At 41.9% G+C, this 72089-nt stretch overlaps 1 long non-coding RNA gene across 1 annotated transcript; it reads left to right on the top strand.

Annotated features, from left to right (window-relative positions):
• The first annotated feature begins 14997 nt into the window (after positions 1 to 14997).
• On the top strand, positions 14998 to 37635 carry LOC117211073. The gene is made up of 4 exons (XR_004488198.1): positions 14998 to 15009; positions 18585 to 18590; positions 26787 to 26788; positions 37530 to 37635. It is a non-coding gene; the product is annotated as an uncharacterized LOC117211073 (long non-coding RNA).
• The last annotated feature ends 34454 nt before the right edge of the window (positions 37636 to 72089 follow it).

Below are 72089 nucleotides of genomic sequence, written 5' to 3'. Positions count from 1 at the left end.
GCTCCGCTCCCGAAACTTTTTCCATTTAATTAGCAGAATTATTCCAATTTAAATTTCACCACTGGCGTGAACATTCCGAATGTTTTTTCTTTCCCCCCTTATTCATACGTTTCTTTATCTCACGCTTTGTCATTGTTGTTGTTGCTCGTTCGTTCATTTCAATTTATCAATCACCTACAATTATTATACACACGATGTGAACGATATTCGATGTTAAAAGAAAAAAAAAAACATGCGTGGACGAAACGGGATGGCAGATCACGTACAACGAGAAGGACAGAAATTAATGGTAATAACTCTTTTCCGAGTCATGTGTCGTACCATGGCAGAAACAACTGTTAAAGCCAAATGTCGTTCTCATCAAGGATTGACGATGGTGGCCGTGTCAGGCTCGTAATAGGCCTTTCTAAAACAGTGGCTGCTATGAGGAATGGATCGTACGTGGGTCAGTTGGGGATACGTTCGGTTGGTAACGGTATAATGCAGAATTAAGAACGGCCATCTTTTCTCTTCATTTGACTCGTCCGTGTTTATGGAGGTTAACGAGACCTACGGGGGCGGCCGATCGAACGATTTTATTTGTTAAATTACGCGCAATTAATGATTAATCCGTTCGTTAACGGCAAACACGAGCGTAATTGCTAATTACAAATTAATTTAGTCGACGGGCTTACGGTGCGCGTACACGGCAGACGTAATTCGAAATTAATTACTATATGATCCGTGATTTAAATTTATAATCCTATTCGGCCGCCATTGTAATTTCCGAGTTATTACCGTTTACTGTCCCAATTTCTGATCGAACCCACCACCATTAATATATTCATCCTTTATCCGCGTGATCGCACGAACAGCAAAATTAGGGATTTCCTTGCGACGAAAGCTGTTGCAGCCGCATCGCTGCCTGTCAGCTTTGAAACGCTAACGATCCACGTTTTAACCTATGTACATATAACGTTTTCTCTACGATATATATATGAATATAATATAACTAAATGTAAAGTAAAAAATAAAATATGTATAATACATATAATATATGGTATAATGTAACTATATATATATATAGAATAAGATATAATAAGAGATTTTATATATATAAACATATGCAGTAACATCAACATTCTTTGTCACCAGAAATACAGATTTTTCTAACCATGTAAAACACGTTGGCACGGCAGCAAAAAAAATTAGAAAGATCTGAAAAAAATACAAAAAAGAAATCAGTGAGCGGAGGGAGTACAACGGAAAGCTGGATACGGACAAACGCGACGACGGTGCGAAATCCGCCGTTATAAAACAACAACGGTGAAAATTTGTTTCCAGTGTAGCAAAACTCGCGAGAGCGAGGCTGGCGACGTCAAAGTATCGTCCCGCACTGTTCTATCCTGATCTCCATGGCGTCGCTAACCGAACCGACCAAGCTAAACCAAAAAAGGTAGAAATAGAGAAAAAAAGAAGAGAAACAGGAAGAAATTTTTTTTCGAATAACCGATCCTCGACTCGGCAGCCACGAGTCGAACAAAAAAATCGATAGAAAACAAGCACGCGTGGCGCGTTACGAATCGTGGCGGAGTCATGCGACCGCCGTCATTTTTACCCTCGACCAACCCCATAGGCCGGGTTGGTTCTATGCATGTCTGAGTGGTGTCCTACAAGTAATGATTACCGGATTACCAGAATTTCCCATGTGCCGGTCGGCGCATACGTGTATCTCATCAGTCCGCGGCGGAACTTCTCGTTCGGGGATCGATAACGAAGGGCGGACGAGAAACGAACGAGATCGAGTCCGATCCGGTGTTACCTGAAGCCATTCCGGGAATCGTTTGTTCGTTGAATTAACATATAAATTAGGCCTCGACTGGCGTCCATTGCCTCGCGGACTCGTACGTTTCTCTTACCTCTCTTCTATAGCTGTACGCGTTCAGGTTGGACGTATTTTCAATTATTTCCTCTGTCTTCCACGGAAACCACCGATATGGTTTTGTGTAGTCGCCGGAATATCCCGAGTTTTTGTTGGTAAATAAAAAATGTGGATGTTACGATTTTGGGGCGATGGTTTTGGAATTGTTGTTTGACGTGAGAGGGTATGCGGAATTTTTATTCCAGGAAGGATAGGAATTTATTTCACAAAGGAAGTATTTATATATATGAAGTATTTTATTGGCGAAGAATATGATATTGTTTATTGGAAAGATGATTTTAAAGATTTTGCTGGTTGATTTTTATATAGTGAATAAAAAATACGGATGTTACGATTTTCGACAGGATGTTTAAGTGTTCCGTTACGGAATAGTGGAATTTAGTATCTTTTAGCGCGCAAACCTGATGTTTTTCTCCTATGTATTTTTATATTTTAGGTGTTAAGTAAATATTAGCCGAGCGATATTAAAAATACGAATTCCCATTTTTACTGCCTCAATTGTAACAAAATATTTGTCTCGCTTTTAAAATAACGTGCGGTGTGTGTATTTGTTTCCGTCTGTATATTTAGTCACGAAGATAAAGGTTATAAAGGTGCGACTTTCTCCTATTTGTAAAATATACAGGAAAAACGTGCAATTTGAAATTACTTTATTTAGTTACGTATTAATCATATTCTAAAAAAAAAATTGGTTACTAAAATATGGGCTACAGCTTTTAAGTATCATTGGCCGATTTGGAACACTAGCATGAATGTTAGTAAAATGTATGAATTAATGAGAATCTAGCAACTAGGAGCAGTACATATGTTATAATGAAATCAACAAATAATCGATATCTTTGTCAAAAGTATTGGTTATCATATCTTAAATGATAGATACTTAATTTTCAGGTAGAATAATAACAAAATTATTACTTATCATATTTTGCCTTGTGATATTCTATTAGAATTGTTCCTAGTGATTTGCCGGAAATTTAAAATCAAATAAGAACAAATGGAAACCGCAATAAATTACAAGTACAGAGTTAATTTCGTTTGATAAAAGAAGCATTTTCAATATTTACACGAATTTTAAGTAGCGAGAGAAAGAAAGAAAATCTACGAAAAATTGAATTAAATCCACATAATTGCGGCAAACAGTCGGAAGGTTGATGGAAAAAAGGAGCAGACTAACGTTAATTCTAGAGAACGCGGTTAATTAGAATTTTATTGGGGTCCGAGCGGGAAATGAATACGAATGAAAAGCCTCATTTTTACAAGCGATGGAAAAAAGGAAACGCGTTTGATAGATGGTTCCAGAAACAGCCGGTATTATTTGCAGTTTTATATAGAATATCAAGAACGAGAGTGAAGTCTCTGCAGTAACAGAAGATCAGTTTTATAGCATGTTCTGGTATTTCCATATTAAATCACGGTCGCCGGGAACGCGAATGCGGTTATGGGGCCACAAAGGCAACTCGTAAAATACATATATATATATATATATATAATCTACATATATATATATATAAAATAAAGAGAAGAAAGAACATGGGAGAAACAAAGACAGTGTATAAGTATGTAATTCATGCACGTGTTTCTGAATCAAGCGATCGTCCGAATCAAAGGTTACGAAACACCGACAAATAATTTGATTAGACACAATAGAAGGATTTACATGCCGCGGCCTCTTTGAAGCGGCCAGCAAAAATATTAACTAGTGTTGCGACGTGACGCACACTCTCAACTCCGAAACACAGTTCCAACTTCTTCGTCCCCTTTAACGAAATTTACGTCGGATACCTTTTGTCGGACAAAAATTTTGTTGAACAAAACCAAAGTTGCGGCTCAAAAGTATCCAGACACTTACCTACTTTTGACAAGATATAATTTAATTACAAAATCGTGAATAAAAATTGTAATATGTGTCAATAAGTAATCGTTGTATTATTATTATCATAGCATTAGAAAGCTAATAGGCACGAATAGATAGAAACGTATTGTACCATAATTTTTCAACAAAATTTATTACAGAACATTCTTTGTATATTCCTTACGTATTAGGATAAGATAAAGATTCTTTTAAACCCATAAAAAGGCTAATGTCATTAATTCAAGTATTAATATTTCACTTAGTGGAATTGACTCTAATTACATAGTTTTCAATTAAGATCAATTCCAAAGGACTTTGCTATTTAATAGCGATCGATTAATCGAAAGAGATTCACGGTCACTTTCGTTGACGAATTTTCGTGGATCACCGCAGCACGAATAAATCCCTAATATTCCCTCTATTACGTTGGAAGCTGGGCCGTCGCCGCCGTTCACCGATGAACCGTCAGTTCATTTAGCTTGCCCGGCCATCAATAGATAGTGTGTAACGAACGTGTAACGTAAAGTTTCCATCATGTTGCACAAAGCAGACGCGTGTATGCGGAACCACCGTTGCGGTAAAGCAGTGCGGTTCGTATCCCTATATGTCATATTAGCCTAAAAGGTTAACCTCGACTGTTTTACTCGGTTAATTGTAAATACTCTCCATGTACTCTCGATACTCAATAAAAACTCTCCATGACGATATATTATATATATTTTACAATGGCGCGTTCCATGTGGCTGACTGGCGTGTAATTAAAAGGCAAATATCACGAATTCTCGTGAGCCGGTGGTTACTTTGACCGTACACTGAAATTGACATCAAAGTAATTATCGCGAAGGCGAAGAAGTGATGCGGAATATGTTACGGACAGATGTGAAAAACTGATCGTTAACACTCTCGTATCTTCATTGCCAAGAACTTTGATATATCTGTTATTATTCGTTATAAAGATCAATAAACTGCGAGTTAAGTGTTTCAAAGATGGAAAATTGAAGGCTGAAGAAGATTTAGAAATTTAAAAATTCATTCTAAAAACTTAGAAATTCAGTAATTTGGATTACTCTGTCACAGTCACTTCAAATTTCTTCGGATATCTGGTTTCAACGATACAAAGTTCTCTCCGCATTTATCTAACAAATAAGCTACGTTGATACCTATTCATTTGCGTCAATCAAAATTCGTTGCACCCTGCGCCGCGTGTCAAGAGTGCTAAAGCGAAATGTGAGTCTGTATCACGGCAGCTGGTTTCAATTGCAGCAATAATCGAACGTAAATATCTAGAAATAGGTAGCTGGGCACCGTGACTCGACCGGTCCGTATTCTCTCATGGATCCTGCTCGATGATACTTGTGGTCGGGTCGCGCGGCGAATCCGCGTAATAAGCTTACACCATGGGACGGTGGACTTGTAAAACGCGAAACGATAACATATAGGAATACTTTTTAGTGGTTCAATTTATCCGCCGTTTTTACGGCGGGTCGGAAAAATGAAATTTTGAATAGATCCAATTTACGTTTTTAGAGCTATCGTTCCGCGATAAGATCAATCGTACTCGCTGGCCGGAATCGACGTATGAAAATTTTTACGTTCTATCAGCTTTGTTACCATTTACCTCCAGAACTATTCTACGTCAACGGGATTAATCTTATTTTTTCTTTTTTTTGTTTTCTTCCTGCTTGGTCGAATCGATCGTAGAGAAGTCGACTTTTATTCACTTGCATTTTATATCCTGTCTTTACGATCGGAACATTCAACGTCTGACCAATGCCAGAGTTCTTCGAGTTCGATAATATGTATACATCTTATACCACGTCCATGCTTTCTGTTGTTCGTTGCACGTTTCGAAGCTTGGTGTTCTGAAGAGTACGCGTAGCACGTGTTTGTTCCTTTTCCCGTGTATTCATCGCCAGATATCGACTCATTAACGACATATTGGTTTACCAACGTTTAACAAACAAGTACCTAATGAAGGCTCAAGTTACGGTAGATATATTCCATCGTGTATCTAATTTAGAACATATTCACGTTTACCATGGTCCGCGCGGCGAGATCGCGATGATTAGGCAACACGCGTACTATCGTGTTTATTCTACGAATAGTAGTCTACATTTTCACTATAAACTCGACCCTTACGTCACGATATTCATACCGTATCCAGGGTATTCCTATCGAATATATAAAAATAGAGAAAGAAAAAGAATAAATGTATGTATTGTATACCAAAAAATTAGGAATAAATCATGTACGCTTATCCCCTGTAGCGATAGGGTAATAACTCGAACAGTGTAAACCAGTGCATCGATAGAGATGTCGACGTCCATCTGAAAGCTACGAAGAGATGGGACGCTGTGAAGGGTGAGTTGGCGATCGGTAGATGCGCGTCGTGGTAACGCCATTAATCGCGATATATTCTCAGGGAAAACGCGCGTGATTTGGACAGGGGTGTGGTGTCAGTGGGTGCGGGCGCGTGGAATCGATGGAGCGCGGAATCGGTCGCGGAGTACCGACCAATTAGTCGGCCGATGATTGGCGCGTGTAAACCGAAACGATGACGTCGCTGGCGAACCAACGACCGACGCCCTCGCCGTTCGTAAACCGGCCGGGACCGTACGGTTACCTATCGGTCTCTCTACCTGCTGCCAACACACCACGCACACATACGCTTTCACATGGTGCTACACATACGCGTAATACATAGAGGCACACATAGACATCGTGCAAGAGAAGAGAAGCGAGCACGCGCACCCAAACAGCCCAGCACACTCGGGCTACCATCACGAGCACCGTCAAATATCCGTGTGGACGGTTACAGGCCGGACTAATGGAATTGATTAAAATGTGTTCGATCAACCGAACCGCGGGCCCACCCCTGACCATCCACCTAGCGTGTTCACCTAGCTTCCACCTCCATCCAGCATCGCTTCTATCTCTCTACGCCGTTCTGATCCACCCTGCTGCCTCCTCCCTGTCCTCTGGCTACCGAGGCTGACCCTAGAACCAGCGGGGCGCAATCGAATATTTGCGTTTAGGTAGCCACGTCGACGCGGAAAATGCTATCTTTGTCAATTAATTCAACCTGTTGTCGCTCGGCAGCTCGACGTGCTCTCGCTAGCTCGCTCGCTCGCCCGCTCTTCCGTATACTCCTGTCTGCTCGCCAGGCTGGCCTACACCCGCCTCTCTGTACGAGAACGACGATCGGGAAAATTGGCGGTTTTGTGGTCGCCATCCACCGGGAAAGGACCAACGCCTGGGAAATTTGTCTCCCGCGAGCCTATTCGCGATACTTTCTACGTTTAACTTGCATTTCCTACATTTCATTTAACTTGGATTTGCATCGATATTCGAGCGTCTCTTAACAGGTGTCATTTGTTCCCTTTATCTTGTATCAGATAACGCTACGATCGATTTAATCCATTCAAGACTGATCTCGAAGTAAACGATTCCCCATTAGGAGTAGACATTTTAATGTCCTGATATTTCTGATCGTAAACTCGCCTGAACTCAAAATACTCACTTTGTTCTTCGTTTTGAAAATAATATTCTTTCTTAACCGAGTTGACATTGGTTACTATGAGACAGAGCTAAATTTCAGGGTATTCATTTTCGAGAATAATGAAATAATGACAAACTATTTCTCATTAAATGTAAATGAAATTAATGAATGTTCCAATATCTCAAGTTTAGATTATAAGGTGTAGATTTCGCTGTATGACACACATAATCTGATTTCGAACGAATCAAACAAGGATTTGAAAATTTCAGAAATAAGAAAGTTCCTTCATTTCTATCACTTAGCAAGGATTATCAAATACCTCAACATCTGACAGACTTTCTACCTGGCTTCTATAATTGTCCTAAGCTAGATATCGTCATTGGTTGATCAAAATCGTTAAACATACAAGAGCATGGTTCGTGTAGCCACCTATGCTCGTAGATACAGAAAGAGAGGAGAGGGGGCGAGCAGAGACGGATAAGGTGAAAAATAAGGGAATAAATAAAACAGATGTCTCCGAGGCAGGCCTTAGCCAGTGTCGCTAATGAACTGGTCTTTCTCGTCTCTCTCAGGCCGACACGGCAACCCACTGTTCGCCTTCGTTCGCAGCTGTTCCTGGACAGTACTCGACCGGTCTTCATTATACTCGCCTCTCTGTCGTTAATTGCGCACGCACCTACGTAAGCATGGCGCCGTGTCGTACCGCCCGGGAATTAACCCGATATCGCGTGGACTCTCGCGTTCCTGATAAATTTATGGCTGTTCCGCGTGCGTTGCCAACAGCGCGCCGCGTTGGAAAGCTCGCGTGCGCACGGGCGCGCGTTTTACCGACACGTTGGCCCTACTTTCGCCACGACGAAAAATTATCTGTCGAAGCAATCGCCAACACTGTGCCGTGTGATCACCTGGCTGTGGCTTCTTCTTGTCTCTCTGTAATGTTCGTATTGTGGTTAGGCTTCGGAGAAATTGTACTATCAAATTTAGTGGTAAACAAATATCTTCTAGTCGTATATGGATAAAGCTCGTTAGGGTAGTAATGTAGCTACACAAAACCATATACGTGTACGTCATTCTTTTCAGAAGTTCCAAGGTATTTTTCACAATATTATCCGTCTCAATCAATATTTGCTATTTCTTTACCATCCCAAATTTATTTCAAACTTCTATGATCGATAGGTTGCACGTTGCACGCGATAACCCGCCGCTATTTTTTCACCACAAGCATTTAACAAGCTATAAATAAACCTCAAACTGGAGTCACTAAAAAAATCTTAATACGCATGCAAATTTGTCGTGCTCTTATTAAAATATTCAGGGACTTACTCGCGACGCATCGAACCACTCAGGCATCCGTCTCCTAATGGAAAATTCACAAAAAGAAGCTCGTCCCCTGTATCATCAACAGCTCCTCGAGTCTCTAATAGAACTACCTACATACTCCAGCAGCAAAAAGCTGCATATAGTACAGTCGCGTCCGGTAATCACCGCGTTGTCGATGAAAAACGCGCGAAACCTCGCAATGGCGTTTCACACGTTGTAGATCGCGATTGACAACGAGGCAGCGATACCACACGCAAAGGGAAGAAAATCGTCGGTGAGTCGAAGTCGGCCGCGATTTATCGTATACACGAGAAAAGAAATAACGCGAGAACGAAGAATCCGTGCATGGACGTTGGAGCGATTGGTCGCTAAGCTGACGAGGATACAGGGTTGAGACGCGTGGATTACAAATCGTCGCCAAGTATCCAGTTTCAACCTGTTACGGACATTGAAAAATCTGGCAGGTACTCGCGCTCCAAGGAATTTCCTATCAATTAAGGACAGGTTTCCACGGTACGCCGGCGTTGGAGGACGCCTTTTTTACATCCCCTCCTCTTCTACGCTCGCCACGCTGGTCGCCTTATCCGCGTTTTCATTCCTGTTTCTCTCATTTGTACAGTTAGCCGCTTAAACAGTTCCCGGCCATGAATAAAAGCGTCCATCCTCGCGCGGTCATTCTTCTTATTTACATTCCCACGATTGCGCCGCCGCGTAACTTTTACCAGGGTGAATTAATTTACCGTTGTAAAGCTGCTGCTAGACGCGAATCCATCCCGAAACCGTATCCACGGACGTCTCGATTTATGGAAATTGATTTTCCGCAAACGATGCATGATCGCGATGTCTGATGCTGATGTGGAAAAAGAATATTTTCTTGGCGTTTTAATGATGGTTGACGTGATATTATATGTTTCTTCGTGGATAAAGCATGGGCAGGATTTTCTCTTGCTTGATTGAATATTATCGGTGAAACTATACTAACTAAAAACTATACTATATATGTATACTACAAAGTGAATCCAGATTTACTACTTACGATTTACAATATCAGATTCTTCAAGTATTTTGCAATTACATATAAAAAATTATGAATGTTTTATCATTATATATTATATTCAATGTTTCAAATATTATAAAAAAAAGAATTTCTTGTGTTTATTTGAACTAATAATACACGATATAAAGTATTAAAATCAAACTTTGAAATTTCGTACCTTAGTCGCAGAAATTTGCGGATTTAGACTATCAGTGATTTGAAGGGAAGAAAAGTTTCTTACACGTACATTTGGCAGAAAGTTTTCAAATTTTATGACTTAATTGTAGATTTATCTAAATTGCCGATTTATGTGTGCCGTAGAAATCGGAAGACTGTTTAAATATTAACATCTCCAATACGATATCTCTGATACACGAATTTCCGTGCCTAAGTTTCACTTTCGTACAGAGCACCAAAGATTTCGACAAAGTTGTCCCGTAACGAGAACTTATCGATTTAGCATGTTACTTAAATGCAAGCACTGGTTCATTTATAGCGTTGCAGCAGCGAACGAGCAACAGTTCCCTAACAGCGACTCGCATCTCGATCCATCGAACCCGCGTTACAGGCTGAAAACGCGATAACGCGAGTCGGCGATATGGCGCGGTCGCGAGTAGCGGATTTGCAATTCGGATACGTCGTTATTTTTCGCGGCACAGTTTTACAGCGCAGTCCAGCAGCTGCATTGCTACAATTTAATTATTCGGCCCTTCTCCCCTTCTCCCGATACCCTGCGCGCTCTTTTTTCATCTGGTCCCCCTCTGGTCTGTGAAATCCGCGCGATGGCACGTATAAATTTATTCGAGAGAGCAAAACGTTGCCGAAGGAACGACCGGACAACGATAACGTTTGGTAACGTTTGAAATGTACAAAAAAAAAAAGAAAAAATAAGGGAGACGGGGTTGAACAGGAGAGAAAAAGAGCAAGAGGTAAAAAAGGGGAGGGGGTATTTACATAGTAACAAGGCGACCGGTGGATAATTTTTTCGAGAAAGGTCGACATCAAAGCGTGGCACCGGTTGATGCGGAGCCACGACGCGACGGTGTTCCAAAAGGGCGTACACACACGCCATTTTATGGCATCCCCCTTCCGCGAGTGAAACGCTTCGTATCTAATTGGCCTTTAATTGGCCGAATGTAAATTATACATTAATGCCCCCTTTAACATTAAGCGGACGGAATAACCGTACGTTTGGCCTGTTGCAGACGACGCAGCGGGAGCTGTGCGGGCTGAATTTTTTGAAAAGCCCTCGTAAATGCCGCGCGCGCAGTTCACTACCTTTTGATAGTTCCCCCGGACGTTCGTTCGCCTCTCTTTTTGATCGTAATTGCAAACCGTCCATCCTCTTAAGATTTACGCTTCCAATTAGCTATACTTTATGGTTATAATGAATTTACATTCGTCTCCGGGTATAAATTAATCATGACCGAGGCTGATTCGAGAGGCGATTGCAGCGGACTTATGTCCACCGTGTATGGCCATCCGTCGCTTACATTCATACGTCTTTCGCATTTTTCTCCTTAATTTCTTCTTCTCCGTTTCTTTCATTTTTATTCCGATTTTTCAGTTGATAGCTGCCTTACGGATTATCCCGTCGACGTGATAAAACGAATGACACGTCGCTTACTAGAAAGTAATCGATGATGTAAGATGTAAAAATATTTATTGGATTCTCGGATTATGATAATTAGGTTGCGGGTGTCTCTGCATTTATGGAAAAGTCATAAGGACAACGATGAACAGAATATGCGAAAATATTATAAAATATCCCTTATGGTAGTAATGAGTGAAACTGATCTGCGCAGTAGTTCTATAATTACGATCATCATTCTAACGATGATTAACTTTATCCCAGAGGACAGACGATAAAATAGTATGAAACGATATTTATCAAATGCGCAATCACTCAAAAACAAGGATAAGTATCAGCTAAAATCGATAGAGATGACGAACGTGGATCGCGTGGAACGAATCGCGAGGGACGACGCTAAATGCCAAGGTCACAAATTTCCACTGTACCACGTTATATCCGTTGGGACGTAAGCCGCGCGCAGAAGAGATGATTCTCGTATTTGGATCCGGTCCAATTCGAAAGAGGATGCGACGTGGTCGTCTAATGTGCTTTTTCGAATAAAGCTACTTACACGAAAGACGGAAATATAAATGGCTGTTATGTATGGACGAGGAGAGAGGAAGGGTCGCGATGCAGAGACGACGCGCCGTTTCCAAGACACTTTGTGTCGCGATTTATACGATGAAAAAATGGATGTTGCGTCACGAGTTTACACGCATCGATTTCATTTAAGACAATAGCACAGGATATCTAAAGTCACTTCGCCTGACTCACGAAATGAATATTTAAATAGTTGTTGTAGAATACTTTTATATACATGTACATATATTGTACGTGTTTTATATAAAACGTTTAAAAATTTCACTAACGCTGTTATGAGACGTCAGGATTGTCTTGATCTTGGAAACTGATCTGGATTTGAAGCTGATCTGGAAATTTATATGGACGAGATATCTATGTGAAGATTTTTCTTCTAATATTTTACAAATCATTTCAATTTATAAAAAAGCATTTTTATAAAAAAAAAAGTAGCTAGTTGTTACGAAAATGAAGAAAAGCGACGGAAGGCGGGGTATCTGGCGAGTCCTATGAGCCGTTGAATCGCTCGATTTCCACGCGATCTTCGTAGAAGACAGAAGGTTGAATCGGTCTCGGCGAGGAATCGAAACAAAAAGACACCTTTCAATGGATTATTTGTATCTATAGAAATGAAAGCGACCGGTGAATACGCGAAAGCGGACGATTCAGGCCGTGTTGCGTTAATTATCATGCTAGCGAGTCACGTTTCAATTTTTCCTGCGCTTCCTCAATAGGCTAGGGTTCAAAAGGAAAACGAACGAAGAAAGCGGATTCGACGGGTTGAATTCAGTTTATAATTATCCCGACGATAGGATAATAGCCTTATTGATAACGCTGTATTACAATCGACGGATCGGCCAATCGTAAATCCAACTGCACGTAATTGCAAACTCCATTTGCGAATTTACATAGCCACACAAATTGCTTTTAAAAAGCCGTATAAAATAATGAAGATAGTTCGACGACTCTTAGCTATCCCGATCGTTAACGTAGATTCGTCTTTACGGCTTCGATGTGGCGCAGGAGTCTGCGGATATTCGCAGCGCATCGAGTGCCAATAAATATCTCTCTCTCTCTCTCTCTCTCTCTCCCTTTCTTTCAATGGAAGCGAAATCAGCGTGTGGAAAAAAAGCCCGGCACAAAGTGACCGCGTCGATTTTTATTCGCGACGCGTGCACGGGAATTTATTATTGAAATCTCGATGCCGCGGCTCGATGCTGCCACACACTCCGTTTCATCGAGTATCGACCGCGTGGCAAACGCAACAAATCCGGCCAGAAACTATGTAATTCTCCCGCGTTTTGTTTCGTTTCGTTCACGCTTGAAGCTCGTGTCATACATCTTAAATCGATCTGACGTCGATAATAGGAGAAGACGTTGTTCGAGCTTTAGCTCGTATTAGTCTATACAAAGCTTAATGGCCAGGACTTATGGCCGATTAGCATTTGTTTGGGTTACAGTCGGATGCGGGATAATGATGCAATTAATAATGTCGCGAAACGCAGAGACAAACGTTCTGCCTTGTCTATAGAGTAGTATAGAGTACAGAGGATCTCCTTTGGCCTAACATGCCAGTATTGTACCGATATACACGTGTAGATACGCGTGCTTCTACGTATATATAGAAACACATGGATGAAAGGGATGAAAAGGAACGACGGAGAGAGACATAGAGGAAGAGACGAACACAGCTATATGTATAGGTTTGGGTAGAACGCTTGTGCCGTTGTCGCCCGTTTGCGAGAGCACAAAGTGCATCTCCAGATTTATCGATGGTTATCGATGCACGGTTCGTTTAGCGGTAAGTAGGAAGCTGGCTCTCGCGACACGAACCACTTAAGCGAGATCCGAGAGTTGCATAATGATTGTTTCTTTATGGCCAATTAAATTTCGAACTCGTCGCCTCGTTGCGCTCGTCGTGCCTCTACTGCGCGTTTCGCGCACGGCACCGCTCTCCCGTTCGATGGAACGAAATAATTAATGCCATTTCATAGTCGTTTCTCTGCCTCTAACCCTCTAGCGATCGTTCCAACTCCTTTCGAGACCTCTTCGAAAGATTCGCTTCGATGACGTTTCTTTCTATGTATTATTCTATAACCTCTCGTTTCGCTTCAAATTGAAATGATCGATGTAGGCTTTCGAATATTTTATTAAGGTTGGCGTGTATTTTTAATTTCTGAAAAATTTATTTTCCATTTAAAATGTATTTATAAAAGTTCTTTTTGTTTGTGTTTCAGAGCCGGAAACAGTATCGACGAGCAATCGTTTCGGTAAGTGAAAAAAATGTTTCATATCATTTTAGAATATATTATTTTTATAATCAAAGCAATGATATTTAGAGACTTTTCCCTCGAATATTTCCATATCTCTTGCATTTTGTATGTACATATTTGGTAACGTAGAAAAATTGTGAAAAACGTCCTTCAGGAATAAAACCGAAATCGATAATTCTTTCTAACCCAAATTCATTTAGCCTTCATAAATTAGCATGTTGGAACAACCTTAAGCAACAATATTTCTGTTTCAACGCTAGGAGAACGTCTAGTTGATAAAGAAAATTTATGCGGAAGATAAGGCGGTTCTGTTCTATTTCGCTGCACTCTGGAAACAAGTCAAATCGACCGTTTGATATCGAGTACGTGTTTCGTTCGATACGATCATTGTGAATTATTGTCGGGTGGTGGCACCTTGTCACCAGGACCCTGACTTTCGCTCTTTCACTCTGCGTAGTTATCCTCGGCCTTGAAACGCGCTACGCGACGACCATGAGCGGAACCTCCTCAAGTACAAAATCATGTCATCTTGTTCTTCATCGTTCGCTCTAATTTAACTCGATCGCATCCTTACGATGTATAGTAATTTTTAGCTGAAAGAATCTGAAACACATTTTCGAATTTCACACTTACGAATTTCATATGTAAAGATCGTTACATTTATTAATAGATAATCCTCGATTAATCATTTCCTTCATGACCTAGGTAAATTATTACGCCATGTGCAAGATCAGCAGATATCTTAATATTTATGAACAGTAATATATAACTGATAGCTTGCTTATTTAATAATGACTTGCACAGCCAAGAATAATTTATCATTTATGAAATATTATTGTAATTACAAGAAAGATATTTTTCCTCGCGATTTTCATTCGATTACCAAGCACACCAGATTCTAGAATTCAGTAAACTTCGTCTCAAATTTCTTCTCTCAATTAGCCACATTTCGTTAAGTGAAGCAAAGCTTTGTCCATTTTCCGTGGGTCGCAATGAATCGTCCGAAAATTTATGCAACAGCCAGCCAGCCACTGCGTGTTTCGTATTATGTTTGCGACACTTCGGAAGCAATAAATTCCACTGATAAGAGTAGAACGAGCAACCTCCTCTTTATTATGAATCGCTAACTTGCACCAGTTATTTTCCACGAAAACGTTATCAGAAACCACCTTAGTGTAGAATTTCTATTTTCCTTGGACGATTTCAATATAACAGTTACATAAAAAGGAAAAAGAAAAGAAGAAAAGATTCGTTATATGCAAACTGCCATGGAGATATATTCCATTATCGCAATTTAGTTCTATATTCGTTTCCGTTGCTCGAATTCGAGCAAAACACAGGGAACGGCGTAAAACGAGTCGCACGATCGAGACGAAAGTGGTCGAAATCTGCAATGCAGATTCGCGAATCGTACCGGTGTCCGATTCCATCCACCAGTTCGTTCCCTTTCGTTCCAGACACCCGGTGCTAATTGCGAAACGCGCGAGATTCGTGGCTCGATTCGCGAGCGAAACAGACTAATGGACGTAAGCGTGCGTTTAAATACCGGAACCGTATAATCTTATGTGTGTATATAGTATATCTTGATATAATACTAGGAACAATCGCTGATCTGAAAGTACAAGTTTTCTTTGTTCTGTTATTCATTACTCGGCTGCTATCGAACACTAAGTAGCAGGAAAAATTACGCGTTTCCGGCGAAGTCGCGTGATAACCTGACGTCATGATTGTTCCTTTGAATATTCCAAAGAAAAGTTCTCTTAAGCAGTGATTATCTCGAGTTAGCGGTACGTGAAATTATCGGCATATGTATGTTTATTAACCCTTTGTTTCATGGTATTGCCATAGCCGCGATAGACTTTGATCGACATGTTCTACAAAACAAAAACTGTGTTCAAGATAAATTTCTCATTATAACTTCGAGTTTTGTTCCAGTTTGTAGGATAGAAATCTATTAGATACGCAAAATTTCTCCTTTATACGTTCTATACATTCGGTGTCTTCTTAAAACGTCATTTTAAATTTTACTAATCCTTTCTGTTTGCTGAAATAAAAAGAAGATCAAACTGTAAAGATCGCAGGATTGCAGAGAGATTAAATCCCAAAGTACAAAATACGATCTTCGCAATTTTGCCCTTTTCTTTCCTTTTTTTCTTTTGCTTCGGAGATATTCGATATTATGCAGAATGCAGATCCACGAACTGCTTAACTTTTATTCCTTCAATTATAATTTCCATTTATTTAGAAATCGTGCGTTAATTAGTTGGACCGTTAAAGTAATTTAACCAATTCAATCGAGAGAAGGGAAAAAGATGGAGGCAAAATAGACGATCGAAGGAAGAAAAATCCTGGAACGATCCGAGAAAGTTAGATGCGGAATTCCTGTATACACGACCGAGCCCCTCGAATCGAGGCTTTCGAATGCCAGCGAGAATCAAGGGGCTATCGACGGCGGGGCTCATTTTCATAAATTATATTAATTCGCCACGCCGGGGGCAACCGGTTGATTGGGTGACACGTACTACGATCATCGGATGCTTCTTGTCTCCTCTTTCTCCCTTTGCCACGACTTTCTTTTATCTTTCTCTTCTGCCTTCTTTGAAAATTCCTCGGTGCCAACGAGGGAACAAGTTTTTATGGGATCATTAAAAACGTGAAATACGGAGTGTCAGCGGTATCGTGATTATTAGAAGTAGTCTAATCGGCATAGAGGCGTTAATTAAGAGCGACGCCCAACCGGAGTAAAATAATCTTAAGAATTTCTCCTGGAAATATGTAAAGTTTTACGTATACGCATGAAACATGCGGAAAATGATATTTCCATGGGAAATTGGAATCGAAGATTATGTAAAATTGTACGTACAGCGATTCAATGTGTGTATTTACATACATCTCGTGGAAAACTTTTACAGATATGTTATGCGAGTGGAGTAAAATTTGTTGAACTTTCGATGCTATTCGATATGAGATATCGTGATTGTATTAACACATTTACGCCAGGGAACGTGAATCAACGTCTTGTATTTTTCAAGCGTTGCCAACGACACACGTGAAACTACGTTTTTTTGTTTCTTCAAGCGCCGTCGCATTTTCCACTTACACACTTACCTTGCAAAATTGTGCGGCAGATGAAAGTACATGCATGCGGCAGCATACCGATGTCACTGTGTTAATAAAGTTTGAAACAAATCTGAAAATGTAAATGGACGATACGAGGACTCTTTGATTTGAATCAAAAGAACGTTCTCCTTGCTATAACAATATCTTTCACTAACTTGCAGTAGTGGTAAACTTGGAATAAGGAGAATAAACGACAAAACTGTAAGATTTCAAGAAAACGTCGCTGTTTTTGTCAACGTTCTAGTACCTTTCGATAGAAAACTAAATTGCAAGAAAATGTTGAGAAATTCTTCGTTTATATTAGGAAATTATTCGGTCAAATAATTTTCAAGTTTGATCCAAAGAAACGTCCTTGTATTTTAATGATATTTTTCCACTAATTTCCAAGTGACGAAACACTATGAAGAGAACGAATGATGGAAGTGGAAGATTTAAATAAAATATATTTCCCTCTAGAGCAGGTTCGGGTAAGGTTCGTTACGGCGAGACCGCGAGTCACAAAATCAAGGAAATAATTACGTTCGAAGTGTGTCCCACCGCGAATCAATTAATCCTTCGTGAAGCCCGGGAACGAACTTGCGAATGAACAAACTACCGCTGATTTTTCGCGTTATTTATCCCGGCCGGAGGGACGATAAAACCGCGCAAATTGAGTTAGCGTTCGCTTTACACGTCGGACAGGCGTCACAACGCCGCCGCGTTACAACGCTCTTACGCCGTCATCTATACATTAAATGGGCAGATCGCGAGACCAAAAACGATTCTACGCGAAAATAACCGCTTTTATCTGAATGCCGTATCGCTTCTGTGATTACCTTGGTGCTGCCGCTCTTTTCCAAATCTGCACGAAAACCATTATGGACTTATTTAAAACCGACCGTGTTTCATCGATCAAAGAGAAGTTATTACGTAACAATTACAGCGAAGCTTATCGTTTTACACGCCTTCTCCTTTGTACAGTTAATCACCAAAGTGAACATTTATCGTAAAAGTGTTTCATAGATATTTTATGTGTTTCATACATTAAACGCTATAATGTGACACAGCTATAGCGATACAGTTTGAAAGAGATACAGTGGAAAAATGTGCGTATAATTTATAGAACCATTGCTACAAATATATACTTGATTTTCTGGAACTCGATTTTCTAGAAAATCAACTGGCCAACGCGATTTTGTTATCCTTGATTTTCCTCTTATTTTCAGCCATAGAATTCCTCTGACTTCGTTTGTACCACGAATTTAGACCCACGGTGTATATAACGTCTAGGGTCGAAGCGTTACATCAACGTACTTACGATTCGTAGGGACACGCTTATATACGTCGTACAATGCGGCGCGAGTCGTTCGTCTTTCGAGAGTTCGTCCTCGAGCTCCCTTTCCCCGGTTTTTTCGGCGCGCTTCTGTCGGAGCCGAAGGTGGCTCCGGCGGGGTGCTGGGTGGGAGGCACCGATTTTTATTTCACATCGCGAGAAACCAGTTTGTAAATAATGTAAATCCATAGAAAACGACCATCTGGAATCTCCACGAGCCCCCGCGCGAGTCTTTAAAAGTGGAATGGCTAGTGGGGGATCCACGAATGGATTGGGAGGTGGGGTAACAGGCAGAAACGAAGAAGAAGAAGAAGAAGAAGACGAAGAACTGGCGATCGCCGGCTCTCGCAACTGTGGGAATTCTGCGCGTATGAAACGTTGAATCATTTTTGAAAAGGGATTCGCGGAATCTCCACGTATGATTCGCTTGAATCGTGAGCGCACAGAAAAAGCGTCCGGTTTCTACGTCGTTTTTGGAACACGAAATTGCTTCAGTTTCGTCACCGGTTTAACTCTTTTCCTGGATACCTTTTGAAATGTTTTCTTTTTTCAACAACACGCCGCGAAAATTTCAAGCATACATCGTTTTGTCAAACTGGCCAGCTATACAACGCTGACTGTTAAATACGCGATTCGTCGGATAAACGACTTGTGGTTAAGCGCGGTTTCACCTGTTCAACTCTGCGTGGCAAAAATGATAAATTATAAGGTACATACGTGTGTATACGACGAAGGTAGCGCGTAAATCTGCTAGTGTAGCCGGTGCTTGTAAAGGAAAGGAAAAAAATGAGTTCGAGGCAGGAGTAAATCGTGGTAAGAGAAAAAAATGGAAGAGGTATCGATATCGAAATACATAAATGAGTTTGACCCTCTTTTGTCGAGTACATATTTGCATATGCTAATGAGGCGAATGTTCAAGGAACAAAATAACGGCTCGAAAACGGACCAACTGCTCCCTCTCTCCCTCTCTCTTCGTCAGTTACGCATCTGTTTGCTATCGCAATCCAGCAATGGCGAGTACTTGCCGCTGTTAATTGCTCCCTGTTGCATGAATAATATCGATAATTGTATTTCCACAGTTTCAGAAGATGCTTTCGCGTTTGACCAATTGCAAAGGAGCTTTCGGACTAATTGAACATGCAAATTTCTATCTTTAATCCATCGTTAAATAACGCAACTTTCGATACGATTTCACGAAATTAACTTGATAAATATTTGTAAAAAATCTGTCATAACACATTAAGACCAATCAAACATCCTTTCATCATCTTCATCTCCATAAATCACCAATCACCAAGCACACAGTTATCCCATCGCCTAGAACCACCACTATCCCAATACCTGATTCGATCGGTCAGCCATCAAGTTGGCAAGTTGACCTGAGTCCGCACCACAGTGTCTCCAATCGCAGAAACGGAATAATCCCGAAGTTGTCCGTGGCCGGAAACCGGTGGTGGATTTTCATCCGCTGGCGAAAAGACCGGTTTCTCTCGTCGTGTCGGCGCACGACACCGCGCCATTGTAACCGTTCCTCGTTCTCTTCATCTGGTTCGACGATATCTTGCCTGTTCCTCCCGCCTCCTGAACCTCTCTTCTTCTTCTTCTCTCTCTCTCTCTCTTTCTATTTGCTCTGCTTTCCGTTAACGGAGGTTTCGAGAGCAAGAGCAAGAAAGAGAGAGAGAGAGCGAAAACAGGGTCGAAAGTATAGAACAGAGGAGAGAAAGGTAGGATAGAGAAGAAGAGGGTGGTTGAAGGAGAAAGGAGGCACGAGCAAAGGAGGAAAGAGAAGAGGAGAGAAGAGTGGCTCTCGACACGATCGCGAGATTATAGCTACACCCACGCCAGGAGATAATAGATAGTAATTGCAGGGTTGTCCGGTCGGGCTCGGAATCGGCTCGACAGATCGATCGCCTCGAACAGTAAAGAGGGAGATAATGATGCGGCCAAGGAAGAAATCGTTCTCACATTATTTTCTCGCGGCGGCGCAACCATCGCCGCCATTATTATTATTATCATTACTATTATTATTATTATTATTATACATATGCATGTGTACGCGCGCAGTTGAAGCCGATGGTTGAAACTCTCGTGATGGCGATCGATCGAAAATCGAAACGGAATTCCACTCTTGTTTGATGTGCTACAGGATAGATTTTCGCAATGATCTACGGTGTTGTTTCTCTGCTTCTAAACTGTTATTCTGAGATTCGGAGTATACAGTTAGTTTTAAGGATTTCGTATTGTTGCTTTGAGAGACACTGTGCATAACGAGTTATGCACTCTGTTTCGTATTTACTTGGTAACAGAGGCTTCCGGCTTTTTTCTTTCGACAGTTTGATCTGAAAACGTGTAGCAGAGCTTGAGAGTTTTAACTGGTGGTGCTTTTTGCGGTACGAAAGTTGCAGCTAAAATTAGAGAGTTAAGTGGTGTTTTTGTAAGGGTGAACTGGCTCGTCGTACCACGCTTTGATTAATGAGTGAACAAATTGGGATCGTTAAATATCGGCTAGAGGAGAGGAAACGTTGCGAGGTAATGAAGACGATACGGGCCGTTTTCCTTTATTGGCAGTTACTTTCCGCATATTGGAAACAATAACACTAACACCCGGAAACGCTAAGATAACGAGTAATTGCCATTCTGAAACAAACGGCCATTTTCAATGGAGAAATGAGTCGATTATCGCGTATTTCGTCTCGCTACACCTGTTAACGATAACAAGCGACGATAAGTCAACTTATGCTTGGGTCGATTACGTCGCCGATCGACGATTCTACGTAGGAAGATCATAGGGAAGAATTTTCTTGAAAAAGGTCATACTCGTCGCTAACCTTTGCCTGTATCGTCTGAATATATCAAAGAAGGATTATATTAAATGCTATAAGATTAAATTACATATTGACATATGTTCTAAAATATGGAATACTTGGAATCCATTGTCTACAAGATGTTCCAGAATATCCAACGAAATTTTACCTCTTTGCACTTGTAGACCATTTTAATATTTTTCCCCAGCGACTCGCGGTGATCAAGTCCAAATTCATGGGAGAAATACACGAGTGCAAGGGTGTCTGCTTCGGAAAACGACGGATAATCGCGAAAGAAATTAGATCGTTCGAGGAATTCGTTGTTGCGCTGGCGGCAAGCGAATTATTTCGTACCGCGGCTCGTAAACACGCGACTGCACGTCAACGCGATGGCAAATTATTATTTATCGTCCGATCTAAAGGCGCGAAGCCCAAATCGACTAACGGAACGAACGCGACGCGGTCAATAAATTTCGGTTTAGCTGGCCCGATCTCGTTCGCCGCCGATTGTAAATCGCCCACGCTGCCCACTCCATCGATACCCCGCGCGATTAAAGATACTGCGAACAGATACGGCTAAGACGTTTTTACCGTGACCGAACCATTGTGTTACTTTCTAGGTTTTCTCTTGATATCTCCGCACGTGCAACCTTCGCGAATAATGGACCTGAATTCGTCGTGTTGATAGCGTAATGGCGAATTAACGACGATGTTTGACAAAATACCTATAGAACGTCGAGAGGATACTTGTGAATAAGCTGGAAATCTGGCATTTCGGTTCTATTTCTAGAATTTCAAGGCTGTGAAATGTATTTACAACGCTCGAACGAGGAAGTACCTTTATGTATAAACTTTCTTTAGTATCACGTGTCAGGTTTGATATCTGTTGAAGATCGTCAAATCTATTCTTCAAGGAAGGATATTTAACACTAAACCTTCCTATTGACGAACAAACTTGCGCCGTTCTCTTTTTCGTTTCATTTCGTCATTCTTCGTTCTCACGCCATCGATTTGACGTTCTCGCGCTCGTCGATCCCTTGCCCGCGTCACCCTCTCCCTTTCGCCACAGCGTCTCTTTATCACTGCACCCTTGCGACACGAACGACGTTACGAGGGCGATACCAAGCGACGCGACGCCGCGATACCTGCACGGCCATCTCTTTGTTCCAGCGTGTCCGCCATTGTACCGTTTCCCGTTTGCCAGACTATCGCGATAAACAGCCGGAAAAGCCACGATGAATGACGCGCCACGCTGTAACCGTCGCGGCTCGCGACTTTCGCGCATCGATACCTCGAGATCCGTGTTTTCCAACGCTCTACCGATGGTGTCCAGTCTCGTTGGTTACGAACGGTGAACATCGTGTTACGCTTGGATATTGGAATACAGTTCATTGATAAACGAATTTTTGAATTATGTTGTTCGACTCCAGGAGAATTCAATGTATCTGTTAAAAGTATCAGGAAATTAATTGAAACAAAGAGATGTAAACTGTGTATTACGAGGTTTATAGTTTCGGAGTAGCTGATTTTTATTTTCAAGCTTCTGGACACTTTTGTTCAAATGTTGGGCCACTTCGTGGTCCTATTAATCTAATGATTAATGATCTTTATCAGAATTATATGATCGTGTAGTACAACGATACAGAATACACAACGAAAATTTTGATAGGTCACTTGCGAAATTTATAGAAAAATAGAGAATTTGAGATTATGATACCCATAATTTTTTCGATTTCAATATTATTAAAAAAATTGTAAATGAGTCAATGAATTTTTTCTTTATACAATCTTGCTTTAAGTATAATGATAAAACGTTGTCACCTATAAACGACTTGTAATCGAATTGCATACTAAAGAGTTATATACTCGTGAGTATTGTAATAATAATAATGATAATAATAATAACAACAATAATAATAAAAATGTAAATGTACTAATATTATTAGGAAAATTGTAAATGAGTCAATGACCTTTTTCTCTATACAACTTTGATTTAAGTATAATGATAAAACGTTGTCACCCATAAACGACTTGTAACTGAATTGCATACTAAAGAGTTATATACTCGTGAGTATTGTAATAATAATAATTATAATAATAATAACAACAATAATAATAAAAATGTAAATGTAATAATATTATTAGGAAAATTGTAAATGAGTCAATGACCTTTTTCTCTATACAATCTTGCTTTAAGTATAATGATAAAACGTTGTCACCCATAAACGACTTGTAATCGAATTGCATACTAAAGAGTTATATACTCGTGAGTATTGTAATAATAATAATTATAATAATAATAACAACAATAATAATAAAAATGTAAATGTAATAATATTATTAGGAAAATTGTAAATGAGTCAATGACCTTTTTCTCTATACAATCTTGCTTTAAGTATAATGATAAAACGTTGTCACCCATAAACGACTTGTAATCGAATTGCATACTAAAGAGTTATATACTCGTGAGTATTGTAATAATAATAATTATAATAATAATAACAACAATAATAATAAAAATGTAAATGTAATAATATTATTAGGAAAATTGTAAATGAGTCAATGACCTTTTTCTCTATACAATCTTGCTTTAAGTATAATGATAAAACGTTGTCACCCATAAACGACTTGTAATCGAATTGCATACTAAAGAGTTATATACTCGTGAGTATTGTAATAATAATAATTATAATAATAATAACAACAATAATAATAAAAATGTAAATGTAATAATATTATTAGGAAAATTGTAAATGAGTCAATGATCTTTTTCTCTATACAACCTTGCTTTAAGTATAATGATAAAACGTTGTCACCCATAAACGACTTGTAATCGAATTGCATACTAAAGAGTTATATACTCGTGAGATTTGTAATAATAATAATAATGATAATAATGATAACAACAATAATAATAAAAATGTATAGTACCAACGAATAACGTATACAACTGGCAAAAATAAGAAGAGTATTTACAATAGACTAGTAGTTTCTCAAAGAATTCTTGCTCATCCCTATTGTTAGCAATCGATGGAAGTTAATTTCCATTCATATACGTATCAGTAATAAAACGACAATATGCGTATAAGTATTAGAAATTTAAATTGAATTCCTTAAATAAATACCTAGATACGTTTCTGCGAGGAATTTTCGATGCTCTCCCGTAAATGGAATAATTCGTAGATCCGGAATTTAGATCCGGGATCGCAAAGTCATGCGCGCATACATACGCCGGTCCTTTGGGCTTCGTATCTCGCGTTGCACAAATATGTATCCTGGGTCTAATAAGCCCAATTAGGCTAATATAGCCAGTAATTAATATAAATACCAGCGTACGGATATAAAATTTAAACCCGTATGCTAAACTGGAGCTACGCGTCGTGCACTAATCACCACGCTGTGATATCAACCGTGAAATTATTCAGCAATATTAATATTGTATAACAATTATTCGTTCTATCTGTTTCACGTTTTCAATTAAAATCAACTCTTTAAAAATCAACCGACCAATCAAAATATACTGTATTATAATCGTTTAATAAAAATATAACAATTGTTTTTAATATTTTCTCATCATTATGATAAAACTTCCAGATGCCTTCATTATCGTACACTTGACAAACGTTTTTGTAAACTTGAACGCATTCGCAAGCTCGTACAACGATGTATATGAATTTTAATCACGAATACCTTCGCGCTTCGAGTGTTTGCGAAAAGGAAACAAAGATCCACTTGTGTATTTTTGAGATACGTCGGCTGTAGCTATTATATCAAATAATCTTCTATCTAATATCATCGCAATTCATTTAAAAGAACGATCTTGTTAGGAAATGAAGTAAGTATCTGTCATCTAATAGAAAAAAAAATAGAACAAATCATCATAGGTAACGAATAAAATAATGTCGAATTAAAAGACGCGTTAACTGATTGAGCTTGCAGCAGTTTTAGCAGAGTAAACGTTGGTATAGTAACGTGTATTTATGCGACACTAATTGGATAGGTGGCGTGAAAAAGAAAGAAAGAAAATTTGTACGAAATGAAATCCGCGACATAGCATAAGTTGAGCGAATATCGCTGTGGAGATAATTCGAGCTACGTAACAGAGAGGTTGCTGGTACACTTGTCGCGGGTTTTGCGTGCCCTCCCTCGCCGATGATACAATAAGGTACAGTCAAGGCTGTCAGCCGCACTCTCGTCGACTAAACAGAAGCGTATTAAGGCTGTCAAACGCATTTTCATCGACCGGCTGAAAGAATACTCGAAATATTTGAAGTATTTTCCAATCAGACTGGCCCGTCGCTCTTACGAACGTATCGTTCCTCGTTTCTCGTTAACGGATCGCGATCGATACTTCCGATTCCCGACGAAAAATCTAACGGAAATTTTTTTCCCAGGGACCTGCCTTTTCCAACGGGATTGCGCGTTAGAATATGATACCCGGAAATTACAATTCGAATTTCAACTTTTTCCTTTTTCTTTTTCCCTAGTAGATTGGAAAAATGTGTAACGAGAATGGGTTTTTTACTACGTAAGTGTACAGATTTCGAAAGAGAGTTTGTTTTTCCATGGAAATTGACATTGGATGAAAAATACGAACGGCAGGAAGAGAATTCTACTAAATAGCAGACGGACACCGATTTATTTGATAACAATGAGACGTTCGTCTCGATAAGACGAGGATAAGACGACGATATTTTAATGCGCTGTGACGTTACAGCGGAAGTTTCAAATCGATGGAAATGTAGTTTTTAGAGATCCAACAGAAAATGAGTTTACTAACGAACATCGTTAAAGAGACGATCTCTAAATCTTCAAAATACCCATTTAATAGAATGTTCTCAAATTCCTCGCTACGTAAGAATTTAAACGAGCCCAATTCCAAGAACATCTACTTAGGGGCCATTTCGAAGGACCTAACACAGAACAGATTCCGAAACATTCGACTTCTGTTCTTCGCGAACCCGCTTCATAAGAAAAGCATACTTCACTCGTTGACGAAGTGAAAGAATTCTAGAATAGCGAAGTTGAATCAATTCAGTTTCTAAAAGCACTCATCTGGTGCCACAAATACTCGCTAAAATCGCGTAAACTGCGGAACGAAAGGGTATTTCAGTGTTTCAAGTTCCCTATCGCGAAGAAACGAGGTTCGAGCCTTTAATTACTCGGCGGGTGAACCGTGACAGAGGAACGACTTCTCGTCCCCTTGTAACCGGTCGACCGGTTGTTTTAGCAACAATTTAAACTCATAACGTTGCAATGTAGCCTCTCTCGTTGCTTTGGACGTGTCCGTACGCGGAGGCTTTGCCATAATTACTCGACCGGTAATACAGAACGGCCCTTGAGTGGCAGCTCATATTACTCGCCTAACCCGCGTGAAAACTAACCCCTTGGGGAATGAGCTGGAATGGGAATTACCATGGCTCGTGGACGCGCCGAAGCGGAGGGGAACTCGCGCAGCCGGGGGTCCAAGGGTGTAACGAACAACGGAGGAAAAAAGAAGTCGATGCTCGGCCTTTTCGACGGTCTTCTCGTCCGCTAACGTTCCGACGGTTTCTCCGTTTGCTCCACCGAAATGGCAAAATAAACTGCGAATTATAATTCGAGAGTGTTGCTTTTTTGATCGAGAATGTTGTGCTTGAAACGTTGAGATGAATTTAATACGAAGATACGATGTTAATTAATACTTTTGTCTATGCGTACGTATTGGATATTAGATATTAGAGTAATTGCCGATCTCATACAGAACATAATAATCGATCCATATTGTCAAGGAAACAATTAACTCACCAAAATTATATTAATACTAAATTAAGTTATGGAATAATTTGTAACGGTAATTTGCAAGAGTTATATGGAAATAACAAATTAGCAATTACATATTTGTGTCAGTCAATCAATCCTCTGATTTAAACAACACGAAGAAATTTCTAGATGAATTAATTAGGAAATTCATGAAATCATTTATGAAATATACGAGATCTAACGATAAATACAGAGAAAGAAAAATGTAAATAACAAAGAGACTCGATTTTGTTATTTATTATTGATTTCGATCATAACGTAGAATATGTAAATTCTTTATTAAGAGTGCTGATTCTTGTGAACAGAATAGTATAAAGTTAAAGATCTACATAGTTCACGTTCACACTTAAACGCGAGAATCGATTAGGTTCGCGGATTCTAATAAATTAATGCGAACCCTATCAAGGAAATGGAAGTAGAATCGAGTCGGGCGACTTTCGCAAGGCGTTCTGCAGTGACGCGTGCGATCTTCCGATTTTGCGAGGGCTGCAACCGCACGGTGCAATAAATCGCGGGTTGGCCGGAGATTACGCGGCAAACGTAATTCTTGTTTGTAGTAGATAAGATAGGAAACTCGATGAGGTGAGGAGACCTAGAAAGAGAGGAGAGAGAGGGAGAGAGAGAGAGAGAGAGAGACAGTATGAGAGCGCGCTCGAAACGGCAGAAGGTGGCGGAAGGGGAGCTTACGCCTCTATCGGCGCGGCTTATCTCAGGAAGTTGTCAGCCAGGACGTCGGGGCAGCCCGTTTAAGGCCGAGGGCCTGTTTAACGTGCAAACTTCTTCTCGGAAACCTGAAAAGTCGCGTCCTTACGTCGCGCCCAAAAGTCTCTTGGGCTTCAAGAACCGAGGAACCGAAGCGATAACACGGAACGATCGTTTTGGGAACGGCGACGAACAGTTCTGACACGTTTTGCTCTACGTGACTCAACAGGTCTCTAGTCTTTATTGTAGAGAACGATGTCTTGTTGTCTTCTCTTCGTCTTTCTCCATGCTTTTCCATCGATCGAATGTCACTTTATGCCGTTTTCACCGTCACGAGATTGAGAACGGACAATCGTAGATTTTATAATAAAAATTACCCTTGTCTTTGTCTTTTGCCAGATGTGCGAAAGAATACGCTAGCATCTAATTCCTGTCGAATGAATTTCAATTTTTGTAACAAATTTGTTATTATATTAAGCAATTATTGTAAGTTTAATTTTCATTCGATGATAAGTCAGAGGATAAATCAATGGAAGAATTATTGATTCATAGTTTGGAGACATTGGAGATCTCGTAGAGTTTTACTTCTTGAGGGATTTTGAGGTGCGGTATGTTTGACAGTCGAATGGCTTTCTGAAGAACTCGACTTTCGTTAAAGACCCCGTTTGATCGAGTGTCCAGCTCATCGACAAGAAGTGACTGCAAAGGAGACGTTAAAAGACGCGTGTTCTCGAGTATCGACGTCGTGACACGATACTGTCGCATTTAAACGACGAAGAAAAAGCGAATTTGCTGGCTTACAGCGTGAAAAACAGTGGACAAGTATATCGATAGCTCTCTCAATTGACGTCAAACTTCGTCGTGGCAGCGTGGAAAAACGCTGCTGGCTAGATCCAATCGCGGATGTAATTAACGAAATCCGCTTATAAGATCAGCTCGAGAATCCAGTGTAATTACACGACTCATATTCAAAAAAGAACGACTTTCGACTATCTGGTAGGCCTTGTGGGGGATTTAGGGAAGCGAGGAAACAAGCAGCTTGGCAGAGACAAAGCGACCATAGAAAGGTGGACAGAGGTCGAACAGAGAACGCGAGAGAAGTTAAAGGGTCTGATCGAGGGAAGAAAAAGCAGAAGAAGAACGGAACGAGCTGAACAAGAAAGGGAGAAGAATAAGCAGAAAGAGGCTGAGCAGAAGACTTGGCTTGACTCGGTGGAGAAGGGGCAGGAGTAGAATGTGAAGGAAGAGAAAAAAGGACGAAGAAGAAGGAAGAAGAAGGCAGAAGAAAGAGAGTGAGGTCGCGGAAGGTTCTCCGTCGAGGTGGGGGAGTAAGTTGTTGGAAGAAGGGTTTGAGGCGAGTCACCGAGCCTAACCGTGCACCACTCGAACTCGAACTCAAACAACTTTAAGCCGTGTGTACTCGCGCAAACAAAACAGCGCACTAATTGCTTACGTCACTCGGCAAGTCAATGGACTTCTTGACTGAGAGAAGCTCTCTCTCTCTCTCTCTCTCTCTCTCTCTCTGTCTCTCTTTCTGTTTCTGCACTCTGACTCATAGAACGAGTCCCAGGCCGCGGTGCTGCACCGCCGGTGTCGAGCTGCACCTCAGCTTTCAATTAAATCACGTCCACGCACTGTTTACTTCGCATAAACGCACCACGAGGACTGCCTTATACATATATACACCGGCGCGGCGACCGGGATCGCGTTAATGACGATGACAACCACACGAACACGCTCGTAGAAAAAGTTACGCGAGATGTCTTCTCAAGACCGATCGTCGTTAATACGACGCGACGCAAGGAATGGGTTTTTCGTCCTTGATCAGGTGGCTGATCGATCCCATCACGCGGTTTAAATATAATTAGAGGCCATTAAGCCGGATAACACGTCCCCTTTTTCCTATCGCGAATCTTTTCCCCTTCTTTTTGCGCCGACACGATCCAGCGCAATCGTCAGACGAAAATTAGACCGTTAATGACTTCATTTTCACGAACCATGGTTCAGTTCTCTTTCGCCTGGTTGATGAACAACGCGTCGCGATCAGATTGAAATTACAGAGAGACCGAATGGGCTTATTCCTTTCTGAGCGATAATGACGCCAACCGGGTCCGTGTACGGACTCTATTAATGTTCCCTGTCATCGATCTTATTTTCTTGCCTTACCGGTAATCGTGGCTATTCTATCTCGACTACTGATATTAATACACACAAGGAAGATGACTCGAGGTTCGTCGACACGGTGTGTAGGCAAAGGCCACCGTGTATCGCGATGGACGATCCGAGGTTTCGCAAAAACGCGCCGCTTCGATAGCCGCGTGACTTCGCGGAGAACTTCTACGCCCGCAAAAACTTGGAGCTCCGCTTTCAGACATTAACGATCTGCTGATCGAGGAACAATCTTGATACGAAAGATCCATTGCAGTGATCATATCGTTTGCCCTGTTTGATTAGTACTATTTCTTCGTAGTAATACAAATGTATGTGTGCCTCTGTCTTCTTTACTATTCTCTCGTGGAAATTATGCATTCGTGTGTTTGTAGGTAGCTTCTTAATTTCATTATCGTGTTTGTCACTGATTGTTTCACCCTCTTTACTTTCTGTCAACAATTGCGCTTATATTATTATTCAACACATTGTGCTTCAATAGATTGAATAAATAATTATAATCAATAATAACTAACTGAAAGATAACTAAACTTTTCTCGTGAAACTGCTCCTACTATTAACGTACTATGCCTTCTTTACAAAAACACCAGGAACAATGTGTTTTTGTTACCAGCAGTTGACAAAAATCCTGACAAATGGTCAGAAAATCTCCGACTAGGTTTCGTGATTTAAGCAACTTTACTTTCGTTAAAGTTTGAATTTCCTCAGTCGCATTCATAAAGATATGAAACAGCAGAAACATACCGCTTTATCTTCCTCAAAGATGATAATCCGTTAAACCATTGGAACTTTTGCTTTCTCCGCGACGAATATCCCCGGACAGGTCGTTCTCAGAATTCGTGCAGCTCAGCAGGTGGTTAGAACACCAGAGCAGGGATCCTGGCGGACGAAAAGCATCCAATTGATTCGAGTATCGCTGGAAGACGCGATCCCAGTCCCAAATGACCGAACGTTAACGGGAACAGACGGAAATACGGGTCATCTGAAGGATCGTGGCCGCTAAGAAGCTCGAGGCTGGCCGAGTTGCATAGGGCCAAGAGTCGAGGAGCGTATTCAACCGTGCAGCACATATCCCCCGCGGTATGCAAGCCTAGCAAGGGGCTATACAAGCTATCTTAGATCGAACGGAGTCCAATTACCGACGTTATTAATTAATCCTCTACCCTTGCCGGTCGGTCCATCGTCTCTCGCTTCCATTCTCAACCCCATCGTCGTCCGTCTGTCCGCCAGAGATACCTGCCAGAGATATCCCCTCCAGCGCCGCGTGCTTCGGGTTACTCCATTACACACCGTGGCTCGGCCTTCGAAAGCTCGAAGGTCCTTTAAACACGTGCTTCGCAACCTGGCCGCCATTATTATCTGGCCGATGAATTTTCTTCGATTGAATGTTATGAAGACGTGGGTAGGCGTGGTCTGCCAGGATATCAGCCGAGTGAGATTTAATTGTGACGGATGGTGGCAATTTTCTAGTTGTTGCGGAATGTGCCAGGAAGTTGTTAAGAAAATGTGCAAGTCGTTTTGGGTTTCGATAGATGATGGATGAGCGAAGATAAGGGAGCTGTGTGGTCCAGTAAGTGTAGCTTTGTGAGCTAATTGGATGCGTCTGTGATATCATGTAGAAAGCTAATGAAGTATCAAACATGATTTTATTAACCCATTTTATTGTCGCTTATTGGGAGTCTTTTGTTCGCAGGCTAGTTTCGATATAACTATTGTTAATCACTATATATAGCATGATCTTAATTTACAGTCAAATAGTCAACTATCAAGTTTTTGATAGTTTACGCAAAGAGGATTGAAAAGATCGTCGAGCAAAGAAGTTTCTACGTAATAAGCAATCGAAGGCGCGAATATTGCTTCGAGTTCGGCTCCGCTGTTTCTCTCAACAAAATGCTACGTTATTATACCCCTTGTACGCCAATGGTTATTGAAAAATCTCGAATGATCCGAAGTCAAGGTCAGCCGAGGTTATAAGCGAACGCGAAGTGATGATTGGCTGAGATACAAGCCGCGTTATAATATCGAGCGTGGTTATTTCTTCAGGATCAAAAATGTCCAATTACAATAACAAATTTTTTAAGATCGTGCTAAAATCGTGTTAAACGCTCTAAGCGCACGAAACATTACGCGAAAGCGTAAGGAATCTTGCAGCTACCTTCCTGAAACAACTCCATCGTCAAAAATTCGACCAGGTATCGTCACAGTTGACTTCACCGCGGCCACGAGGGAATTGTTTACCTCGTCGGTCCGAGATCTTTATTAACTTTTTGCCTGGCACCCGATGGATCTCGATCCGTCCGGTTACATACGCCGGGCCAACGATCGCCCAGCGAAAGCTTCCGCTCGAACACGACACTTTCTTGCCTACGGTCTTCTGCTTATCGTCGTTTGATATCTGCCGCGTTTTGCGCGCCGAAACCTGTCCACCCTGTTGGTCTAACGGTAACGGGCCTCTTTTTTTCTCCGTGTTGCTCGCGATCGCGATAACCAGCCGTGTTTTTCGACGTAGCCCGACGAAAACGACGAGTCGCGATCGCCTCACGGTTGACAAATCGAGTCCAGCCGAGTTCGATTTGAAGGAATCGAAGGAGGAAAGTCTCGTTTCTCCAGAGTCTGCGAAGAAGAAGGGACGGTTTTGTCGCCACGGATCGGTTTTCTCTCTTCCTTTCTTTCTCTTGGTTAGAAACGTCCGTGAAATAACAACGAGGGACGATGAGCCACGGTGAAACGAAGATGATCGTGGAAAAGGGAGATAGAGAAGGGGTTAGAAGGAGAAGTTAGAGAGAAGCTAGTCGCTTTACCAGGCTGGTTTTTTGCTCGCGGCTGTCTGATTGGTGTTTTTGCTTCGAGCTCGAGATCCGATCGAGTCAGCACGGCTAAGGCGAGCCGAGAGGCTGCGCGGTGTCAGTCAATTACGCCTTAACAATAGGGTTACGTTTCAATTACATCGACCAGAAATTGGGTAGATCGGCCGCGAGAAGTGGGGCGTATGCCTCGCGTGAACCCTACCAGGAGATATAGGAAGGGAGCCCCGTGTGAGAGTGTTCTTCCTATTAGATACTGCTATTGCCACCTTTAGGCTTCTACTACTATGGTCGTATTACGATAAATCGAACTCTGTTATTTGTTAATCGTTCTCTGATCAATTTTAATAGCTCTTCTCCAAATTTTCATTACATCGTCGGTCATATCTATTCGAACCTCGTAAATCGATTTCTTAGTACACTTTTGTACGAGATGCCTGGTCAGAAATAAAATACAGGAAGATATTCATGCTATATACGGCACGGTATCCGTGTAAAATCGTAGAAGAGAAGCTTATAACCCACAAGCTGTACCTTGACAATTTACTAATACCATTACTCGGTAAATTACTATGTAAAGGGTTTTTGCACACGTATCTTCATGTGAAAGCACTGTTACTCATCTTCCTCTAAACAATTCTTCCTGATTCATGCACAACAGAGAGACCTTACAACGAATCGTGTGACACGTATTAGTCCAAATTCATATAGCCTGGTCCCTTTGTATCTTGTGTTTCACGCCGAGCCAATCGGCGAACCGTGACCTTCGATTAAAACCGTGAACGATCGAGCGTCTCTTAATTGATAGGCGCATCGTGGAATGCACAAAGGCCAGTCTTCTCGTCTCTTCGCCAGGCAACAATACCGCGTAACGAGTCGAATTTGAAAAAGACGGTACCGAGGTGCGGACTACCGCAAGACCGCCGAACTCCGGGTGAAGCTCGATCGATCGAAAAAAATGGCGTGGCATGACGTGCCGCGTTGCGTGGGCCCGGAGATAAGGCCTCTCGAGGCCTTCTGCCGGGAGTGGTGCGACCCATAAGATGCTCGGAGTCGTCGAACCGGCAACGCCGAGAGGCTCTGTGGTCCCGCAGTCTCTCAGGTAAGGAGAAAAAGGGAGAAAAAAGGCAGGACGGTGGCGAGGAGCGAGGGGGGAATCGCCCCCTAGAATGTCCTTTGTCGCGGCCCCCTCCTCCGCCGCCTGCGTCCACCCTCTCCTCAGCGACGAGTCGAGTCCTAAGGCCCCGAACACGGGGCCCTTCACGTGCGTGGAATGCGTGCTTCTCTACCAGCCGTGCCTCCTGTTGATGAACCATTTTTGTATGTTTCCGTTCGATAAGTGGTTCCTTTTTATTTTTCATTTTTTAGTTGATGAATTGGGATTGTGGAAAGGATTGGGATTGAGTGTGTGGAAAGGAAGGTTGTTTGTTAATGGGAGGTTGTGGGAATGATATGGTTATGTAATTGAAAAATTATACAGTGAAGTTAGGTTTTATATTCTTGAATATGCACGAATTTCTTCTGATATTTCTTGGGACAATGTGTGTTTTCTCTATTTGGAGTCTAAATCGAAGGTCGTCGATCAACTCTCTGACCGTGGAATAAGATGACGACGAATTTACAACGGACTATCTTAACGGTGTCATTGAAGTGGTATTATGTAAAAATGATCAGTTTCAAAGCCAATGTTAATTTTTCTAAAAGCACTTGCTTAGTTTCAGTAATTGTAGAGACAAATATCTGTGATCCATCATTTTGATAGATCTGGTAGTTCTAGCCTCCTCGATGAAAGTCTACGTGTATTTTGCCAAATCGATAATCCGTCAGTTTTATGGATTTGATCATTCTGATATTATAATGTTCTCTGAACTAACCCCCAAAGATGATATAGTAGATTAACTTGAGCTAGTACATCATCTTCTGGTCAAGTAGATAATCGTTAGAGATCAAAGTATATAATAGCTGTAAATAATAATACCATTGCTCTCAGTATGTATTCGGATGGAAAAAATCCACTCCGAACCTACTTTCCCAACTGTCCTCACGTTTCCCTGGATGACGTTCGATTCTCTCAAATTCGGCCGTCGATCGGGCTCGTTATACGAGATCTAGGAATCTTGATCGCGTGTCCGGTGCATCGGAAGCCTGGTGAAGAGGGATTATTGAGAAGAGGGAAGACGGAGGGTGGGAAAAAGGGGGCAGAGGGTGGGCTGGTATATACGAAAGCATCGTCCGAACTGTCGAATCGAATATCTGGGTAATAGCTTTCTGGGTCTCCCGCTGCCAGGAACACGGACCCATCTACGGCGAGCTTAAATTAAGGGTGGACCTTTCATTTTCTTAAAATATTAAATCATCGTGGCTTGGTGTCGCAGCGGGGCTGCCAGGCACGGGCCCCAGAGGATCCGAAGAACGAGGCCCAGGGTCCGTGGAGGAATTAAAATTCATTGGTCTCAGAAACCCATGTCACCGGTCGAGTGCCATCGTAAATACCTGAGTCTCTCTTTTCTCCGTTGAGCGAGGTCACTGTAAAAATTATGCTTCCACGATTCACCAAGGCCAAGGGCCGATGATCTCCTCCACCGCTACCATGCTACTCATATACAGTACCAAGATAATCGAATTTTGTAAAGGAAAATGTGCTTGGTTGGTTGAAGAAGCGAGCCTCTTGAATTGATCACTTTTTATTCATTTTATCGCATGAGTACATTCTTACGAAACAAATATATCTTGCTTCTTACTTGTACGAAGCAGAAGCAAGAGAATGGCGTAAATAATGGTAAATGAAAAAGATAATATTTCTAACTCGATCGTTTCTCTTACGTTTTCCATACTTTTTAATTCATGAAATCGATCGATATATGGCTTCTATACGGTTCAAATATCGCATCTTCTCTCAGACGAATTATATTACAAACGACAATAGCGGAAGTAATAGAGACGAAATGTTGTATGCTAAATTTATTCATTTTTCAGGATACGTTAAAACATCTGAAGCTTCCTGCGTCTTCTATCTTTTAAAAAAGTCACAGTGCAGTAGAATCTCGATTATCCGGCGTACTCGATAATCAATCGTGTGGGATAATTGGACTATACATACGAGACTAAGCTAATTAAAAAAATCATCGTGGATAATATACTAATGCGATTTATTAACAAAAATAAAATGTGAATTCCTTCAGTTTCTTCATCTGTTTGGTATCGATGTTACTGTCGGATGAATGCGACGGTAATTTCTTCGTTTGCGCGAAATAAGATTCGCGACGATCGCTGAAGAATAATCGCAGCGAACGTGCATTTTTCCATTTGGTTAATCGGAACTCTACTGTGTACGGATCAAGTGTTTTAAATTAGACAGAGAAAATTAGACGACACGAATGAAATGATAAAACTTCTATTTTTTGTAGTTTTAACTAAGCGAGACAGTTCATAGATAAATTACTCGCAAATAAATTACACGTACACTCCATATCGAAATATTTTATCACGCAAGTTAATAAATCACACTGTAGATACGAGTAGAAAGGCTGCGCATCGTATCTCGTTATCGCGTTGTATCGACTTGGACTTAGCACTGTACCATTAACTCAATTATTTCGCGCCACAACATCTTCGCACATTATAAGCCCGTTGCAAGAACAGACACCCTCGCGCTTCTTCTACCTCCTCGCCCATTCATATCCACTTACTTTTAATAAATCCCCATACGAAATACTCTCTGCCGGTCGGAATCCGCGAGTATTTCCATGCAAACGATCTGTTTCGCCCTCGACGCTGCTCATTACGGCGTACAATAAATCGAGATTAAGCGTATAATTGTAGGCTCGCGTACGAACGCCAGAGGATGGGTTGCGGACGCGCAGGTGCGAACCACGATTTCCTGTTAATCTTATTCCAATGGCTATGGAGCGTCCCTCGGTGAAACACGCCTGCAGCCGCGATCTGAACCCCCTTTAAATCGCACGGCAGATTCGTTAGAAGTCGGGGCGCATTAGTCGCCCCTTTTAGCCCGTTTCCAGCGTCGTCGATACGATCTTTCAGAGCGAGCAACACGAGAAACGAGGCGGAGGCGCGCGACTGCTTTGCATTTGCCGCGTGAGATTTTCATCTGTGTTTTCTCGGAACGCCACGACGAATAAACGCGCCTGAACGAGTCGTTGAAAAACCGTAAACAGCGAAGGAAACGGTGAACCGATCGCTACGACTATCGGCGACCCCTTTGCCTTCCTTGGCCGGTGAAATTGCTGCTGATCGGAATTTCGGTGAAATATATCAGGAAATTATGGTCGAAAGTGGAGCGCTTACGGTATTATCGCGGTGTGTAATATACACAATTACACAAGTATACGACAATTTTCGTAACGTTTCTAGACACTTTTTACGAATACAGTTTGTCACGTCCCGCGCCCCGCGCGTTCCGTAACGCGAAAGTAAACTTGATAATTTCTTTCAAATCAAGGTAATTTAAAACGTTTATTTGAAACCGTGTTTACGGTATTTGAAATGAAAGGCAGTTAAAGCCGCTAAAAGCTATATCTTGCAAAAACTTATCTAACTATGTTTTTATAACGATATTAAGACAATTTAAATTGTAAAAAAAGTCGGCAGTTTGAACAAACGTTGGGGATCTTCCCAAACATTTTCAAAAGAAAGACCCCGACGTTTTTTCATCTCCAACAGATATAAATAAATGTAGCGACTCAGAGAAGTCAGTAACGATAATTACCGTTCGTCAACTGAATAATTACCATTCGAAGAGTTAGTTATCATTTTGTCAACCGAAGAATTTTATATCCGTCAGTCTGTCAGTCAATTGTCAATATCGAAATCGAGTAAGATTTGAATAAATCATTATATATTGTTAATTTACTTTCGAACAACTTTAATCCTCTCCCGTGCCAGTATTCCCACACATAGCAGGTTAGCCGAAAGTGGAACTTACTGTCAGTTGCATTAAACGTTAGTTAACGCTACCTTCTCGTCGGCAGCTAACGTAACACGGTTAACAAAAATTTGTGTGATACATTTTGTCTATACCAAACACTCGCTTATTGTACGTAATTACATTATACGTTCATTTCTCTTGTCTATTATCACCCAGTCTCGTGATTCCTCTTCTTCTTACGAGTAAAGGGGGTAAAGAGATCAGCACGCTCGACTTACAAATTAGTCTCGACAAAAACTTAACGCTACAACAGCGCTACAAGTCCATGCGAGGTTTAGATCGAAGGTAGATGAAATTGGGATTGGACCGCAGTGAAACCTAAATCGGGAACGAATGTGCATTTTGATCCGTGGTATTTTCGACTTAAGGTCGAGGCAGGGATAACTCGCAGGCAACTGTGTCATGGAAAGGGTTGAGAACGATTTCTATATCGCGACGGTCCTTCTTCTATCTCAACTTATATTCGTGAACAATATTAAACGCATATTTATGGTCGTCCGAGTTTCCACCGTGTTTCTATTAAGCGCTTTATACCCACGATTCGCCAACTTGTTCGAGCAGACCTGATCTTCGAAGCATCTTTAATTTTCAGTCTGGTCTGAAGAAACACGCTGGAATATTCACGATATGCCGGAACGAAGCGCAACGTGCCAATACAAACACGATTGAAATCCGAAGAACCGCAAATACATCATTGAATGATGAAAGTCTAAAATATAAAATGTTAAACACCTTCTGGAAGCGATGCTCGAGAGTCGTCGCGTTTGTCAAGCTGGCGAATCAGTATTCTCCTGGAGTAGAAAGTCTCTCGTTCTCTCTGCGGAGGGGTTAATCGTTTTTAAAATTTCCGACACGTGAAAGAAGAGAAAAGAAAAGGGAGAGGAGAGATGGGATGACCCGGGGCTCTCTCAAAAGAGCGTATCTCGCGCAAGCGGAGAACAGAGCCGGGTACCTGTTGACAGACATTTGCATCTGAATGGAGCGTGCTGTTCCGCTAAACGACTCGCCTAATCTCCCCGAGATTATTTTCTCGAGGACACGAGTTTCCTGCCCATTACCACCTCTTACGCCGCGTTATTATCGCGCTTCCCTCCTTTTTTTTTCTCCTTTTTGCCCTTCACGTTTCTCCGCTGTTAATCCCACGGAATCGAACATCCGAACCGACAAATGGAATTCCAAGTGGCGTTCCTCGTAGTTGACACTCGACATTTGTCAAAGGGAATACATTATATGTTGATTGAGATCAAAGATCTCGCGCATACTCTGAACTTAATCGCGTTATTAGGTTGTTCGGTAGAGCAAGCTGTAGTTATTGGAGTTGGCTAAGATTCATCTTGAAACGTCGACCTTGGATTTCCTATGGAACAATGAAATTTATTGTACGATGCGAGACGATATTGAACTTTGATGCAATAACGGAAGAATAAGAAAATGCTGTTTACTCTAAGTACAAGGAAAGTTTGGTAATTGAACAGTGGACAAGTTGCTTAATGAAATTCTAATTCTGAGAAAATGTATCGCTCGACAATTTTTCTTCAGTTTTTGCACCAACTTTACAGACCAACCCATATCATAATCACAGCTATTACAATTCCAAGAATTTCAATCGTGATTGATAATTTTATTATTAAATTCATCGACTCCGATGACTACCACCCGTTAGTAACTTATTACCAAAATTAAATATTAAACAAAGATAATACACTGAGATCTTTCCCATTGTATCATCATAAAGTGCGAAAAGTCACAAATATCAAAATACTCATACCACCAAGACCCTCGACACAGTCTCACATTACACATTCCATACTCAATCAGCTTCTTGATCAGGCTGCTGTCTCCTTCGAAAGTGTTCATAAGTAGATACGAACAATTTATCGCCAGTGTCTTCGGAAAAATTCCGCATGAAAATTCCCGCCAGCGCTAACCGGATAAAAAGTCAATTACACACCAGGGTACAACAAGGTGCAAGCTGATCGGTCCGTGAAAAAACGAGAAAACCGGCGCCTATGCTGTTCGAGGTTCTCGTCGCGTATGCACGTTGCCGATATACATGCGTGTTCATGCACCAGCGACTTGCAATGTTCCTAGCACACAGACGCGAGATACACCTGGTCCACGTTGTCAGTGGCATATCTTTGCATTGACATGATGGACGGCCGACGTGAAATTAACAATCTTATCCGGTCATTAATCCCGGCGTGCGCGCATAATGCACGGCCACGCGGCCACCCTATTAATTAAATTAGCTTTATCTAACATTCTTTCAGTTCTAGTGGCGTACGAGCTTGTTCCGCCTCGTTGCTACAACTCGATTTCATTACGAATTCCAGATAGTATACCTGTATTTCTAAGAAAAGCACAGTCATCAGTTTTTGACGTAGATAAATATAAACTGGGTCGTGTGTCTGGTTCGTGGTCCATCGTCTGAGAAACGTAAGCGACCTGCAATCGAGAAATCGAATCTTATCAATGAGAAGGTGGTTAGGTTGGTAAGTGCAGTGATTTATCCGGTGTTTAAAATTAACTGAATGAGTAGCATAGAATATTATACCGATGTTTTGTAATAAATTTCTGATCAATTTTCCACTCCTGGAGGCGCTACAGACTTTCCAATAAATCTAGCGAATGGTGAAGATTTACACCATTGCTGTATTATCGCTGTTTAATGTTAATTTTGATATTAAACTTCGTGTAGCTAACGAGCGTTTATATTATGAATTGAAAGATAGAATTGGCAAGTATGATTAAAATATTGAAACGTTAATAGCTGTGATTATGGTATTAAAAGATTATATTGAATTGGATCTACTGATGGTAAAAAATTGGAAAACCACGAGGCTGCAAATATTTTAATCCTGATTTACAGAAATCAAGTTTTTGCGCGAGCTATTATCAGCCGAATGAAGTTGAAACTCGGCCGGTCCAATGTTCGGAGTAATTTATTCGACAATTTCATCCGCGGTATCGTTCTATCGTTAGAGAGCAACACGTGTTGTTGCCCACGGTGTCATTAACAGGTTTTCGATTGCGATTCTCGCGCAGATCATATCAGAAAGAGTATTTGTAACACCTTTGAAAATCAAGTAGAAGTAATCTTGTTCCCCGTATAAAAATGGTAGAACGTTTTTGTTCTTTTACAAAAATAAAATTAAGTCTCTTCTATTTCTCGAGTATCTTCAACCATAGTTCAAATTTCGTCTTGTGGAGAATCAATGGTCAAAACAGGAATACAGAAATAATTAAAAACTTCTCACTTTCCATTCTAAATCCTTTAACACCTATACAAGGTGCCTAATTTAAATCGATCTCTGCGAATATTTGGAAACTGTTCATCATTGATGGGAAAGCGTTTCGGACAAAAGTTAGATAGTTTCGAGAGAAACATAATTTGATGTCGGTATATTTTTTCCAAGTAGAAACGTAGAAAACTTACGAACGCCAACTTTATCTTCTGATAAGTTTCTTTCGTTTTATAAGAAAAAAATAAACGCGCAAAGTTTTTTGTTTTATATTAGTTTATTGAATTATGCACGAACATAATAATAGAAATACGACGAAATGGCTCGAACTAATTCAATAAAATAATATAAAACAGAAATTGTTGTTCATCTATTATCACCTTATGAAACGAAAGAAACTTTTCGGACAACCTAATAAAAAGTTACTACGCATTAACATCACTTTATTTATTAATCTATATCGAAGAAAACTATGAGTTTAACAAATGTCAATGGGTCTCCCTGTATACAAAATTTCCCTATACACGAAATGCGATAATCTACTGAAATCTACAGGCCTCCAACGACGAGACGACGTTTCACGAGGAATCAGTGGGCACAAAAGGACGTGCGAGCAACAATAAGATAATAGGAAATTCTTCAACGCCGTCTCTTATTATGTTTCACATCTCGGCTAGTCTCCGCGAACGGCGTTCCTCGAACGGGGTCCAGGCCGAGAGAGAACAAAGCGAAACAGAGAGACGATGGAGAAAAGGAACAGTGGAGGACAAGCGAATTGGATGAACAAGAGGGAACGTGGGACAGCTTTAGAGAAAGACGGAGTGAAAGAGGGTGGGGAAAGGGGAAGGGGAACAATTAAAACACATTTATACGCCGGCCAATTCGTGATCACCATTCTCGTCGGCGCTGGGCCCTGAATAGGTCCCTGGATGACGTATTAACTCATATTTGTCTCCTGACAATACCCGGCTAAACTCTCTGCCCAGGTGTCCGACGTTTTACACTCTTCCATCTCTCTAGAGGACGTACGGACGACGAGCGTGCATGCTCGGAATTATAATGGGATAGACCATAACAGGACGAGAGACCAAGGGCCACGGAACAAGCTCGGGGGAGTCCCAGAGGTAACAGGATTTCGTGAAAGGAAAAAGTTCATTTGACCAGGAGGGAAAAGGTGGAGAAGGATCGCGAAAGCCGCGATATTTGTAAATAGTCAATTGCATAATATAATAATAATGGGGTCTGATTAGAAGATCGATCGAATCCGAACGGCGCAATCACGTGATAAATTAAACGGGTCGTTGATTGTACGAGACAAGTTTAAGGAAAGAAGTGTGAGAGCTTGCAAGGTTTAGTAATGTTCTTTCGGTAGTTTTGGCAATCTTAGGAGATTTTTGAAATTCTCTTTTATCGGCGTTGTCAGATGGTACGTGAAGTTAAACGAATAGCTTCTTAATATTAATTACCTCGTTATTTATAAGTGTTTTGATACTTACGCACTTATGGTGTATATAGGTGATGATCGATGAAAGGAGCATTTTTCTGATCGTTTAACGCGATAATATTGCGTGTACTTATATAAAAAGCAGAAATTGTCGAGAAAAATGTGTGCTATCAGTTGTATAAATACGATTCTTCCGAAGACGTTGCGTTACGCCATAGTCGGTAAGGAAAGAAAGAAAGGAAGAAGGAGAAGAAAAAATGAAACGATACGGGGTCGGTTCGATTTTCGAGTTTCGATTTAAAAAATGCAAAAAGGGATTAGGATAAGGGACACGAGAAGGTGATCGATAAGGGGCGAAGAGACGAACATCGCCGGCCCTGTCGGTACAGTTCCACATTCCACGTTCACGACGGGTGGCCCGTTCTTCAAGTATCGCTGTCTTCCTCCGCTTCGCATTAGAGACACGACAGTTCCGTTGTGTGTTTTTGTGATTGATCACGTGATCTCGTCATTCGATATAATAAGATTCGCTTTAATCTGGCCGGAGATGGAACGACGCCGCCACGGTCGTAGATTACCGCATACCAAGATAAAAACTGTTTAAGCACTGTTCCTCCTACTCCATTTCGCATATTATTTCTCTGATGTAACAATGTAACGTTTGCTTCCCGAGAGAAGACGTTCAGACGCGTTATAGTACGCAGACCGTATTCGATATAAAATTGGATCTGATGTTGTGCACCTTGAAAAATGAAGAAGTTGGAAAAATTATTGAGAAGTCGAAGTTCAACAGCGATCGAGCAAAGTTTTATTTCAGCACATAAATAAACTGTCACCTATCGTTAGATTTACGCTAGCCAGCGAACTACACTGTTTTTAACCGAAATCCTTTGCGCCTGAAAGCACCACGATATCTACATAAATTCAAATTAGAAAAAATAAATTTTAATTCCCGTGTGGTGTAAGTCAGATCAGTCAGCGCGTGTCAAATGTTCTGCGTCGTTTTTCAAAACAGTTAAAAGTAACTAGCACCTAAGGTGTTATTGTTCTCTCCAGAAGCTTGTTAACGTCACGTTTGCTTGTAGACCTGCTGTAATTAACAGATTAATTGCAAATAAACTTGGTATACGTAAAAGGGAAATTCCTGCGTTACCTGGATCATATTGTACTTCTTATTTTCCTCGTACTCGTCCAAATCCCTTACACCGCGATATGCAAACGGAAGGAAACGTCTCTGTGAACGATTACACGTGACAGAAGAGCAGCGCAACTGGAACAAAAATATCAGAGCGGATACATGCAGCGCGACTCGTTGTCGAGATAAAATCCTGGACTATCGCGTGGTTAAGATTCATTAAAATCGCAAACACGCCCGAATCCCGTCGTTCACCGAATCCCAACCCATGCGGCGGGGGAGGGACTGGACAAAAAAGGAGGAAAGAAAGAGAACGAAGGCAGAGAAACGGACGTGGGTATAAAGGAAAATTCGTAGAGCCAACCGTGTATTTTTTCCAATGGCCGGTGGGACTGGCTGGCGCTTAATTAGCCGCACATCCTCGCCGAGGAGAAGAGGAGGCGTTACATCATGAAATGTTTCGAAGTCCGCGCTGATTACGTCGGCCGGGCGTTTACACGGCGCGAAAACTTCGGAATTATTCTCGATTATTCAAATTTGCAACCCTTGCCGCGCTAGGGCCGATTCAAATTTATGCAAAAATCCGGCAACGCGAACCACCGTTCTTATTAATATGGATCAATTTGACGTACTCGCCGTGTCTGTCCGTGTTCGCGTCTCTCCTCGCCCGTCTTCTTCGTCCTTTTTCTCATCGCATCCCCTAAAATTGGACCACCTGACCGACCAGTTGCCCTTGTCCAGATGCTCGAATCCTTCTGTCGATCTCCAAGGTTGTGATCGTGTGCAACAGAATACTGGAGGATCGATATAGCGTGTATCGACAGTGGTGGCACAAGTCGAAGAAGAATAGTTCTTTATGTAAAAGTGAGTGAAGTACGTAAAATGACAATTTTTGATACGTGTGTCATACCCTTAGTTCTACGATTACACAATCGAATTATAACTTAACTTTGTGTCATCTGAAATAGTAATAATGAATTTTATATAACGATAAATGCAGAACACGTTATGGCGAACAAGAATACATCGAGCTACACAGCTCTTCAAATTGTCGATTTACATCTGCTTCGTGTTCTTTTGCACGAGAAACTTCTTTCTTCGGCTTAAACCACGATTTTCAACAACTGCTGGATAAGATACGTAGAATGTGTATAGAAAATCGAAGCTGGTGGAGATCGAAGGTACACAAACCAGTAGAGAAAGTTACATTGGGAATAGCGGTAGCCGACGGGAGGTTATCCTTTTTTACTTCGTGTTAATTCTTTGCGTTGGAATTTAATTAGCGCTGGCGGGTCGAGCATGCTTATTCAACTCGCCGCTATTTAAATCTCCTCCTTGCTGTATCGCGTAGAAGACATTTAAATTTGATTTTCCTCGGAAACCATTTAAACTATGGCGTAATATAAAACCGAGCGTATCTTGTTGCCGGTGCTGGGCTCGTGTAATTATTGTATTTATACGGATCATTTTTTCGTTGGTGTTGCCAGATGCTCGTTCTAGAACATAAAACGTTATTTGATACACAGAATTGTGCTGTCCCTTTTTTATTATCGACATTTTTTTAATTTAAATATTAAAATACCAAATAATAAATAGGAAAAAAAACATCGATGTTAAAACTATCGAAGGCTAAAGCGTAGCATTTTTGGCGAAGAAATCAAAATGAATATCGCAAACTTAGTTTAGCGAAATAGAAAAACTACGTGGTACACCGTTGTGTCGGAGGAACTTTCCGATTATTGATTAATCGCGATATCATCGTCTGCAGCTTCGTAGCCCCTTTAAATATCATTAAATGTATCCGACCGGCAAAGGCTTCGTATCGTAAGTTGGGAAAATTTAAATTCGATCGTGATGCGGCTTGTTACGTGCGCGTTATTCTGTAATTTCACTTTTCGTGAGTTAACCATCGAACTTGCCGAAGAAAGTTTTCGTGGATGAGCGGCTAAACTTTCATCTTTCCGAGAGCGAAATGCGGAAGACGCTTGAATTTTAGTTCTCCATTTTTCTATTTTGTAAATTGCTTGCCCCCGTTCATTGTTACTTTCGATTATTTGTTTCAGAAATCATGTGGCCGATTACGTTACATTTGAAAATCGGGGGTTAGGTGTCTTTCGCGTTTGATCGTGGAGAACGTTCTTCAGAAAATCAAGGTGAGCCAGGCGTCTGACAAATTTCTTACGAATTTGTATATTGTTTAAATAATGTTATTGTTAGTCTGCGGGTGTTTATATATTTCTGGGAAATTGAAATATCCAGTGCACATACTAAGTTACTGAATAGAGGCAGGTATTATATGAAAATTATCTATTAGTAAATAGAATTGTATATTATGCAAATGAAATTCACAGCAAACGTGTTAGTGGGTGAAACAAATTCCTACCTAAGATTTACATATTTCTTCAATAATATTGCCAAAGATATAAATTTACATAAACATCCACGGTCTACCTGTTATTCGAAATATCTATATCGTTATCCTTATAAAAATATTACAAAATCCATTACAAATGATATTCAAGAGAAACATTCTCTTTGTCCTTCTTCTTATATAAACGTAAAAATAGACCTCTTTAAAAAAAAATTGTTGTTCCGAATCTAACAAAGAACGTATAATTCCTCGCTCTGAGAAACGTAGCTCGAAGCACGAACATTGAATGTTTCACACTTGCCTGGTTAAAATTCCGCGCTAAATCGGGCTCTGCTCAAGGAAACCGAAAAAAGGAGCCGGAACAAAGGGAAAAATAAAGAAAGCGGGCTGACTGAATACATTTGTCCGGGCGACAAGGTTCGACGAAAGTCGTCTGGTGGCCAACTGGTAAGAAACAATCGCACGGCCCTGCGACGTTCGATGAATAGAATCGGGAAACAGCGTACTCGGGAAAAGGAAATATTTGGCGACCGCGTCACGCGTCCTTAGAGATTGCGCGCGACCGCGACGGCGTAAAAATCGTGGGCGGCGGAATACCGCGGGTACCAACGACGAATTTCGTATTCCCGGATGGTAGGCTAGTCAGCTTCTGACAATACCGCTGGTGAGTGACGTCGACGTATGTACGCCACAGTATATAGACCTAACTGTGCCATACGAAATGCCCGCCTGACCCTATTGTAGCAACGTATCTGAACCTGACAAAAGAATCGAGCTGGAGGAAGATGCACCCAATGAATTTTAACATTCCTATATTTCTACATTGAGCATCTTAGAAAGCAAAATTGATCAAGTGTAGTTTTTATCAATTTTGTATGTAATATCTTTGACATTACATTTTCGTAAAACAGATGATTTACTTGCATAAGCTAAACTCGCTGTTTTCGACAGTAAATTTGAAAGTGTAACGTTTATGACAGTATTTTTCTCTAGTTTTCAGTTTGTGAAGTTGGTCGCGGTATAGTCTCTAAAATTTGTCGTTGTTTTACACCATGGTCGTAAGAATCTATATACATATTTGATTGCTTTAACTTGAACGTTTCATCGGAATGACGGTTCGTCATCCATTGTAACCATAGCCTAAGACGAGTGAAGAGGAGGGTAAAAAAAAACTGACATAGACGGGACGAGTGCGCATCAAAAATTCGCGTGGAAGACAATGCGAGTTGATTTGGAAAGGCGCGTATCGATAGGCCACGGGGGAGTTCGGTCAGCGGAACGTTGCGACTCTGTGTTCGCAGCTATAAAAGAGAGAAAGAGAGATCGAGGGAAAGAAAGAAGGAGAGAGAAAAAAAGAGCGAACGGTCGAGGCATTTTGTTTCCGATCGTTGCACGAATGAGCCGGCAAATTGGAGTCGAATTTAGCCGGCTTTTGCGAGCCGTTTAAACCTTTCGCTATGCCGCGGCGCGCTCGTAGAGTTTGCTGCACGCAAATGAAGAATTGTCAGCCAAATACGGTTCGAGAGTGGTAAGGGGCGGCGGCAGGGGATGAATGGGGCGTAATGCCGGGTCTACCCTGATTGTTGCCCTCTTCTCTCCCTTCCTCGACCTCTCGAACCCATCGGAATTTCCAGTACGAATTTCCGTCGGTGCCTGCGACGTCACTTCCGTCCCAGGGACAAGCAGAATCGTCTAGCAGCGGCTCGTCGCCGCGTTTTACCTACCGTGTGCCACCCCATTTTCGTGCCTTTCGCCGTGTCGAGGTGGTCCCATCGAACGGTTCTAAAATCAACTTTCTAATATTCGATCGATTAGAATCGAAAAATCAACTTCTTCAGTTCGGCGACTGTAGACGAAACGGCTCGGGTGATCTTCTTTAGGAAAGGCGAGCTCTTCTTCTGAATTAACGAAGCGTTACGTTGGTGACCGCTCGTGCTATTTATTCGATTACTCGAGAGAGACGAACACGGCGATCGGTAGGCAGGGGCCAATGAAATTCCCATAGAATATCGCCCCATGTCTTTCACAGTCCGATGAACCTTGACAATCGGCCCTCTCGGTATTGGAAAGGGAACGCGGTCAATTTGAAGCAAACGATCGCTGACAACCGAAGGCCTGACCGCGCGCGATGAATTCCGGCTAAAAACCTCGAAAACGTCGAATAACGCTCTTAAAGACCGTGACAAGCTTTCTTCGGAACCAGGAGGTTGCGCTCCAGGTGTGCTGCTTCTCTCCGCTCGATCTGCCCCTGGGAAAGTGCCGGCTCCATAGGGTGAATAACATCGGGGTACCTTAGCTCTTAATCCGTCTCACTAATCCTGACAAGTATGTCTTCATTACCGGAATAACGACGTCGTTTATTGACGTCATATCATCCTTTAAGGTTACTTAAAAGTAAATAGGACAGTATTCTTTTTTCTTGCTACGGCTACGTAACATGAATAGCGTACTTGATAAGCAGCAGAACTTTTCATAGATCACATGATTTTGAGTAAGCCATTGTACATGGAACAATCTGTAAAGTGTTAGCGTCTTCAGTTGGAATAATTTTTAATGGTCTTTGGAAATGTTCAGTAATTTTCTTTTATTTAGTTTACCTGAACATTTACAACGCCGATAGCATGTTTTTTCTTTTTTTAATATTTTTTAACTTGTGCGAATCATATAAAGGAATCTACGTAATTTCTACGTCAATTAAATAATGTCGCTTGTTAAGATCTAACTCTGAGAAAGTTAGTCTTCACGCACTTGAAGATACCATCGAAAGGTGAAGTCCTTTCAAGAAGCTCGTCAGTGTGTAAGGCTTGTCTTCGAGGAAATCTCGCCGCAGCAACAAAGTTGAAATTATCCAACGTTAACAGGCACGTTAACCATCGTAAAAAATTACGTGAAACTTGAAAAAAGCAACCCTTGCGCCGAGGGGTGGGATATGTCTGGCCATTCGGCGACGAAAGACCGGACTGAAAACAATGCCACGTAATATAATATCGCGAATGGTTACGTGTATCATTATCCTGTGGCCGTTATCGAGTACTTGCAGCGACAACGGAAAAAACGATTTCGTACTGCGATGCTTCCGCGCGTCTGTTGATACGCGCCACCTCATCGTCTGACACGTATTATCGTTAGGCTGATCATAAAAAGGGGTTACACCGTCGAAGGGTAGCAAGATTGGGATAATTCGTGAGATAAACGCGCGACAGTCGCGTGCTCGATGTGTTTGAAAAGTGATTACGAAGGGTAATAGGCTGTCGCATGATTTTTCTTGATAATCTTTTTAATTCCGTTTTTGGATATGGGATTTTGCATTTTGAGAATCGAAATTCAAAGAAATGAATATAGCGGAGAAGAGGAGAGCGAAGGCTATGAAAATCCATCATTCTCGGTCTTAAAAGCTGTACGTAATTACACGCTACCTTTTGCAAACATTATTTCTCGTCACCTACAAATTGTCTTTTAATTACTTCGCGTGTGGTAAATATCGTAGAGGCTAACGTTTCGATCATACCGCGACATACAAAGACTCGTACATTTTTTTGTTCGTTTCGGGCGTGTTTTATCCGCGACACCCTCACAGTGCTGTTCCATGGGGGTGTTTCGTTTCGCGCTTTACGCCAGCACTACTCTTTATTATCGTTATCGTCATCATCGCAGCACGGTTTTAACGTCGAAGCTCGACGTGTACATTGCGTTACTTTTCTATAGCCGTCGTTTCGGCGTCGTTGTTACGCCGGTAACTTTCGACACGATTGCACGTTGAAATCCAACAATATTTCTAATACGATCCTCCGGTAGCAATCGCGGTATGATAAAAATAATTTGATACTTCGTCTATTGTAAAGTGGATGTTGGAGAAGATATGAATTTTCAGCATGGAATAAAATTATACAAATATGCTTCATCGTTGGAGAAACGTTTAATTCTTTATCTTTTTATCAAATTGTACTAGGCTATTGTTACTCTTCATGCAATACTCTGAATTTAAGAAGAAACATACACACGTGCATACGGAGGATCCACTGTCAAAGTCTTCAATCCATGCTACAGTTTAGTCATAATATATTCATGAATTTAATTATTATAATATAATGACTAAACCATTGATTAATGGTTTCAGCAGCGGAAGGATATTTACTCGACAGATGTCATCTTTAACGGGAGGCTGACTTACACTGATTAGCTTTTGAACTCTGCATATGGTAGGGTGTTTTGTCAACTGAAACCTATTGTATGTATAATTTTATTCCAATGGGGTTTTCATTTTTAAATAAGCCTGAGAAGCAATCGATTGTTATAAAAAGATACAAATACATAGAAAATTTCATATAGAAATATTAAAATACGCGGACGTAAAATACGTACAAGCATAAACGTAAAATTAATATAGGTCTTACGAATGTACAGATAATATTCGCCTAATAAGTATCAACCCCATTGCTCGTCTCGTAGTTTCTTTCGGAAAATGAAAAAAGAAATTCAATTTCTAAGCAACTTACGTTCGATCTAACCGAAGGTCCAATTAGAGGCGAGACTATCGCGTGTGAACGTAGTCTAAAGCTGCACGTGCACGACCTATCGACAGGGGAAGCAAGGGGAGGAAAGTGTGTACTTCAGTATCGCCGTTGGGACTTCACAAAACAGATTTAGCAGGTGAGGTCGGCAGCAACAGCGGGGGCCCCGTAAAGAAAGCGTTTAATTAACCCTTTGATCTCGAAAACAGCGTGGCAGCCGCGCACTTAGCTAACGGGCTACATTGATACCGAACTTCGTTAAGCACTTTAACCTTTACGAGGTTCATTTTCGAATTAATCCGCCCTGTCGATTCCCTGTTCGTTCGTAGCTCTCTTCGAAAAACACGATTCGCCTCTCGTGTCTTCCGCGTTCCTCGGACACGATCATCGTGCGAGCAACGAATTCCCTCTCACAGCCGCGCAATTTCCCCCGAGAGTCCTTTGTTCTTCGTTACTTACTCTTTTCCCATTGATCGAGTTTCGTGATTCAAGGTAAATCATGGACTAAATATCGCAACTTGTATACAACTGGCGTGGAAAACACGAATCTTCGGAGAACTTCGCGTCAGATTTCTTCACGACATTAAACTTTTTCCGTGTAGTTAATGTGCTCATCGCTAATACAGATGTTAGTTCAAATTGTTTTCAATTTTAGTTTAATTACTGACCCCTAAATCTTCGCGGAAATTTGTTCGAAAACATTTTTAATTTTATTGTATTGTAATACCTGACACCCTAGTAAGATACACAAGGAACTACGGATCATTATCGGATATAGGTCAATATTTGCGTAAAATTTAATCTGCTGATTAGCAGGTGAAGGGACGCGAATCCTCCCTAGAACGCAGTTGAGGAAGAAAGAGGATGATGAACAAGGCAACCCCGTCCGTCGGGCCGTAAATAATAAAACTGCGAAGGTAAATATAATTACCTAACTGTGTGTGTAACGTGTTTGTAAGCGGGCGTGCCGCGACGGAACAACAATCATAAGGTTCTCTTGAAAACGAGCCGCTTTTGAAAGGGCTATATGCCCCTATGCCAATGGCGCGGCAGTTTGAATTAAGATTTCAGTGGTCCCCAGTACTCGTCAAGATTGCGCCACTGGCCAATTTAATCTCCACCGGTCCGCGAACGAGATCCTTTTTACTGGCCCTCCCCCATTTTGTTTTCAACCGGAAATCACAATGCCCCCACGTAAACATCCCACTGAATGGATAGCCGATTAATTAAGCGACCCTCTTTCTCGGGGTGTCCTTTATGGTAGCCACGTCTAAGACGAACGTGGATACACGAGTCACGCGTTTCTAGATTTAACTTTGATTTTTTCCCCTCTTGGGAGATTACGTTAAGAAATTGTAAAGTAGAACGAACAAATACTAATATTTTTTGTCCTAAGTACATAGTATAAATCGTCTATTAATTTTCTCGTATTCTCGAATTATTTATCAGCGAACTTGTGTTTGAAATGTGTTTGCCTGTCATTTATGCAATATACAAACGATTCGAATAAACATTTTGATATTCAAGCCTCAAATTTTGAATCGAATTATTAACAGACATTTTGTATCACAGGTTTACCAGGTTTTTCGGTATTTCCCCGCCAAAATACTGTATTATACTTTTTCCCAGCTATGTTTAACGTTCCTACGATACGAGAGCGGTTGTTAGCCGCGCTTTTTACCAACTAATTTCACTGCCACATATTCCATTAATCCTATCTCTTTTGTCAGAAAATCCTCGACCATTCCAGAGAAAATTCAAAAACTCGCTTTAATCGAACGGACAAACAGCCACCATTTCTCCTTCGACAACCCTTGCTACCGTTTGCCCTTGGAGCAAGAAAAAAGGCTGGAGAAAATTCCTCTTCGACTTGCCAGTAAAAATGATCCACCGGAAAATTTGATCGGATAAATGTTCCCAACGATGGTGGTCGCGAGCTACCCTTAACTCGATGCCCTACTCCCTACGATTTTGGCTGGAGCGTATGGCAGCGCACAATGGGAGCCGAGCGGGTACGTAGCTAGGCGAACATTATGTGTATCTGGCTCCTCCAGAAAGAACGTACGAGCGAGCAGGTAAATTTAGCGACGAACGTTCGAATGCGCCGCTCGTATGCGAGCACTCGCGGTGACTCGAGTGCGCTTCGAGTGTTCGCGTAAGGCACGTAGATAAAATACGTGCTCGGTACACGTACGCGCGGGCTGCCCTCTCCCCCTTTCCAGCCTCCCCAGGGTAATTGGCCCTCTTGATCGCGTTCGTAGGACCGCTTTTCAATATTCTCGTTGGCGTTCCTTTCTCCGCGCTCTACGTCCGCCCCGTGTTCCTTCTATTTCTTCCTTTCTTCTTCTCTCAAACCTCTTTCTCGCGACGATTCAACTACTCGACGCGTCCTCTTCGACTCACCGCCTTTTGATATATATTTTCTAATTCTATCGGCGGATTTTGTAAGATGCCGAGTGTGTTGGACTTGGTCGAATTTGAACGTGCTACTGAAAATTATCGTGTCCTTGTTTTGGGCTAGGAAACTTGGGAAACTTAGAAAATTAGGATTCAAGAGTCCTTTCTTTGTGTTGGTCGTTTCTTTGGTCTGCCTGGCATTTGTTGCGAGATCAATTCGTTTCTTCGTCACATCGGTTTCTGGATTTGTCTAAATTGAGAGCAAAAGGTAACTCCAATACTCTCAACAACAAACTGTATAATTCTCTGACTAAAGTAGATGTCGGTTTAATATAATATTGAAATAACGAAGAATAAGAAGAAAATATCCTGTGCAATAACATGTGATTTGGAAACAAGAAATTCTTCATTTTGAGTTGAACGGTGAGTTCCTTTATTTATGATTGGAACAACTTATTGAAATAAGTTAATACTACAAGTGCGCATTCACATAAAAAATTCACCTCTGCTCTCGATGCCTTAATTACGATAAATATTTTCTTACACGTTATCTTCGCTCGCTTCCGTGAAATTACATTCACGATGGACAATGTTTTCGTTTCTGGCTGGTGGCAGGCTTGGAGGAGGATTTTTAAAAAGCGGACGGCTAGACCCCACGCCAAGTCGGTGGGTTGTTCAGCGGACAGGTCAGTTTGGAATTCGAACAAGCTGCTACCGTAGAAGCTGCTGCAGGGCGGGGCAAACGTCAGGCAAATGGGAAGCATCCCTAATTTGAAACTGAGAGAAGAGAGAGCAAACAAGTGGCGAAACCCGGTTCGACGCTGTTACGGTGTCGATTTTTCAGCGGCAGACACTCGGTTGACCCGTAGATTTCGACTTCGATGTCGTATAATTTCCTTGCCCGGTGTGATTCCACAATTTATAGAAAATTACGCGTGAAAACATCCTCCTTCACGCTTGAGACTCTTTCATTCGGATATTTTAATAATTATCCTTTAAGAATACAGTTTTCTTGTAATTTACGTGACAGTGATTTTGACATTTGTCGAAGTAATTTCAAAATTCAGCAGAAAGCTCAGGATACAGTTCACAGGTTACCTAAGAAGAATCGAAATTTAGGACTATGAAAGAGACCTTGGTCCTACGAAGAACGAACCAAAGCTTGCTATTATTTTTAATCATTCGCACTGTCCTCTTATCATAAGCAAACAGTAAATGATCTTCGATTTTTATTATATCCGCAGATGCAGAAAATGTATAATTATGGAAGTCGCGTTAATTTCAAGATGCTATGAACCCTAGTCAAATCGTTCTATCATCTTCGATCATCCGTAGCATCCTTTTACCACGACAAAAGGATATCACCGAACTAAATTAACCCTACGATTCCTTCCTTTCTCCGTCGCACGATGATCAAACTTCCAGCCACGTAGACAGTCAAACGAAAGGTAACAAAGTAAGCAACGTGTCCTCGCGGAAAGTAGCTTAGCGGATCGTTACGAGGCGCTAGCGCGGTGTTCATCGACGCGACCAGAATGCAAATAAGGAAAAAATACGATATTCTGCGTATCGAAACTCGTTCCTGATGAGAGGGAGAACAGGCAGAAAGGTGGTGAAAGGGTGGGTGACCAAAGGCAGTGTTCCTTTTTGGACGTTTGAAAAATATTTAACACCCCGTGACGCGCGGATCCACACCAACGACGACGCACACACCGCCGATATGACCGTTATAAATTTGCCGCGGAAACCTCTGATTTTTAGTGGCAATGATTTTACAGGGATATGACACCCGCCTACGCCACGCTACCATGTAAGGTGCGTGTATTTTGGTGATTTTTACGAGGCGAGTTTACGAGGCTCGCGCGCCCTCCGCGGCTTTCGTAATGATCTTCGGAAGTTTGCGGAAAAAAAGGCGTGACCATCGAACCATCGAAGGCAGACATCGATCCCTGTTCGTTCTACGACCAATATGTGTGTTTATTGCGATCTTGCAAACAGAATCGTACGGCTTAGTCAATTTTGTCGGCTATCCTTTATTATATATTTTATTCTGTTCTTAATAGTATTTACAGATTATATTATAAAATTCTTAATTTTGGATAACCTTCTGATATCCGATATAATCTTTAACGATAAAACAGCTAAAGTTAAAGTACTGTTGACTGTTTGGATATCATCCATTTGGTTTCTTTCAACGTACCGTTAAGAAGTGATCTCTTGTTACGTACTAAGGAACGTCGCATACCCTGTGGACATTGTAGTTGCATAAATCGAATGATCAATCACGCAAACTCTTGCCATCCGAGTATCGAAGTCTTCGGCTAATCTTTAGTATCCTTAAGACATTCTCTTCGGTATCTTTTATGACGACATTACATTATATCTTATTCTTAGTCCCTTTACGCTTTGTTCTTGTCTCATTACTCCTTGCATATATGCATCTTCTTCTTTTCTTTTGTATGTACATACTTATCATCCTATTTTCTGCCGCCTAAGTTAATCTTCTGCGGCAAATTGGTGTATCGCGTAATAGCAAATAAATACGTACAACGTGGATCGAAGACAGTTATAAGACAGAAATTATTCTTCGAAATTCTATGGAAAAAGCTATCCCGTTTGCCATATTTCATTCTATCCATCCGTGTCTCAAATTTATTCTCAACTATCCTCTGAAACACTAAAACCAGAAGAAACGGATAACAATTACTTCCAAATACACTATCCTAAAGAAGAACTGAAATTATTCTTGCAATCTCCATCGAAAGAAACTACTGCCGAAGAAAAGAAGCAGCAGCGATCGTCGGTTAAACTTCGGTTCACCCAAAGTATACCCCACCAAGTATACCTATACCATGGAAGAAGTTCTACCTCCACGAAGGACAATCGAGTCCCGGGCTTGGGAATTTTATCCTTATTGGATTACGAAGAAACAATCCTAAGTCGTCCTAACGAGTGCTTGGCCGCGTAGGATATCGTTCGGGCTCACGATAGATATCCTAATGCCTCCTGACAAGCGTGCCTGTCCTTAGCCGGTCGGCACCTTTTCGAGCTATCCGCTACAATTATCCGAAACCACGGCGAGCTTCGGTCTCTCTCGTTGTTTTTTTCTACCCTCCGTTTCGCCTGTTCGTTCGACGCTTGTCCATGGCCAGCAGGATCCTTTCCAGGGATTCGCCTATTGTCTGTGACCGAGAATCCTTCGGCTTCGCTGTTTTCTTGCATCGCGGTTGGCCTGATGAGAAGCTAGATAAAAGTTTTGACAAGATTGCGGTGCCCGATACCTGGTGAACCGATAACAAAAAGCTGGTAATGAAAGTGAGCGCGTTCTGTCACGTTACCGAATGTTTTGTTTGTTGATACTCTGTTTATCTTCGCTGATTAGATAGGCAGACCGAGGAATTTTAATGATGTATGCACTGATAACGAGGGATCGCTAAGGAAATTCTGGTTCGGGAAGTACACTCGTACGTAGAATCGTTTTAGTAGTGTAAACAGAGGCGATGTTTAGACATGTTTTTTGTATGTATAATTCTTGTAGTTTTAAGGCTTCGGGTTATCGTTATCTCTGACGAGACTGGATGGGACTGAATGAACCTTGAAGAATTTCCAGAGTATTACGTGAAAATTTTCGTAGATCTTGTAAGAATCAAAGTTGCAATCGAATACGCGAGATTACATATTTAATAGTTTTAGATTAAAATATAATTTTGTGACAAATCATTGTGAGTCGAATATGAATCGTATCCTGTAGAGTAAGATAATTTGGATCATCTAACAATTTCGCAACATCTTAAAATTCGAGCTTGAACTTTGCAGAACAAAGAAAAAGAATATGTTCATCTACTCTTGCCAATGAAAATCCAGTGTATCGGAAGAGGCGAACGAAACGGTTCGTATCTACTAACGTAATTTTTTATTCCGCCACACGCACGTGTCGTTAAAAAAAAGGAAATATCCGTGGTCAGGATTTACAGTGCGCCAACGAATAATAGAGACGTCGAGGGAACAAACGATTCTCGTGACGAAACGCGACAATGGCGCGCTTCGAGTTCCTACTGTATGCAAATTGAAAACGCATTCGGATAAGTTGCAAGCATCGATACGTAGTACAGTGTGTTCGTTCGGTCGGTCGGTCGGTCGGTCGGTCGCGCGACTTGGCCGGCAGCGGCATGCAATACGCGCGGTACCAGCGTCGCTTTAAAAGTTAAGGATCAATCAGTCGCGGCCATTGTTTCGTGGCATTGTGCGACGAACACCGACTTGTTTATGGTCCCGAAACGATAGCGTGGAGAAACGATAATAATAATAGACGGGTGCACAGGGGAGTACGCAACAATAAAGCGGAGCGCGATCGCAATGGTAAGCTGTACGACGAACGAGTTCGGAGCCGCGAGTTGGCTTCAGAGTGAAAAACAAAAAAAAAAAAAAAAAATTTGTGAGCGAGAGAGAAAGGGTGCCACAGTGTGAAATATCCTCCCACGCGAAATTAGAATTTCGACGAACGACGACGCGCGGGAAAATACGGGAAGCTGGCCGGCTTTTGTACCGTGCGCTCTATAGTCGTAAAGCATATTCGAATTTTTCGCCCGCGCTTTCCTACTGCTACGATTTTTCCTTCGTTTTGCCAGCAACGGTTCTCGATTCGTTGGATGATCATGTTTTAAGATAGTTTTACATACGTTTTACGTAGATTTTATTGAGTATGACCGAATGTGTATATATTTCAGTTTCCCTGTGTCCATTAATTTATTCGCTATATTCTTTCTCTTAACTAAAGCTGCTGCTCGATATTCAATCAAAATAACAAAGAGTTACACAGTTAAATTAGCAAATTGTTTTATACAAAATAATTCAAAATGAATTTTCTGCACAGTTTCTGTAAGTGCCGAGTATACTGGTTGTTGCTAATAGAAATCGAGGAGAATTAGTGCATCGTATCGTTACAATAATAATATATATTAGGTTGTCCGAAAAGTGTCTTTCTTTTACAACGATGCATCTTTATACGAACATGAAACCTAATCTATCAAACGTTGTGATATTTATCTTGATAGATTCATTATTTCCTTATAAAACGAAAGTAATTTTTCGGACGACCTAATACTAATAATATGTACATGTTCTTGGCAATATTTTATAATAGTATTGACTTCACTTAACAATCTCAGCCTGTGAAGAAGGGACACTGCAAAATATGATGTTTTTGATTGATCATCCATCCTATCCATGTATTGTTTGTTAGCAACGGTATCGTTGATAACGATACCTTGTAGTCGTCACACAAACAATCTGCAGCAATCAGCAAAACATTGATGCTGCTATCGAGGTGTGTCGATTCTATGCCGTTACCACTAAGCGCACTTCCATTAAAATACGCATAATAATACGAATATGTCGTTGTCGATCTGATGTCGTTTCCATGCATTGTGCTGTTAGATGGACGACGACCTTTATCGACCGAGATATACAATTACTCGAGGCAGGCGATCCTCTAATTATTTCGAGCGATGTAAATTGGAATGGCGGAGTTCCGCGGGATCGGCTCGTCGTTGACCCGAAAGCAGGCACGCCGATGTTTTAATCATTCCAGACGTGAGGGAAATAATTCATTCGCGTTGCTATTTACCGCGTTAATTATTAAAAGTGCATTATGACGGTGTGCCGTCGCACAGCCTCTGACGTCGCGCGCACACCCGCCGGAATAAGTAGATCGCAATTAATAAAGTAATTAATCATGGGATAATTGAACGAATTAAAGCCGGATAAACGAGTCGCGAGTACTTGTACGCGTGCCACGGTACCGTGCGCCATAATTTCAATCGCGTTCCTCCTTTGTTTACCCGGCGAACAAAATAGGAAACGTGAAATATGGACGTAGATCGACAGACAGGTACTGACCTGTAAGGTATTATATACAGCGACTACAAAAATTATCTATACATGGACGTATTTGTTATTGTATCTAGATACTAATTACTTACGACATTTAGTATCTAATACTTATGACTTACTGATCTTAGTAACGACTACCTTTGATAGTATGAAAACAAAATGCAGAATAAGGGAATGCGGAAATATTTTTTATAACCACAGTATCGTAGTATCGTGGACGAGGGGCCTGGGGGTGTCGGGCGAATTATAAACAAACGGTTGCGCTGCATGTGCGTGGTGAGGCTAAGACAAAAGACAAGGGATTGCTAAGGGACGATAAACGAATTAACAGTTATTGTGAGCTGAGAAGTCAGAGAGTGCGAATTGCGTTGTCGAAAGAGTGTAGCTAGCGTTGTCGAGAGACCCTTAGATCCGTGGTGACGAGAGTTGCAAATTAATTATCTCATTGTCTTAATTATAATACGTTATTGTGATTAGTTCACGTTAAACAACCATCGTTTCTTATTTAATCAACATCTGTTTAACCCATTTATTGTAAATAAACTAATTGTAGTAAAGATCCTATAGTATCTATTTTAATGGTGATTGAATTTTATTTATATTCAAATTTAGAAGGATTTATGTAAATTGTTTCATCATTTAGCGTGATTCATACACGTATATCTTTCTTGGTTCTTGTTTAACGAAGATAAGGAATTGTTGAATAATCGAGGAACTTTCTTTAAGAAGGTTTCATAAGGCAAAATGGCAAATCGAATAGATTTATTGAAATTTTATACAACGCATAATATATTCGAAGATTTTTTCGCAAAAGTGTTCAAATACTTTTGTGAGCTACTGTAGGTATATATTTTTCGTACTGTTTTAAGACTAGCTTATATCACTATAGTATAAATTAGTTGCTTAAGATCCACATATTTTATAATAATAACGTAAAACGACGAAGAAAGATTTGTTCGTATTTTTAATACCAGAACACGATCTGGAACGAATATTCTACATTCACATAGTAGAATCTACAGCGATGTTACAATCAAGCAAAGAGGTTGTAGATAGATTCCAGGAATGACTGGAAAGTGGAAGTAAATCGAGTTCCAACCGTAGAACAAATAGAAATAACACGAACCTGGAGGTGGATCGAGCCACTGTTCAGCAGAAACAGTAAGACTTTCCATCCTCGTTGCTTCCCTTCTTCTAGCGCTTGCTCTCGCTTCGATCGAAGATGACGCGACGATGACGAAAGTCATTAGCTCTACGTCGGCTTTCAATTAATCGTCCTGGCCGATTGCAAGTTTCGATTAACCGATTACCATCGACAAAGTACAAACGGAGAGCTTAATTGGATGTTCGATCGTTTTCGACCGAAGGAACGAGGATAGCCAAGTGTAGCTCGCATCCAGACGCGAAAACGAATTCTCGAACGTTATGCAAACAAACGTGTGTGAGCTTGCGCTAAGAGTATAAAAGCAGCCGGACAGCAATTAAAATTGGAACTTAATGAGTTCCCTACGAGTTGCGTACGAAAATGAAGACGACGCGGCTTCTCTTTCATCAACGCGAGAAAGACGAGATCTTTTCAAGACACAGTCAGCGGTCGTGTTAATCGCGTGGCATTTCCTTCGTCCGTTATTTTACTATTATTTTCTTCGAGCGGGTAGAAACGAGCGTATCAACGAAGAAAATCTTCGTCCAAGAGAGAAAAGAAAGACGAAAGAAAAGAAAAAGAAGTCGAGGGGAAGAGGAAGTGGTAGAAAGTGGAAAGAAGGGGAGTCTGACCGGTAAACGGAGTAATCATTTTATCCCGCCTTAAGGGAAGCACTTGAAAGTGTCGTATAATTTTTCCGGAGCACGCGCCGCGCTATTTATGCGCGTAACTCGTGTTTTCCGCAGCCGCAACTGTACTCTCTCCCGAGTTTTAGCGTAATCGTTGAAGCTATGCCGTTTCACGGATGAATATAAATAGACGCGTGTGCCACTAGACACGGCCCGTTCCAGCCACTAAGAGATTCGACTCCTAGTTTTCATTCTGGACGCGACTCGCCAACAGTTTCGCGTGGACACGCGCGCGTTGAATTCGCGAACGATTCTCGCGCCGATCGTTTCAGGTAAATCGAGAGTGTTTGAGGCTGCGAGTCCTCCAGATACACTGTGAATACGCGTTGATCGCGCGCTTGTTTTCGGTAGAACGTCGATCGAGTGAACTGTGCAGCATGGCAAAAAGAGGCTGCTTAGCAATTGGATTAGGTAAAAGCTGGTGGACGACGACGTTCCACGAAACACACGTTCATTGCCGATGGAAGAATGCTGTTCCACTTGATTGAAGAATCGAGAGCTGATTCGTGTGGAGATACATGCGAATCATAGACCCCACACTCTATCCCAAATGAATTTTCATGATGGTCTTTTTCCTTCGCTTGAGAAGTTTTGTTGTACATATTGTTCCATCTAGTTATCGTCCAGTGGGGTTTACGAAGTTTGCCTGCGACTATCGTTTTAACCCACAAATACAGATTTATAAAGTACGAACCGATATAATTGGGATTCGCATAAATTTTAAGAAAATCGAGATCGTTCTCTAATTCGGACTAAGCTTTAATAGAAACAGATCGTTTACCCATAGTAAGATCTAGTGTACATCGAAGATTCAAACGACGACTAGAAACAAAAGCAATGGGATGATACATTTGCTCATTGATGTTAATTAGACGAGACGTTATGGAATCCGTGGTTCGGAGCGGTACTAAAAGACGCGATACGTATCAAGAGATATGTGCAACGAAATATGGTGGTCCACAGAGAACGGCACTCGTGGTTGGCCAGCGATAAGTGACGTTACGCAGCCCATGGGAGGGGCAAAGAGGCTGAAAGTAATAAAAATAAGTAATTACTCGGAGTAATCGGCCACCATTCCGGATTCCCGAGGACCGTGGTCGTTCAATTAGCTGAAAGTGTTCTTTCACTTCCACGGTTACCGCGGCAACCATTGTCCGGGACCTTCAGGAATTCATAGTTGAAACACAGGGACGGACGGACCGATACCCGAAATGCTCGCAGTTTCGTTGGTTTTTCACGGTTTCTCACGTGACAACCTCGATCTCTGTATATCTGATCCTATAACAACGTAACAAGTAATCAAGATAGCCGTGTTGCAAGCACAAAGTAAGCAGATGAACGATCGCCACGAGTTTACTACAACGTACTTCGGCCGAGATAAACCTATTGCAGATTGTAATACGCAAAAAAGTGGACTTAATAACGCTGACCAAGAACGGTGAATGGCAAACGAACCATCCTCGTCGTCATCGTCGTTCTCGTCCTCCACCTCTGCCTCCTCATCGCCGTCGTCGTCGTCGTCGTCGTCGTCGTCATCGTCCTCTCGTCGTCGTGAAACACGAACACAGAGTGAGATCCAAGATAGGTGGGGGGAAGGCAGAGAGGCGGAGCGTAATAAAAATAAGTAATTACTGCGAGTAATCCTCCCCCTCCGTCGCTGGCCTCCTCATCTTGCCGCCACCCCTCTCGTTCTCTACGAGAGTCGTTCAATTAACGGGAATACTGTTGTCTTCCCTCACTACGTTTCCCTTCCATTCCCCCTCCGACAGCCGGAACCCCATCCCACGCCCAGCGTCCGCGAAACCCGCGAAATGTTTCACTCGTAAAGTCGCGTGGAGTGCGGACTGCGCTCTCTGTACACCGGGGTAGGGCGAAAGAGGGGAGATATCGATGCCCCTCCTTCACTCACGCCCCTGACGTCCATCTATCCTTCCCCCACCGCGCTCACCCCGTTCCCCTAGCATCGTGCGCCATCCCTCTCGCGCTTCTCCCTTCCTCGTCCCCACCACGCCGCGTTCCTATCCCCACCGCGCGCCCACCGCGGCGCTCCCCGCTCCCCCCACCAGTCACCCCGCCATCCCCTCAGTTGCAGCCTATCCGCTCGGGCGCCAGGCGCGCTCACTCTGGCCCTCTGCACGGCCCGAGCCGGAGTGGGGGAAAGCTCGAAAGCCCCACTCGCTCGTCCGCCGTCGTGCTGTACGGTTCGTGTCGTGGCTCGTACATGTTCTACGTGTCGCGCGGTGTGCTTTCGCGTTCGACTCGATCTTCACACACCGGTCCCATATCTCATGTTTGACAGCGGTGTATTTCGCGATTCGAGCGAACAGTTACGCGAGATTCGCTGCTTCTTCTCGTCTATCGGCCGATATCGCGAGTCGAGTCGCGGTTGCATCGTGTTACCTCGTCGAGTTCCGATTTTCTCCTACCGAGGAACAAGCGGAGAACTGATGCGGAACACCGCAACGCAACTGTGCTCGCTGTGTCCACGCTAATCACCTGGACTACGTATCTTGGATGACCGGGAAGATACTGTCGTTCGTAGAAGGGAGCATCGTCGTCGATGATCGAGTGGACTGAACTACAGCCGGGAGAGGTGCATCGTGGTCGGTGCGTTACGAGAGTCGTTAGGTGCGGGATTCGCGATACGAAGCGAAGCTTAAGATCAATAGTCGAGCGTGCAAGACGCGGGCTTTCGAACGAAAGCTTCGTTTTCTCGATTCCAAGGTTTTCGACAGAGTGACAGGTCATACTCGTTGCAGGCACCGTGACACTGCGAAGGATTCGCAGGACCGGTGCGTTGACACCTGTCCGTAGCTCCATACGGACCTCTCATAGTTCGTAGTTTCCACGAATGTCGTACCTTCTCGTATAATCTTTCTGTGAACCGTCGGATCGACCGGCAACAACAAGCATCGTGTTCACACGACGAAAAGAAATATAATAATAATCGTGTCGTTAGACAAGTGTCGTTCGTCGATCTACTACATTGTGCAAAAAGTGTATTTGTTTGTTGTCTGTTCGGCGGCCAGCGGCTCGAGGGAATATTACCGTCGACCAAGAACACAGCCTACGCATGCCGTGGATCGAGGTAAGATATTCCCGCACCTTTGCCACGGGCGATCAAAATTCACGTAAGTCCGTCAGGCTCTGTATCTACTTTGATCCTCGCGCGTCTTATCGTGACCGCCTGCTATCTGTCGAAGAAATCGATATCGTAGATCGCAGATAACGCCCGAAAGCCCTTGTATTCGACAAATTCGAGTGAAGCACTACATCTGTTTAATTAAATCTCACTACACGATTTACAATCGTTCGGGTGTCTTGTCAAATGTGTCGAGGCTGTAGGTGTCAGGTGAGCGTAGTACTCGCGAGCTTGCGGTCTGATTGTGAGTTTAGGTCTGAGTCGCGGTGGTTCACGTCACGTTTCTCATCGTACGTAAAACATATCGAAAAGCGAATTCTTAGTACAAAAGCTTGCTTCAACGCTATATAATATTTTACCAATGAGTCGCGAGGGTATCGTGCCAACTGGTGGGCACGGGAAGACTGAGAGAAGAAATTTCCGTGTAAGGTCTCGAGGCTGGCTGGGGCACGCAGGCGCGTCCGTCGCCACGTGGTCGAATGCTGATCCGCGCTAGTCGAGGTGTTAACCTTTTTCGAAAATCGACGGGATCAGCCGGCGGCTGCGGCGGTGGCGGCGGCTGATGTGGCGGTTGCGATGGCGGTGGCGGTGGCGGCGGCGGTGGCGGTGGCGGTGGCGGCCTAGCTCGCCGCGGGGAGGGTGTGCACACGCTTGGCAAAACAAGTAGTTAGTTACGTGAGCGCTGGCAGGCCGCCAAACGAGCCTCGAACTTTGAAATTGCGTTCGAGGCTTTCTTTCGCCGCGGCGATTATATGCGCGTCGGAGATAGGACAATGAACGACAGAGCAAGAGAGAAAAAAAGCGAAGGGGAAGGAAGAGGAAGAAAGAGGGACGCTTATATTCGAGATTTCTCCGCTGCAAATCGTCCAACCTAACCTCTTACTAGGTTGCCCGTGTATGGCACCAGGGGTGTCCTACCCTAAAGTTCGCCCTTGTTTTCTCTCTCTATCTATCTTCTTTTCTGTAATTCACGCGGCTATCGCCGGTGTATCTCCTTTCTGGCGCGGCCAATTAGTTTGCCGCCGCTATCGCGCCTGCTGGCGAACAGATAGCATCGGCTAAAATGTAATTGGCTCCTTATCGAGCGTGGCGAGCTTACGATTTCTGGACTGGCCAGCAGTGCAGATCCTTTTCGCCACACACGTAGCGCACGAACCGATTCGATCGTTTCTCCGTGGTTGTCGGCGTTTTTTCGGGGCGTCGCTCAACCATTTACAGCGAAGCCTCGTGCTCCAGCGAAATCGCCAGAAAATTCGCGCGGGGCCTCTGTTTGTCAGCGAAGTCCCGAAATTGCTTCTATCTGGCGCGCCATTAATCTCTGGAAAGTAACACGGAAAGCAAAGGAGAGAGAATACGCGATGGCCAAGGAGTTAAACTGCAGAAAGAATCGTTGCTTTATCGAGACTCGGGACCGGTTAATGCCGACCTTTATTTTTCGCGTTCCTTCGCGTCGTTTGTATTCTCGTTGGCCTGGCATCTATGCAGAATATAGGACGAACGAGGTATTTTCGAGGTAAGGAAAGACGAAAGAAGGTTCGGTGTAGGAAATCAGCTGAATCGAATGGAAGAAAAATTGACTTTTATTTTGTAACACCGATTGTAACCATGCTGTTGCTACGTTCTAAAATCATCGTTTGTAGGATACGTTACGAAGGATTATTCGCTATATAGTGTGCTACTCACTGTAGTAAATGGAACGAAGATGCGTCAAAAACACATACATCTTCGTTTAGGAGCTATGGTACATTTTACTTGTTTGAAATCAACTTTGATAGACAATTTAAATAAAGAATAAGAGTTAAATAAAGATAAAGAATTTAAGGCAAAGATCGATTTCCACTGCTATTCGAATATTACATCCACTAGAAAATGTATTTTGAAAGAAAGATTGTTCCGTTATTACAGATGTAGGTATATCGTAGCTAGCTTGGTAATAACTATATCTGAAAATGATTCGGTGCAACTAGTTGAGAAAGAGTATTTTAGACGAGTTGCCATTATCGCGACGTACATACTATCGATAACATAATTTACTCTGGCGTAAATGCAAGACGGTTATAAAGTATTTCCACGCTTATAATATCATCGTGGATGTTATTTCGGGTTTGCCAACTGCGAGTTGCGTTGTTTCGTGCTACAGTTCGTGCACAAATTTAGGGCAATTCGATTGTCGTAAATAGAGAATTATTGAAGCTATTTGCGATAATGAAATCGAACTTTAACTATTACGTTAATCCATATAACGCAGTGGGTTAATAAATAAAGTTATCAAATGATTTAAGAGACTACTTGACTGTAGTTGGACGTCTGTAGAGTTTAAAAACTGAATAAAAAGTGAATAGAATTTATCGACCCAGCGTGATTCGTTCTCAAAATTTCCAATTAAATGTTATTATACCGACATTCCTTCGTACTGTTGCTAATAAATTCAATTAACCGTGTCTGTATATGACAATCATTGTTCCAAAAAGTATAACAGGTTCTCTCGTTATTATTCAAAAACGGGTTGAACGGTCCGATCGGGAGAACAGGATTCAGGCAGGAACCGGGCCGCGAAAAAACAACTTTAGGATCTGTTTCCGTCCGTTCAAGCCAGAACGATCGTGAACGTGCAAAAACTCGGATCTGCCGACTCATTGTTCCCCGTAGCGTGTTCGTTAATTGGAAAGTTTGACACCTGAATGAGATCGTAAAAATGTACCGTGCGGAATTGGGGAGGTCGGGGGAAAAGGCGCGAAAATAGTCGTCAGGCAGGCAGGTAGGCAGGAGAGAGCATCGTAAAATAATAAATTTGGGTCCTTGACCACCCTGGAACCCATAACCAGCCCCCTACAACCTGTCAAACGGTCGACCCAAATACTTTGGGCGCATGAATAGTTTCAGGTACCTGCTGCACCCCAAAAACGAGGGCTATTGTCCTTTAACATCTTTCGTTTTTCTTTCGTTAGAGAAATATCGACAGTACTCCGTGTTTAGTTACAGCTGAGATTTTAGGTTTTGCGCGTTGTTTTCATCTTTATCGAATATTCGTCAAAATTATCTCCGAGAGACTACTCGTAAGTTTATAAGAATATTTAAAAATTTGAATATTTAATATGTAACGTTATTAATACTTTTGTATTTAATGGTCTAATGTCTAAAATTCTCGCATAGATATAAGTTTTGACGTAACTATGTTGGAAATACAATTTTGTAATATCTTCTGTATTTAAAAGACCGTTAAAAAAACATATAAAAATGTCTACTAGGTTGCGCGTTAATAATTTATTACGTATGGACAGTAAAATTTTGAGAATTTGTAATTTAGTATCGAAACGAATTGTCATGGAATGGAGTAGCTGTTTGCTACAACGGCGAGTAGCTTTTTAATTTTAGTCGCGCAACGATTCGATTTCGTAGCGCATCTGCCGCGCGGTGGGACGAGTTCGCGTCAAATGAAATTCAACAAAGGATCCAATTAAGTTCAATTAGAAACGTATCGCGCGACGTAGAACAGCTGTCACGCAAGATAAGCTGCAGCCTCGCGCTGCGTCAGATTAGGCTCGATTATCACCGCGATTCGATAATGTGTGAAAAGCTTGGTACATTTAAATGTCGCGTTTAAAACGACACAAAAGAAAGATACAATAAAACAATATCTATGTATCCGGTACGGAACATAGAAACGCAATAACCGTCCAGTTCCACTGACTCTCGCACGCAAAGACTTCGAACTATCATCCATACAACGGCGATGACGACGATGATCGTCAAATATCAATTTTCCAGACTCGATTTACAACGACCGACTTTTACAATGTTTAGCTCCGCGGGCCAGACATACTTTTTTCTCAATAGCGTCTCAGCTGTCACGTTTCACCTACTTCGACTTATTATCCCGCATATAGTGCTGTCTTTTCCTTTCTTCGTGCTCCTCTCTCCGAGACTGGACGCGGGCTAGAGCAGACGTCTTGTCGTACGAAAGTGGCAGTTTGCAATTAAACGACGATGTTATCGTAAAGGACCTGTAGGTCGGTTGAGTGTACATGGCAGCGAATTAAAATGTAAATACTTGATTAAAGTTAATCCCGGCCAGGTGAATAAACCTGCTGTGGCGGGAGACAGAGAAACAGGGGGCGAAAGAGAGAAAGACAGAGAGGTGGAGTGGTGGAGGAGCAGAGAGGGACGCGAGGGTTACGGAGGTTGGAAGGGAAAGGATGGGGGCCAGAAGAGTAGCGGCGAAGAGGGAGAGAAAGGGGGTGAAAAGCGCGAGAGAGCCGTCGGTCCTAAGGGGTGGTTTTTATTGCCGGTTTTTATTAGCTGAGTAGGTGTACTCCATTCTGCCTTCTACCCCTTTCCATGCCACCCCTCTCTTCTGCTCTCCTCCTATCCGTGTCTATAACCCGTACCCCTCTCTACCCTCGTGTCCTCTTCGCGTGGAAACGGGCTGCGTGCTTTGGGGGTGCGAGGGGCGAGGGGCGAAGGGTTGATTAAAACTAACGTTGCGCCAAGAATTACCCCGTGAGATTGAAAATTAAATTAATATACAAAACCCCCTTCTGGCCAACCGGGGCTAATTAGTTATATGATAGTGATTAAAAGTTAAGTGTATGTCTTCGGGATGGGTTCGTTGCGACGTGAGTAGAAAAGCGACAGGAGTAATCGATTCGCGTTTGTAATATTGAAATTGGGTTCCGTTGAAATTGCACGGTGTTGGAAAGAGTTGAGAATCGTCTGGTTTATGTTCGTCGCAGGTCGTTCGGTAGCGCGATGTAATTCTTCGTATACGATAGTGAACTTGTTTTTATCGTTTCCAACCCCTCTACCGTCGTAATATATTCTCCACCTTCGAGATTACTATTTCTTTTTCCTTTTCCTTCTTTTTTATCCGAAGTTGTATTTCGTTAAGATTCAATTAATTACGCTGGCGAGATGCAAAACGAAACGAGTTTAGAGTTGAAGCGAGGCAACTCCACGCTTTGAGAGTTAAATCAGTGACTTGCAAGACAATCTTTTTTCTCCCGTACTCTTCCGAAGATTTTTCAAGTTTTATCTGTAAAGGCGGTTCCCTTTAAGAGAAGAAAGACGAATGATGATAGCGACATCACGATAGTTTCTATTTGGAAATTTTATTCGACTTTGTTCAGAGATTATTATTATTAAGAGATTTCACGCAAATACATATGGAGCATTTGTGAAAATTAATTTTCCTCGCTTCTATTAGAAATCGCTGGTATTCTTTATAACCTAGGTACAATAGTTCAAGGCTCACGATATTAAACGTCTAACAAGGCCACTGCAATGGAAACCGATCCAATCGAGAAACAGATCCGGCAATCGTGAAACACGGGCAAACAGTAACGAATCCGCTGCTCGATATACGTTATTGGAAGCGTCGTAATTAGGAAATAGCTGAAGTACCCGTAAATTTTCATTACAGGGACAAAGAGAGTGCGTGGGATCGCGGTCACAAAATGAATTCGCGAAACACGTGAAATGCAACGTCGCTGGACGCTGAATAGTTTTCTCAAGGTATTTTCAATATATGTTTTGTTGACATTAAGCCAATTGAATGTTTCACAGAGGAATGAGTGATAAATGAAATTCCTTGGCGGATTTAATAATCGCTAATGAAAAATTTATTCAGTATAGACCGTCGAGCAGTGTAAGGGGGAATGGAACGATTTCTCTTAACGAAATTAATCCAGGTAGCAGAATAAATAGTTTCAACGTCGAAAAGGTCGATCCTCACGAGAGACAAGCTCGCTATGAAACACGTTTTATCGGCTTTTAGCGAACAAATTCTCTCATCTTAATTTGAAAAATAAAGGTTTTTCAATGAAAATTACGTATCACTGTCTTGTTTATGCGCCACTTTTATTCTTCCAGGATAAAGATAGAATTTATCAGGTATACCCTGATATAGCTGAAAAGTCGTAACGCGAAGGCGGAGAAATTCGGTCCTTAACGATCCAATTATCCGACGATATTTTTCCTTTCGAACCGTTCCGTGTCGGTCCCTCGAAACCCTCCCAATCCGTCTGTTCGTTCATTTCGATAATTAAAACGAAATTTCGCTCTCGGATACAGATTTAACGAATCGAACTTACGGCGGGCGCAAATGAATTGCTTCGTTTAGCGCGACTCACCGACCGTGACAGAAATATAATTTTCAATCTGTGCGCGCGTGTACGCGCTAAGTCAGACCAGGAGCGTGGATAGAGATCGATTCGCGAAGAATTTCGTTAGGAGAAAAAAAGAAAGCTAAGAGTAAAGCGAAGAGTAGGAGGAAAAAATAACGAAACCTTTTAACGGCGTTAAGTGCGATTCGAACAAATAATCGAGCCAGTATTTCGCATTCGGAGTTTCATTATTTTTAATTAATATCCATTATTTTTAATGAATCGTCGAGAAGAGACGTTTTGGAAAACGTCGACGCCGAGGAACGTTCGATAATGGACGATGTCGACGTTCCTCCTATTTGTATAGACTGTTTTATCTAACAACGTTTATCTATTACCTCGCCACCGAATAAATCCTCCTTCGCGATGATAGTAATATCCGTCATATTTTAATTACTAGTCTGTTGATCACGATAGCATTTATCTTAAGTTCAATATTGATAAAGAAATAAATGGCGAAAGTTGGTGGCTAATTCCGATTCACAGATAATTTCCAAAGTGGACGTTGTTATGTAAAGAGAAAATATCGATTTTTTATAAGAAAATTTCGTTCTCAAGCCTATTCTATCCTAGCGTGTGATTCTCGAGTTTGTGGTATCTCAGTTTTATTCTCACTTAGCGAACGAAACGAGAGTTTTAACGTTCTATGAAGATATTTGACATGAAATTGAAACGAAAAATCATGCACACCAATATCTCATTTGTTCTCATACTTTGCAGCTCTAGAACATATTTTTTATATTATAATGACCAACAGAACGTAGCCAACGAGTCAAGAAACGTTCTTGTGTAACTGCCTTTTCTAATTTTAAGCTCGACAATTTAACCCTCCTGTTAGTCAACCAGGGTCGAATCTTGACTGACTAACTGCTCGATAATACCGAGGAGTAACTTCCGCAAACAACAAATCGTCGATCTTCGCGCAACTTTGAAATAACGATAAAGCAAAAGGATGGTTCCCTATCAAAAGCACGAAGAAGAAGAATATTGGTTTTTTCCCAGGGGGGAAGCTTAAACCCTTCCACGGAGTTCACGCACGCGGATGCTCGCATAGTTTCCTTTGGTCGGTTACGTAATACAGCTAGAGCCTGGACGATTGAAAATCTCGCTTTGAAATAAGATATCCGGAGCCTGTGTGTCTATGCTGGGGGGTATGTGGTGCAGTTACTCGAACGCGTTTTCAATCTCATAAAGGCGTCCTGCCGTCGATTATTCCCGTTCGATACTTGGCAGAAATTTTTAAGTATATTAGGAATACACTGGCGGCCGGGCTGAATTATTCGAATGCTTTCAAGAAATTGCAGGATGCATTAGCTTACATTACGCCGCTTCCATTACATTATGAATATTACTCTGCCGTATATTGATGAGGAGAGTGGATCCGGCGGGCGGCGGAGAGCGGCCGCGCGCGCCCGACGCGACGGGGGCTTTTATTATTTCTTGCGTTTCAGACGCGCCATTTACGAATTACCACGTTAATAGGGGCGCGACGCGAGATTTATCGGATTGGTCGGAGCGCGGCTGGGTTCGCGAGACGACGCGTGTCGCGTCGTTTCCAATTAGCTTGAAAGAACGGAGGGAAGAAAAGGAGCGCGAACGAAGGTGATGGAAGAAGGAATACTCGATGGGTAATACGACCATAAAAGTGTCACGATCGGGAAATTATTTTCGAAGCTTTCCAATTCAGCCTGACAGATAATAATTGATCGAAGCCTGACGCGGAAAAAAAAGAAAAAGGAGCCGAGCATTAGCGATCTTGGGGCAACTCTTCTGGCTGCTCTGCTCGCTTGTATAATGCCGAGAAGAATATTTCAAGTGCGGAGAGAAAACCTGTCCCGATTTAGGAGGCAATTTTAAAGAAGCGTATATCGGTTCTGTGAAGTCTATGTTCGCGTTACTTTCACACTCGTTCGAACGCACCAACAACTACCATCTCGCGTTGTTTCTCTATCTGACACGAGCCACTGGTGCACTCTCCTCCCTTTTCTCCGGGACGCCTTGGAGCATTAGCTCGAATACATCCATGAATATTATCCCGTACTTTGGCGAGAGCTGAGAAGGGTGTCTGGAGACGTGGAGAAGGGGAAGGGAGGCTGGTGAGGGGTCGGATGGTATATAAGGTATAAGGTAGTCCATTAGCGTTAATATTATAAACGTTAGCTGCCCTCTGGCCATCCCCGTAACATACTCACGTGCGCCTGCGCTTTCTCTCTGTCTATTATGCATCTTCCTTTCTTTCTCTTTCGCACA

Source organism: Bombus bifarius, unplaced genomic scaffold, assembly GCF_011952205.1.
Source record: "Bombus bifarius isolate JDL3187 unplaced genomic scaffold, Bbif_JDL3187 scf7180000008216, whole genome shotgun sequence".
Lineage (NCBI taxonomy): Eukaryota > Metazoa > Arthropoda > Insecta > Hymenoptera > Apidae > Bombus > Bombus bifarius.
Note: the sequence above shows the minus strand (reverse complement) of the source record. Positions and strands in the feature narration are given on the sequence as shown.